Below are 72089 nucleotides of genomic sequence, written 5' to 3' on the forward strand. Positions count from 1 at the left end.
ACCTTAAAAATAACTGGCAGCATTTCCATGCATGGAGAAAAGAGTGATATAGCTTCATAAAAGATTTTCTAGGGCTTAGAGATTTTTAAAAAAGATGAAGCAAAGCAAATTACTTTCTTATTTACATTTATGCTGCCACCCTTACACCCAGCAGTATCTTAAATGTAAGAGGAACTCAGAACAATAGAGTAAAAATCTGATGCAGTCCCTAATTAAAAATGCAAATTCAAATTTGCCAACGATTGTCTAGCTAAGCAGAGTAATCACAGAAAAGGAAAAAAAGGCTGCTTGAGGTTGGTTAGATAAGTGAAATGATCCTGGGTGCTGAAGGAGGTAAGAAATGTGGAGTCTGACCTCTGAAGAATAAGGGGAAACCAGGTGAGCCCTGGTGAACCAGGGGAAAAAAATCAAGTCTTGCAGAAGGATGGTTAGCAGGGTTTAGGTTATGCTCCCACAGACTGAGTCAGTGATACTTGGAGGAAATGCAGTCAGAAAATTCTAACTCAACACTCACTATGTGCAAGGTAACATGCTATGTATTTCCAGGGTCAAAAAGAAGAATGCAGAAGACGAGACAACTTTGCAATGTAACAATCAAACATGCAAAAATGTAGAAAACTTAAACACTTCGAAGACAAGAAAATTAGAGCATGTTAAATGCAAAATAACGGTACACAAGATAAATGCTAGGAGATTTTGAATGAGATGTGAAGTGGTCAGAAAAGTCTTTTTCCCAAAGGGGGGGGGGGAGGGGTGTTTGTATTGAGTAGGGTAGAAATGAATGATGGGAACGATCATGGCTGAGGGGAAAATCGCTTTTTAGAGTCACAACATTATAGGGGCGGCATTTGAGGAGACAACAGTATCAGAAAGCTCTGTTGCGTCACTTGTTGGCTGAACTCCACTCTTCTGCCCTACCCCAAGCCTTCACCATCTGGGTGTGCCACGGAGTGCGAGGCACTGGCTGAGGATCGGAGGCATGGGTGCTGCTTGGAGCGCACGAAGCCGGAGGGCATTTCCCTGAGTTGGTCTGAGACCGCACACCTGGGGTAACCTAGTGGGGAGGGGCCATTTAACTGCTCGGCGGGTTACCACTGAAGAGAGAATGCAAAGTATCTCAGGAGGCGAAGGGCTGAGTGAATACAGAGATATGGGGTCAGGACTGAGGACGAAGTTCCGTCAGGGGCCTCAGGAACAACTCTGAACAGGGAAGGTGCATACTTCTATGTGGGGGCTGCTGGGGACAGCTCCTTAAAAGACATTCAAAATTATCTACAATTTGCGAATATGCCATTTAGCATTTTCCATAATGTGACCCAGGTTTTAGTTCCCAACACTTGCGCTTTACTGCCTAGTCAAGATTTTTAAATATTCATTGAAGTCACCATGGAAGCTTATTAAAAGTATAAATAATCAGGACTACCTTCAGATATCCTTTATTTACATACACTGGAATGGGACCCATGGAACAATATTTATTAATATTTTTCCAGCAAGGACTGGGAGTCACTGATTTAGCCAAACTGGGATTCTCTTTTCTTTAAATATGCTCCAAAATTTCCCTCCTCTATTCTTATGATTTTCGTTCTGTTAGCAATGAAATTCTGTTTCAGTGTTCTCCTTCAATATCTGTTGCAATCCTTATTTAAAAGAAACATAAATAAAGGCAGTAGTAGCCCAGTTCATCTTACTCATTTGATCTACTTCCTAGAGATCTTAAATCATTCAGGGTCTGCGATGATCTATCTAGAATTGGTTTTGCTGCTCCAAGGGTGATGTGAAAGCGATGCTAAACGATGCCAGGAGAGGGCAGCAGAGGGCTGGGAAGCCCTTTCATCCAGGCCAAAGGAAGCCAGCTGAGAGGGAGAACCTGGCGCCAGTGGAGAAGGAGGAAATATTGAGTCCTTTAGGGGGTGCAGGGTATGCCAGTCTGCGCTCCATAAATTGACCAAAGGCCGGATTCATTACTCAGGACAGAAACTGAAATCAATAGTGGATGCAATAGGAAGTGGCAGTTTTAAAACAGGAAAAGATGAAAACAAGCTCTGAGATATGGCTGGGAGCTGACAAAGGCAAGCCAGCTTGGAGAGCGATGGTGGACCTATGACTGCTTGTGAGATCCCAGGCCCTAGTGAGTCTAGGCACTTATAAACTCAAAGCAAGAGAAGAAGCCTTTAGAGGAGGGCTGAGCAAGTCTTAACCTAGGGTTGCATGTGAACAAAATAGAGAAGAAAATGTTAGGATAAGATTCCTAGGAACCGGAGAAGTTCTGACATTTAGGAAAGGCAAGCACAAGAGATCCCGGCAAGGTCAGTCCCTGTGCCATAAGGAAAGGATTTCTGGCAGCCAGGATAGCCCTAGGGGTGCTGTGTACAGAGAGGCATACTGGAAGTACTTAACACAGAGGCCAGGACTAGGGAGGGTGAGCTAGAGCACCATTTCTACCAAAGATAGTTCAAAGTATGTTCTGGAAGGGTTTCAACATTCCTCAAGATCTTGTTATTGGTATGCAATTAGAATCTACCTTAGGCCCAGATGTGCAGAAGGTTCTTTAGCACCTTGTTACTTAAAGTGTGGTCTGCAGACCAGAAGCATTGTTATCACCTGGGAGCTTATTAGAATGTAGAATTTCAGGCCCCACCTCAGACCTACAGAATCAGAATTTTTGTCTTAATAAGATCCCCAGGTGATTCCTATGCATATTAAACTTTGAGAAGTACCAGCCTAGCAGTAAGTCCAGACATGGCTGGGTGGCATTGTCGTCTACAGAAGATTAATAAGTGTAATCTGTAATAAAGAAGCCAGGGAGATTAGCTGCATTTGAATGAGAATAGGTGCACCTGGTACTTTTCATTGGCTTATTTTTGTTAAAACCTATTAATTACTTAAGCCCTACAAGTACACTTGTGACTACAGTTAGGTCCCACCTGAATACTGAAGAATAGTCTCCCCATCTCAATATCCTTAGCTTAGATACATCTACAAAATCCCTTTTATCAAATAAGGTAATTATCTGGGGATTGGGGCTGAGCATCTTTGGGGGCCATTTATTCAGCCTGCCACTTGTTAAATCAGTATGCCAAACAACTAAGAGAGTACATAAAATATGCTTTTCTATTGATTAGAGCAGCCTAATCATTTCTTGGTATTGGGAAGTGAAATTAGCATCGAAAATGACTTGGACAACAGAGAATGAGTGCACAAGGAAGTGGCTATTTTGTGTAACCAGAGTGAGCCTTGCAGAAGCTGCCCTGACCACAACACTCCTCTGTAACTGGACTGCTCCCATGACCCAGAGCCTGTCTCCTCTACTCTGTCCCATCTCACACCGTCATAGTTTGCTCTATGTTCAGCTCTATTCCCTTTCTTCAGTTGGCAAATTCTTCCTTTGGATGTATGGCGTTACAGATTGAGCCCCAGGTTTGGGGGTTCCTGGGTCATTTAAGAGTACCCTCTTCACTGCTTCAAGGAAGATAGCAGCTTGGGCAGAAAAACAAGTAGTATAAGTAAAAGGCAAATGTCATAAACTAAGAAGATTTTGGAGCTTGAAGATAACTTAGAATTGGTCTAGTCGAACCCTTTCTTATTGATGAGAAATAAGTCACTCAGACAGTGAGTGGTGTGTCCAGGGCCACATGTTACTACATAGTCAAAGAAAATTCATAAAGCAGCTGCCATGCTGAAAGGATTACAAAGAAGATTTGAATGTGAAAGAAGGAAATAAAGGAGGGTGACTATGGACCTAACTGGCAGGAGGCCCCAGGATGTCCTCTGGGAATCACACTTTGGGAATTTCCGAATCCAGACTCTAATGCTCTATAGGTTATGGACAAGTCTTGTGCTATTACTCTATGATTAATAAAGTAGGAATAATAGCATTTGTTTCCCAATACAAATGAGAAAAATAAAATCTGGGTCTCCCCTTTTCAAGCTGGAATAAGATTGCTCACCTCCCCAGAGGCAAGCTCTCTCACATTAGGTAGCAAACATTGCCAGCCCAGCCCTCTGGGAAGCAGCACAGTAGCAATAAACCAGTCCCCTCCACTCCCATGGGCGTCCTACAGGGGCTCATATTATGGGAGCTGACGGATGGATGTGATTGCTACAGCAGCATGGGTCAGGGTGGAGGAAGCCCCTTTTCCTTCACTCGGAAGCCCCGATGTGCCTGAGTGGGAAGGAGACCTGAACTGACTGTTCCTCAGGGGTTTGGGGCTGAACAAATAATGCCATTGATTCTCTCCCTATATACCCATACATACCTTTTCTCATAGGTCTGCCAGCCTGGCGTTTGTTACTTTATGTCAAACACATTCCAAATCATTTTGCAGCTTTCAGAATAATATGCTTGGGTACAGTATGATCATGGTGGCAAAAAGCTATGAACTTCTGAGTCATTTTTTCTCATGTTAATTAAAGTCATAATCCAGTGATCTTCAGTTTAAATGAGGAATATACATTTATTTCAAAATACGTCAGACATAAAGGGACTCCTTAGAATTTCTTTTTTCTTTTTCTGCTGAACTCAAAGGAGATTAAAGTCTTCTCAGAGAAAAAACAAGGACATTGAGGTAGACTAACCAAAACTTTATGCAAATATGAAAATGTAAGTTATTCATCCTTTTCTGGGAATTGAAAATGCAGGCTTCACAATGTTTCCTTTTGGGGACACTGTTGGCTAGCTTGGCTGCTTTCTGTTTCTACTGTGACTGGAAGGGCTTCTCTCAAGAGTTACAAGACTGGCTGACAGGTCTCCTTAGTGTAGATTACAACCAGATGACAGCTCAAGAGGCCTGCAGACTCGGCTTGGCTTTTGAGGGGTGCTGGGGAAGAATGGCTCTCAGTAGCCCCTCCACCCTTATGTGATTCTCCTGCACACGCTCCCTCCAGTCTAGTCATCTTCTCACTACCCCACTTCACCCACGACCTGTCCCATCTCATGCCAGCCCCATTCCCCAGTCATCCTCAGTCTCCCAGGTAGTGGACAACTCAGATCTCCTGTTCCCTCACCAATCTATTAGCATGTCACAAACTCAGAGCCTGTCTCCTCTCAGGGTCTTCTGCTTTCACCTTAACTGCCTGCGTTAGAGGTCAAGTAGACTAAAGCTTCTACTTAACCATATTTTTGCTTTCCAGCTATATTTCCAATTCTCCTAGGGCCACGTGGTTTTCTCTGACTATGAGAAATCTCAAAAGTAAAAAAAAAAAAAAAAGGAAAGTTCAAGATATTATCAATGTGCATTAAGGCAAGGAAAAAATAACTGAGGGACTATATATTAAAATATTAATGGTAGTTATTGCTGAGTGTTGATTTTTTTCAATGTGATTCTATATATTTTTCAAAATTGTTCTTATCACAATGAGTCAGAAAGAAAATATGTGTTGTGAGTGAGAAGAATTGTGCTTCCCTTTGTAACTAGAAGGTGGAATGTGAATAGACAAACCATGGGGACCTTCCGAATATTGCAATGGCCAAGATCAGAATTGGTAAGCAAAGGAAAGAAATTGCTCAGATGCCATTTCAAACAAAGCATAAAATCAAACTAAATTTGATGTGGTAAATAAGATGCCCTAAGGCCAACCCTACTTAGGTTTTTTTTATATTACTTCACATAGCCATGGCTAAATGGATCCTCCATCACCCTCCAGACTAATTCCATTTGATTAAGGGCTTCCTTAAAAGCTCTTCTTTTACAGTGAATTGAAAATGACCACTAACCTCCATTGACTGATGCTGTGGGGTCACCCCTGAATTGATTGGGTAGTGCTGCATTATGCTGGCTCTGTGGGGGCCCCTGGAGCCTTGGCTCCATAAATCAAAGAGCAGGGATGGTTTTTACAATATTCTGTAACTATTTCTGTGCTATAGCCCATTTGTGTGATGTAGTCACCATTTTATCTCATTCCAGATTGGCATATTCTCTGCTCATCTGTTTTTTCTTTGCACTTCTCAAAGGCATCCTGCTCATAGCTGTTTGTTCAACCCGAAGCTATTACCCCCACCCTCCACCCCCTGTGTTTTATGCCAGAGGATTTTATTATATAGTTTTATGCCTACAGAATGAGATGGTAGGGGCTGGTGTGCAATGGCTAAAAGGTAGATGGATTGAACTATTAGAAATGTCAATTAAAAAGAGAGAAATAAATGCCAAGTGAAGTCTGCAACTGACTACCCAGAATTTGTTTTTGAACAATATTGAAAATATAATATGTATTGTAAACATAATGGTGTAGATTTCAGAATAATCTTTTTTGACAATGAGTAGTCTGTACATATATATTGAATTATAATATGTATATTTTGTTGAATATATGTAATACTGAATATATACATATATATACCACCCTGGCTGGTTTGGCTCAGTGGATTGAGCGTCGGCCTGCGAGCTAAGTGTCGCTGGTTCGATTCCCAGTCAGGGCACATCAGAGAAGGAAAACTCTGATTCCAAAAAACCTCCGCTGCCTTGCGGCATACCTCTTCAGGGGAAAGGCTAAGGGAGTAAACCCCGACAGAAAATCCGGAGCCGGAGTCCCTAAGGCGGTTTGACATTGTAGTCAACACCGGCAACTCCTGCGGCGCACCTGAAGCCAAGCTGTATTGACTCCGTCTTTCCCTTGGACCCTTCAGCTGCGAAGAGAGGGGGGGTCTGCTGCATGGGCAACAGCAGACCCTCCATATCACCCTGCCCAGGCTCTGTAGCTTCAGCTTCACTGGAGAGAACACTCCAGCGTCATCGCAAGATGTCGATTCAACACGGGAGGAGACAGATACCATGTCACTCCTGAGTCGGACTGCACAACCATTCTCGGCGGTGCAGATAGACTCTTAAGAAGCTACACCATCGTCTCTCGAGGCTCTGTAGCTTCAGCTTCACTGGAGAGGACACTCCAGCATCATCGCAAGATGTCGATTCAACACGGGAGGAGACAGATACCATGTCACTCCTGAGTCGGACTGCACAACCATTCTCGGCGGTGCAGATAGACTCTTAAGAAGCTACACCATCGTCTCTCGAGACGGACGGCTGCCGAATCGAACATATATATACAACCTAACAGGCTCTGAAATAAAGATAGTAACTCTTTTACCATGTATAGTTTAATCCAGATTTAGCCTTCCCTCTTCCTTAGGTCCCTTACTCTAGCTATGAATCACACATGGCCCAGGAAGAGAGAATGGGAGACAAGGAAAGAAACAGAGTCATACCAGCAAAGCTCCTAGAAACAAAAGTTTCAACCAAAGAATCCCAAAGGAAAATAGTTATAGGAAAGACTGTCCACCCAATAAATGTGGTCTTCTGGGAAGAGAAGAAATTTTAATTTTACATCATTAGAAGAAGAGCATTCTCTTAGAGTGCGGCATAGCTGATGAATAAGGAGGCTCTCTGCAACCTCTTGCCTGTGTTTGGATTCTTGTTCCTCTACAAACTAGCTGTATGGCCTTGGACAAGTTACTTAATCACTCTACTTAGTATCAGTAAACTGGGTTGGTTAAACTAGTACTTGACTCATTACTAGGAATAGATAATATAATATATGCTAAATGCTTAGAACAGTGCCTGGTTTCTAGTAAGTACTGAATAAATGCCAGATTTTATTATTTCTGTGCCCTTTATCTTTGACTGACATTTTGTCAAAATTTTCTTAAGAAAGGTTAGGTATTAGAAATTTTGTCTGAAGATTGAGATTTTTTTCATTTGCCCTAGTTTTATAGCTGCTATCCAGATGTTGCATTGCATTTTGAGTTTTTTTTTTTTTTTTCAGAATTCAAGGTATTCTGGCTAGCATCTTTGCCAAACATCCAGTCCTTGCTCTTAGAATAATAACAATAACAGCAAATATTCACTGAGTGCATTTTATGTGCTAGAAAGAAGTTTTAAGTGCTTTACATAGATTAATGCACTTGCTCTTCATAACAACAATACAGCATTTCTCACATTTGACAGATAAAGGACTTGAAGTTCATGAAGGTTGAAATATTTTGCCAGAGATCATCAAGCTAATAAATGGCATATCAAGTGGCCAAGCCTAGGAGGCTGGTTCCAGAGACACACCTTCAACTCTCTGCTGTTATTGCAACTAATCAGCACCAAACTGACTGCCTTTGGTTTTCATTTGGCTAATATGAGAGCTCCAGCCTTATTGGGGGATTAATAATTAACCAAAAATTTTGAGTTATTGGCTCATCAATAACTTTAAGAGATCTATTATTAAAATTGATCAAAACTGATTCTAATAATTAAATTCAAGTAGATACAAAGGTTTCTGTAATACTGGTTCTTTATGACCCATCTCCATGTGGTTAATCTGTGAGTTGTTCTCTTTCACTGCTAAGTGCTTTGCACATAAGAAGGGAACATACACATCCTGCATTTCCTCCTACTAAAGTAATGGATGAAAACTTGTAACATTGGGACCTTCTTTGTTTCTTCCACTTCTTTGTTTCTCCACACTCAATTAGCTGCTGAATGTTCTCGATTTATTTCCTTATTTTGTGTAGGAGGGACTTTCCTAAATTGCAGGAACTAGGTAGAAATACTGGCTGGAGTTGTGCTGTTGGAACTATTTGTCAAATAGGTAAAGAAGCAGCCCAGGTGTTGGAAAAGAAAGCCTTCATCCTTAAAGACAAATCTCCCAGGGTTTTCTTATCTGAGAGTGCTTGCTGAGTGGTGGGGCCTCTGGAGTGAAGCCCAGTCTCAGAAGGAAGATGTGTGACTGGTGACTGCTGGAAATTCATAGCCTAATTTGCCCCAAAGGTTAATCTGAGCTCTGCAGGACTTCTTTATATTTCTATTCTTCTTGAAAAGATGTTCTTTTGGTGGATTTCTTCAAACTTAAGTAGTCAATATTTTAGGTGTACTCTTTTAGTCAATATTTTCATATTTAAACTTCTTTAATCTTTTTGTTCTATTATCTTTTTATTGCATCTTATGTAGTCTGAATTTTTAATTTGCTATTTCATCTTATTTATTTTATACTATGTTATCTCCTTTTATCTAAGTTGTATGTACAGTTTTCCATCACTTATCACAGGTATTATGTTCTAGACCTCCCCACAATAGGTGAAAATCCACAAAGTAGGAACCTTACATTTATTTTAATATTTATATATATTTTAAGACTTTATAAACCCTTCCCACACACCTATAAACCATTCCCAGTCCCTTATTAACCTTTTCCACACTTTTATAAACACTACTTATGTCCTTAAACATATTCTTACACTCTTAAACCTATGTAACTTTAACAACATATGTATACAGTACTGTAAAATTTTATATGGGTACTCACTCACCAGTGAAGTATAATACAACTTGAGTGATGAAGATGAAGAATTAGCTGTGCAGTAGAGATGATGATGAAGGTGATGAAGATGAGATGAATGTACTGCACAGCAAAGAAGAGCATTACAGCTCTTCTTAAGGCACCACTTCATCAGGCACTTCTTCAGGTGGTGCAGTAGTATCTTCAGCCTCGTCCATAACTTCTACTTCCGCTAAAGGCGTAGGTGTAACCGACCTCTTCAGTTAAGTGATGAACATAATTATGGGGAGTGGCTGGCACTGCTTCTTCTTCTGACTGAGAATGTTTTTGTAAACTGACATGGCAGTGTTGATTGAATTTGCAAACTGCAATGAATGAACCATATGGGGGTCTCATTCTTCAGCCACTCATTGAAGTTCTTTGGCCATTCTGACCAAGGTTGCAAGACGATCAAGTGTTAGGCCAACCTCCTCCTCTTCTTCAACCCATTGTTTGTCTTGTTCCTCATCCTCTTCTTCACTTGCTGACTTAGTCAGTTCCTCCAGGTCTTCGTCCGTCAACAGTTGAGAGTGCACATTGATCAGGGTATTTACATCTTCAGTAGTCATGTGACTGAAGTCCTCTCCTCCCAGTATTTTTGCCAGCTTCATGGCCTTATCCACTGCAGAGTGATGGATTTGATCAGGAGAGAATCCCTTGTAATCATGGACCACTTCCAGCCACAATTTTTTTCAGCTGGCATTCAGAGTCTCAATCTTCATCTCCTTTATGGCCTTTTGAATATTTTGGAGTCATGATGCAATTGTGTACTCACACCAGTATGCCTTTAGTGAGAAGTCTTCATCTGAGTCCATAGCTTCAATGAGGTTTTGCAGAGCATTTCAGGTATAGAGCACCTTAAAAGCATGAATAATGCCTTGATCCATTGGCTGAATGAGAGATGTGGTGTTCGGTGGCAAGAAGTTTATCTGGACGCCATCATACGTCAGGTCAACAGCATGGCCTCCAGCATTGCCCATTATCAGAAGCACTTTGAAATCAAGGCCTTTCTCTGCCAGATAAACCTTAACCTCCAGGATAAAACATTGATGAAATCAGTCAGTCGTGAGGAGTTTCGTGATCCAAGCCTTAAGGTTGTGCATCCAGTACACAGGCAACACATTCTTATTATTTATTTTTTTTTAGGGCCCTTGGGTTCTTGGACTTATAAATAAGCCCTGGATTTATCATAAAGCCTGCAGCATTCCCACACATGATTAAAGTTACCCTATCTTTTTGGGCCTCGAAACCAGGGGCTTTTGCTTCTTCCTTCACAATGAAAGGGTGAGATGTCATCCATTTCCAGAATTAGCCTGTTTCATCCTTGTTGAAAACTTGTTCAGGCTTATAGCCTCCTTCCTCAATGATGTTTTTGAACATGTTGTTCACATACTTCTCGGCTCTGGCTTTATCTGCAGAGGCAGCCTCTCCATGCAGAGAAACACTCTTGAGTCCAAAGTGTTTCTGAAATTTGTCAAACCAGCCGTTGCTGGCACTGAATGGGGTTGGTCTGTTTGGAAAAGCACTCGAAGGTCCTGCTTCAGCATCGTCGTCGTCATCCTCTTCTTCATCCTCATCACCATTGTGATCATCCATTTTTGCTGCTAAACAATCACAAAGTTGTTTGGTCTTTGTCTAGATGGTGTTTGTATCCAGTGAGATATTCTTTTTTCTGTGTATATCCACACAGCTAATGCAGACTCCATTTTCACAATGATCTTATTGCGGGAAGTAACCACCCTCTTTGCCATTTTGTTGAAAGTCACTGATGCCATAGACCTGATATTCTTCTTGTTCTTCTTTATATAGCAAACCATAGACTCATTGACCCTATAATGGAGGCCAACAGATGCATAGCTTCTCCCTTCCTTCAACATGTTGAGAAGTTCCACCTTCTCTTTTATGGTAAGCATCTTCCTCTGGAGCTTGGATTCACTGCCAGAATCCTCAGAAGATGCAGAACATTTGGGTGGCATCGTAGGGCTGGCAAAAAATTCAGCCTTTAAGGAAAATTTCACAAAACACAACACCGCAGAGCAAAACTACGCACAGCAATTGGAACTAGAAATGAAGTGGACAAGGCGAGATGCTGAACATATGCGCACAGTGCAGGCTAGCAGACAGACTGATGCTATGGTTACTGAGCCAATCAGCGCCCAGGATACACAAGGCAATGTTCTGGTCGGTCGCCTTCCATCAATCAGCCAATCGTGTGCTGTGTACAATCTCACATAGGCAAATGAGCTTGAGCGTACATCTCATTTTCAGTGTAATGTGTGTGTTCATTTGCAAAAGAAAATACATACTGTCAACAGTGTGCAGTATTTTATTTTGATTTAATATTCTTTTAGTGTTAGAATAATTTATTATATATTTTTCTATATTTTTTGAAAAAATTTAGGCAAAAATCATAAAAATCATAAATACTATGCATATATATACGTTTACAGTAGTGCAAAATTCTGCAATATAGTGAAAAATCTATGAGGCCGTGATAAATGAACAGCAATATAGAGAGGGACTACTGTATTGGCTTTGCACATGTGTTTATTTTATTTTATTTTTGATTTATTTTTTATTGTTGTTCTATTACAGTTGTCCCAATTCCCCCCCGCCCCCCCACTGCTTTCCACTGCCCTGCCCACCGCACATTCTCAGGGTCAATCCTAATCCTAACCCTATTGTCCTTGTCCTTGTCCATGGGTCATTTATACTAGTTCCTTGACTTTTCAACTTTATTTACATTTTGTTTTATCTTTAATGGCAAGAGAAAGGGTCTACCTTAGGTGACCAGCTGGAGTACAGTCCCCAACCTAATGTAATGAGACAGTGATTAGATTCCTTTTTCCTTCTTAATATCTCACTAAATAGCCCTTTAAGTTTTCTGCTGTGTGCTCTTCTTTCTTTCTAATAATTAAATTTTAACATAAAATGTCAGTCAGGCTAATTACACAAATTTATCTGTCAACTTCATTTTTTCTACATCCACCCCATCTTTCTGGGATAATAATATTTATCTTTAGTGCCAATGGCTTTGAGTTAGAATTATGCCGTCTCTTCATAGTATTGGCCCAAACTGTGTAATGCTTCCTGATCCAAATTTACAGTTTCTATTTTTAATAGCTGCTGGATATTGACGAGGTCTTGCACACATCATAAACTACTGAGAAAAACAGGTGGGAGAGATGGTCCTTTTGAATAACCTCGCCCACATTATGTTTAATCTTCTAACATTACAGCTGTTTCTTTAGTTCTTCCCTATGGTCTAAACCCCATTGTAAGCCTTTACTACCACTCCTGGACCACTCTGATTGCTGGATAACTGGTCTTCATAAGTTGAGTCTCCTTCCTTGTTTCTCTTCCTTGGGAATGGCTTTCATATTGCTTTTCTCAAAATACAGCCCTCTTTTCCAATGCCTCCACTAGTTTACCATGGCCTATGAATGAAACCAAAATGCCCAGTGTGCAAGGCCTTCAGGTTTCCCCAGCCTCTGTCATATTAGACAGAATAACAAAACTTAATGGTTTGCTAGTCTTCGCTTATGTCTGAAACATTTCCAGTGTCTGTGCTCTCATTCTTTGTTTTTTAATGTATTTGTTCTCCATTTGTGAATGTCAGTATTACAGGCTCTTTAAAGCCCCTTTCCCACTCTTGTCTTCTTTAGAAAAATAATCAAGCCTTCTATGATGTTTCTTGGAGAAATACTATTTTATGGACTTATTTTATGGTCTTAGATGGACCTCACTTGCAATCCCAGCTGTGCGATATAGTAATTATTTGACCTGAGGCAAGGTATTAAATTTTTTGAGGCTTTTTCCATGTCTCTCAGATGAGGCTAATACAACCCATCTCATTGGGTTGTTATAAAGAATAAACAAGGTATGAAGTTCTGAGGTTTTTTATATTAAAAATATTGAGGCTTTGGTTCAGTATTTGAGGAGTAGGAGAAGAAATAGAGGGGCTTCTGATATGTTGAGTTATAGTCATGGGTTATAGAATATGGGGGTATGAGAGCTACACACACACACACACACAGAGCTGCAACTCCTAAAGCTGAAATTCTCATTTGACATAGTTACCTTTTCTAGCTTTTTCAATTCTATGTAGATTTAAAAGTCTTTTTTATATATAGGCACACACCTCTCTTAGAGAAATGCCAAAGTGATCCTAGACAGATCATCTTGAAAGCAAGTCAATTTACCTAATAAACATCTTTTTATTATTGTGGTCTATTTGTATATGGAATAATTTCAAACTATGCAAATATACTGACACCTACTATATTAAGTATCTAAAGTAAGTTAAAAACATTAAAGTTTTCAGCTAAAAACAGCTTGGAAATGGTGTTAGTTGAGCAGGAAATTCCAGCGTGTATAGGGAAACTGAGGGGACAAGGGACTGCTTATAGAAGATATAGAGAGGGTAAGAGTTCACTACAGGCCTGTGCCATAAACACATCTGTCAGTTCAAGGGAAGCAGGATACCTTTTACCTGACTATTCCATTCTTATGATTGGGCTATGTCATCAAAGGAATTCAGCAATGGGGCACCAATTGCCTTGAGTACAACTGTCCCTGGGGCAGCACAATCTGCTTAAAGCTATAAAGGCAGACTGAAGTTCTAAACATAACTAGAAAGGGACAGTAGTATTTCAAGTAAGGATGTGGTGAAATATAGGGCTGAAAACTGGTTTTAAGTGAAAAGATACCTCTCTCTGATCTTTCTAAGCTTATACCACTTTATGTTGAATAAAAACAGACTGGAAGGGATAGTACATATTCTGAAACTATTTATTCTTCACAAGATTGATTAAAGAGTGTGGATATTTCCCTATTACCCTCTCTTTCTTCATAGAAATTGAGAGACCAGAGAGGCTTTCAGTTTTCTTAGCAAAGGGAATGTAGAGGAACTTATTATGAACTGAGAGGAGACAGAGGAAATAAGGTCAAGTGCCAGAGTGTCAGAGACTGTCTTAGTGGGGAAAAGTCCATTGTTACATTTGAAATATTTCTTTAATACTACATATTTTAGTATTTATACATATTGTGTATATATATATATACACACACATATATATAATCAGAGTGACAGTAAAAATGTTACTTATATGCATACTTACATACATGGCATGCTTTGGTAATTTTAGTTTTATAATAGTGAATATATTACTGAGTGCCTAGTATATGCCAGTTTATTGTTATCTCAAATACTTACAGCTACTCTTCAAGGTAGATATTATTTTAGTTTTAGATACAGAAACTGAACTGCAGCTGAGGTGTTTAAGTGCCTTAATCCAGGTTTTAGGGGCAGAGTCCTAAGGAAGAGTCACTATTCTGGGATCCTTACGATTAAAACAAACAAGCCAACAAAAAACCCAAAACCATGCACTTTGCACAATACTGAATCACCAAAAATTTTAAATGGTGTAAACTTTGTAAATGTCATATGTACCAGGCAATTTTGTGATTTTTATTACTCAATATTTTAGGTTAAATCATCTTCATGTGGATCAGAACATTATTGGTTTGTAAATTGTCTAACTTTTGTTTGTTGACCGAAACTATTTTCTTTAACTGATGTTTTCCTTGTGAATCTAGTTCATGCAAATGCTGAAGTCTCCAGGCTGCTCTTTTTCTGCTTCCAAAACACCGGGCTCCTACTAGTACCTAGTGATGGGAACCCCCAAGGGGGCAGGTGCTGTTTTCAGTTTGGCTTCTGAAACTTTAGAAAAGGGTAAGCACAAACATGGTCAAAACAATAAGAAACGATGCCCTAGTTGGCCCTTATGGTAAACAGTGCTGAATTTTAAGGACTGAGATTGAAGGCCAGGGAGTCTTGCTCTGGAGGAATTCATTGTGCTAGCTCAGTGGTCTCAGGTTGGCACTAGAAGTAAATGTCCATAACTCTGGAGCCAGACATGTAGTAAAAAGGGCCAAGAAGGGGAGGTTAGCATCAGGGAAAGAAAACTGAATGAAGTGAGGAAGCAAGAGGAATGCAATGTCTCCAGGGAGAATAACAAACTGGGTGGTGGGCCCAAGTGGATTACACCGCTATGTTTGTCATGGACATACCGCAGCTCCTTTGTGTCCTCAAATTGGCAGGACATTGAAATGCACCTCTGAATGGACAGTAGGTTTTTCTGGCTTGATTTTCCTCATTTTAGTCAAGTTATGTTGTGAGTAAGTACACCCTTTATATAACATACTTATGATATGAATATATGCTATATACTCTAAATTGAATAATTCATCCTTTTAAGAATTGGAATAATTAATTTTAATGTTTGTCTTTGATAAAACAAGCATCCTTCATTTTCATTATACTAATACGCAACCTATCTCAAAAACACATAACCATTTATGTTTTCAATTTACTTTGTGCTATTTTTCAAAAAGTCAGGTCAAGACCTAATTTCTAAAGCAATCTTCACAGTGCTTTATTGTTCACCAGTGACCCATATGATTAAGGAATGCATCAGGATTTTTGTTGTTGTTGTTCTTTCTATAGCATCTTCTTTGCCAATATCTCATTCTTTGTGGTTTTCAGTTCAGCATCTTGAATAAAAATTCATACAAGAAATGAATGTTATACTTTAGAAAATGGCAGCTCCATTTCAACAGCCACATAATTTTTTGAATTTGTGCTTTCTTATTGTGAACTTCAATCATCTAAATATAAAAGGCATTCAAATGCTTAAATACAACATCTACCTAAAATAAATAAGGTAACATGGCATCTTGTCAAAAATTTTCCAAAAAATAAATTCAAATAATTCATGACAAAATAAATTAGACTAAAATGTTGATACTCAAATTATTTGATTACTGAATAAACCACATTGGTGGGAACATTATGGAAGTTACAAAGATGTGAGGAAAGAAGACTGAGAGAGTGACGGAGCCATAGAGCTCATCTACCTTTAGATGCCAATAAAGAACAATCTAGTTCCAGGCGTGTGAAGTAAAAATCTTCTTAAATCGTCAATTTACTGGTTGCCCATATGCCTTGTAGCAAAGTTAGGAAGGCAAATAAGCACTTAGAGGGGCAGTAAATGCACAGAGAAAATGGACTTCTTACTAAGTTAAATGGCATTCATTTAGTATGAATGCTAATGGCTCTAGGGCATGTGGAATCAGGAATGACTGTGATATCTCTCATTTTAGATCTTTTGTGCTAAAGTAACACTTATGTGGAAAACATGAGAATATTCCCACAGTGGAACAGACAAGTACCATTAACTATAAGACCTACTACATGGCAATGTTTTCCTCAATTACAGACATTGCTTTAAACTGTGTTATGTAACAAGCAAAATTACTTCTAAAAATTGAAATATATTAAATTTGCTGCAAAATAGGTAAAAGTTACAGTGCCATAAATTATCAATGCCTATAATTGTCCTTGGGGAAGATAATTTATTAGTTGAAATAATTCTATTATATTCCTATGGGAAAGGAACACTGTTGACATAGAAAAGAAGGTTAAGTGTTAAATATATACATACCATCAAATCTAACTTTTATAATACCTTTAGAATGTATTTTTCTAAGTGAAATAGATTAGATAAAATGGTCCCAAATGACTGATACTTTACTAATATTATATGAAGTGAGCAGATATAATATTAGTATTAGTAACTATAAATTCAGACATTTATACTGGAATATTCAATTGGGAAAATGTCTGATAAGTTTGTTTGTTTTTCATTCATTTTTCATGTAGTAATTTCTTTCCTTTTCAATTTTTTAAAAATAAATATTTTTGATAGCTTATAAGACTATATGTTATAATATGGGAAAATCTAACTCATTGCCCATTAAAAGACTAAGAAAATATAGAACAGGGAGCAAAATGTTTCTAAAACTAATTTTTAAAAAGTGACTTAGAGCTTCCAAGTGGATAGAGCAAAATAAATGGAGATATGTTTGATTATATAATTTTTATTCTTAAGGAAATACATTAGATCAATTTCTGAGGAAAAATATTGTTCCTTTAATTTTGGTCTGAATTATATTTCTCGAGTGCATCTTCTCAAATGGTCATTGGGTCATGTACTGGTAGACACCATTAGCTATATAAACATGGAAAATTCAATACCATAAAGCATCTAGAGATTTGATTTGTATTTGTTTCACATATATCACTGTGGCCACTACTCTCTAGTGACACTTATCACTTGTCCTATGTCTCCCATCCTTAGAGCATGATATCAAGTACTTGCCCACATTCTCTCTATTCTTCTCTAACATTTCCCTAAAAATGTGTTCTTTATCCAAAGATTATATTGCAACACATAAAATGCATGCTAACTTTTCAAATGATATATGACATCAGAAGTTTGTGATACTCCCTCCTGGCTGTAAAAAGGTGAGTTTACTATATAATTAAATTAATCAAAATTTTACATCATTAATAGCAGGTTCCTAGAGAATAGAGCAGGTTTCCAGATGGTAGAGGGAAGCTTTAGGTCAGCTGGATTGACAGTTATAAAGGAAAGCTGGATGTGAAGTGGAGGAAACAAAGAGAAACAAGAACCCATGAGGAAAACTGGAACCCATATCTGTGTCACTTCATTTCCAGCCTCAGTAATGCTAGTGACTTACAGGAGAAGCTAGTATCTTATAACACATTGTTACACATGTCTGGATGAGGACTTGGAAAAGCTAAAGAAAATCTAGAGAAGATTAAGGTATTGTAGGTTTGGGTGCTGTCCACATCAACAAATGAGCCAGTAGATACATGAAAATGCACAGGAGTGGCCATATTGCCAAGAATTCTGCACTAGCCTTCAGAACATAAAAATTAGTTTCTTCATGTCTGCTTTCCAAATCCTATATAGATTAGATAAGGTATAAATTCATTCCTTGTGTAATTTGTTTATGCAAAGTAATTGGCCAATCTTAACCCAGGAATATACAAGGAAGAAAAGTCTGGGGCCTCCAGCTCAGTTACGTTGATATAGCAAAAAGCCACCACAGTCTCTTCCTTGTCAATATGGCATCCATATGCCATACTTAACTTCCTTACTGGTCTTCTTATACAATAAGCTATGTATGCTTGCATTTAATCACTGAGATACAAGGTTAACTATTTTTAACATATCTTAAGGGAAATGGGCAAAAAGGGAAGCTAATGAATATATATCCACATTTGTTCATATCAAAATAAGGAAGATGTCAATAATGATTATAGATCTTTTTTCTATCACTGGTCCCATGGTCATCGCTGGTATTTAAAACTATCTTCTACTATTCATTCTTGATTTCCCTTTGTTCTCGGCAAGCACCTCAGCTGATAGTGGTTCCTTGCCTGATGGAATGACCCAAGACTTAATTCCAGAATGGTGTGAGCCAGTAGTAGTTCAACTTTTATTAGTTTATAGTTTTACATTATCTTTAATCAGAGGACATGGAATTATTAAGATGTTCTTCAGGGTACTGCCTGTATTCCAAACACAGTATTCCCATTGTGGAACACCAACTCATTTTGCCTCTTGGAAGTTAAAATCAGTCATTCCAGTTGAAAGATAACTCCCTTTTTTGCCTATTGATTCCTTGTCGTAAGGAGTCCAAACTGGCCTGATGGTAGTATCAACTTCCAGTTCTAATAAAACCATGCTGCATCCTCTGGTAGAAGCATTCTTCCCTTAGGAAATGAGTCCTCTGGACTTGCAGACAGGAAGTCGTGAGTTTTGGGTGAAAATATTTTGCTAGCTTAATACCAGGAATAATGAGAGGAGCTACTTCATTTTTATCCTTAATTCTGAGAGATATATTAAGGCATATTTATATATATCGATCTGTAAGATGTATTTTTATTTACAGTAGTCCCTCTCTATATCACGATTCACTTATCATGGACTCACTGTATAGCGGGATTTATATTTAATTATTTATCGCAGATTTTTTGCTGTATCATCGGATTTTGCGGTACTGTATACGTATGTTAAAGTTACGTAGGTTTAAGAGTGTAGAATAAATGTAAGGTTCCTACTTCACAAGGGGGTCTAGAACGTAATACCTGCAATAAGTGAGGGAATACTGTATTTATATAATCTATAGAGGTACAATTTGTATGTAATAAAATGTATAGATATTACCTGAATATTTTGATGAGTTTTCACAAATTTATGTACTGTGTGTCAACCATTACAATAAAGATATTGAATGTTTTCCATCACTTTTTATTTCCTGGAAGTCCTTTTATGTCCTTTCTTGGCCAATTTCCCCAATCCCTGGACCCCAGCAACCACTGACTTATTTTATATGTGATAAGATTGTTTTTGTATTTTCTGTACTTTCATAAAAATGGATCATAGAGGATTTACTTATTGAAATGCAAACTTCTTCACACAGGACTTTTTTTCCTATTAAAGATTCCTCCATCTATCTTGGTTTATGTGTCAGGAGTTCATTTTCCTTGTGGTATTAGTCTGTTGTATAAATAGATCACAACTTGTTTACCCCTTAGTTTATTGATATTTATACAGTTTCCAGGTTTCGGCTATTATAAAAATGTTGGTAGGAATATTCATGTACTTGTTTTTGTGTATATATGTTTTCACTTTTCTTCAGTAAATACCTAGGAGTAGATTTTCTGGGTCATATAGTAAGTGGACATTTATCTTTATAAAAAATTGCCAAACTTAAAAAAAATGGTTTATTATTTTACATTCTTACCAAAATTATATGTATTCTAGTTGATCCTTATCTTTACCAACACTTTGTATTATTATTCTTTAGTTTTATCCATTTTAGTGAGTTGAAAGTGGTCTTTAATTGTGGTTTTGATTTCCATTTCACTTATCACTAATAAGGTTAAACATTTTTCTGTGATTATTGGTCATTTAAATATCTTGTGTAGTGTCTGTTCAAATATTTTTATCCATTTTCATTTTAAAAATTTTCTTATTAAATTGCAAAAACTCATATTTTTGATACCAGTCTACTGTTATATATTAATATTTATATCACTACATAAATGCTTACATAAATTTATAAATGTATATAAAATAAATGTATATATAAATGTTTTATATATCATTATCACACACACACACACACACACACACACATATATATATAAGTCAATATGTGTATTGATTTCTTTTTTCACCCTTTGGCTTGCTTTTCAATATCTAACTGTGATATTCAAAGAGAAAAAGGTTTTAATTTTTATAAAGTTACATTTATCAAGTTTATGGCTCATTATATTTTGGGTCTTATCTAAATAATCTGTTTATTATGAACCCACAGATTGTCTAGAAGAAATAATAATTTCTTCTAGAAATGTTAGTTTTAGTTTTATATTTAATTCTATTTTTTATATAATTTTTGCTTGTGGTATGAAGTAAAGATTGATGTTACTTTTCTTCCATAAAGATATCCAGTTGCTTCAACACTGTTTATTAAAAAGATTCTCCTATTTTTATTTTGTCTGATATTAATGTTGCCACCTCAGTATTCTTATCTCGACTCTGCACACTTTTATTCCTCCTTTTACTTTCAACTTGTGTTTTTGTATTTCCTATAAAGAGAATGTAGTTGCTCTTTCTTTTTGAGCTATTTTGACTATATCTGTCTTTTGATTGAAATATTTAGTCTACCAATAGAAAATTTAAAATAATATTTACAATAGCATCAAAAACATGAAATGCTAGGGAATAAATTTAATAAAATACATAAGAACTATAAAACTATGTTGATAAAAATGGGAATGCTGAAATAAATCAAAAGATATTCCATATATATGCATATATATGCATATATATATATATATATATACATATAGAACTGAAATTATGTGTGTGTGTGTGTAGAGCAAACAATTCCTCCCCCCAAAATATTCTTGACTATATAGGTCTTTTTTTACTGTCTCACACAGCAATAAAGTAGTAGATTTGAAATCTAAATCCAGGTGTGTCAGACTCTCAAGCCCATATTATTTCTAATACATGAAATTACCTTTTTTTGTCCACTTATAATGACTAAAATATTGCCTACTTTTCGAAGAACTTCTGTCTTGTTGAGATGAGAGAGAATTATTCATTGGTCATATATCTAGGATCAGTTATTACTGGCTCAATGCATTGACCTTGGCTTGGTTGCTTCCTAATACCATGTTCTCCTACCCAGGTAGGAGATGGATAAGGATCACCTCAAATCTCCCTTGGATTACACTTTAAATGGCTTATATGAGATTTCAGAAAAATTCTAGGAAGTATTCCTGAATCATTTACTAAGAAAATTAAGAAGTATAAACTAGCATACATGAGAGCTTTGGAAACTCCAGAGATATCTGTCAATTCACCACATTAGTTAAAGTAATCACTCCCAGCCCATTTCTATATAGAGTTAGTGTATAACATTTCCCATGAGATAGTCCAGCAGGTTTGTTTAGTGAATCAGGATGGCAGAATGAGCTGAGAACATGACCTTCTATTGTGAAGGTAATGTTGGAGTGAAGTATCCCAAACAATATTACAAACAACAGCATTAAAAAGCAGAAGAAAACTAACTTAAGAGGAAAAGAAGAAAGGAATACAAGGTGAGCAAAGATGGGACTGAGGAGGCGCTTCCTGTTTGGCAAGGCTCTTATCTAAAGACAATTTATGATTATTTGTCAGCTTTAAGAAACTTCAGGCTGACAAATATGGTAGTATTGCAATTTCCTCAGGCTAAACTTTAGCGTTAAAACATAGGAGTAAAAGGAATGGCCAAGTGAAGAGTCTTATTATATTTTTATGGAAATAAAGATTATTTACTTTTCATTTATTCATTCTACAAATACTATTTGACAGCCTACTAAACACTATCTTAGCAAAATGCTGAAGGTAAATAAATGATTTAGACATGGTCCCTGCCCTCAAGGAATGTACTGTTTATGGAAATATATACATAATAAGATATTTATAAAGTAAGGACTATATCAGGTTATGCTAAGTTATGCAGCAGTAAAACAACAATCCAGAAATCTATGTAGCTGTGTACAATACATTTTAATTTCTTTTATGCATTGCCCACTGTATGCCTGAGTGCCTCCAGAGGGCAAGTATCCTCCATACATTGACCCCACATCAACAGGTGATTTCAGGATCAAGAGGAAGAGAGATCTAGAGATTAGAGCATCAGAATGAAACACTGGGTATTAGTAAAAAGCACTGGCTCCTACACTGTGCTATATGATAGAGGTTTAGTCAGAGGACTCTGAGTCACAAGGTAGGAACAAAGAGTCAAGTGGCCACTGCTTGTATTTTCCTCCATTTGTGGAATGGAAAAATAAGATGGTATGTCCTGACACGTACAAGAAAACAATACAATAATTAATAAATAATAATATAAGAATAAACTGTGTTTGCAGTTTCACAAATGTAAACCTACTTTTGTCCCACCCTGCATAGTAGAGGGAAAATATAGGAATCATTAAAATTAGGGTCTCTCTGTGCACTCTACTCTCTAATCCAGATAATACAAATGTGTAACTCAACCCATTTATGTAAAGTCCTCTGTGAAATGAAAAATAAATAGAGGATATGATTCTGGCTCTTAATCTTACAAAATAATGAGGATGTGAGGCAAACCTAAAGAAATGCAATAAAAACTGATCAATCTGATAACCTATGAACTGGAAATTTTATTACTTCCCTACATATATAGGACAATGAAAATGATAACCTCGAGACTCTGAAAAACCCTAAAGTGCTTTAAGAATCATTAAAGAAAGATTAAAAGTATTTTCAATGTAGTTTAGGTTTGAGGCTGTTATTGAATTTTAATACTAGACAATTGGCTATTCATGCACAGTATATATTACACATCTCTAGTAACTTGAACCTGTGATGAATTAGAACCAGGAGTATCTCATTCTCTGGTCATTAATAAACAAAATTAAAGAAATGGATAAACATCTGCTTCTGGCAACATCTGTACAGAATTTCTTATGCATACTGAACAATCATAGTGATTTATAATAAGAGTGAGATGGAAGTGGGTTTAATAGGTATGTATATAAACAGGCTATCTGAAGATGAGTGTATTTTGTAGTAGAGGAAAAATGTATTTTGCTGTATAGGAACATAAATGTAGGGGAAAGCATCTCGGGAAAAGAAATGAGGTAGTTTCAAAACAGATGTGAAGCTTGGTTACATTAATTGTGTTTGTGTGGCTAGGGAGAAGTATATAGTAGAAAGTAGCAGGAGGGAAATTTTTGTAATAATTGGTAGAGTCTTAAAGCTTATAACCAGAACTGTTGCTTTGTTTTGTTTTGTTTTTTTGAGGGGGATTCAAAGTGAAAATTCAAATACGTTTATGTTCTTAGAAGGTAGGTTTGGAGATACAGTTTCTCGATTTGTTTGTAACGTAGTTCGGATAAGGAAAATCTGCCAAGATGGTTGGTGCTGGAGTACAGACATACATGTCAGGAACCGTTAGAATAGATGGTGAATCCCAAATATTACAGGGAAGAATTAGTGGGTTGGGTGGGTGTTCCCCAAATTTCTGTCTCAAATCTGTAATGAGCTAGAGTACCCCATTTGCTGATCATTAATTTAAAAAAATAGAGAAACAGATAAACATTTGCTTCTAGCAGCATCTCTTTTTTCACTATTTCAGTGATCATATGCAGTGTGATGATGTCAGTTACCATCTATATGCTTATAATTTTTATCTAGAAATAGAAAAGCATCATATAGTGGTAAAGTGTGTACTCAATAAATGTTAGTGATTATTGTATGTCTACTAAGATCTCTTTATTGTGAACCAAATTTTGTATATCCAGCTGCATTTGGGCTATTTTTATTTGAATATCCCCCCCAAAAAACTCAAACTCAATGTGTCTAGAAGTATCCTCTCTCTACCCTGACCCACTCTCATGCTGTGTTTCTTTTTTATTCAACCTACTGAATATTATCTCCAACATGTTCGTCATGTATCTCCACATTGTTTGCCACAGAGGACATGCCTAAGTATATCAGTATGTGGCTATTTCATATTAATAAAGACTATATAAGAGCAATGAAGAAGCTGAATTTGAGGTATGACTCCTAGGTTGTAAACTTAAGTAGAAATGTTATTGGGAATTGCAGGTAAAAGAATGTGGGTATGAGAATCAGGTGTGAATTGTTGAGATTACTTGAGAGCTGCTTTATCTATTAAATGATTTATATTAGCAAAGTACAAATCATCACGAAGGTCTTAGAAAAGGCAATTTTTCAACAATCAATTCTTCATTGCTTTTGCACATTTCCACACCTCACCAATTTTGTCCTTTTCTTCTTCTAAAAAACAACACAACACTGTGGCAAAGAAAGAACATAAAAATCCATGTCATAGAAACTCAGTGTCCTCTTGGCTTATATTACTCTTAAAAATAAGAGGTGACATCCTTTGGAAATATTTCTGAAGGACACGACTGGCGTCATTTTAAAGGAGGGGAAAAAAGGACATGCTTTGATAGATGGGTAATAAAAGCATGGGGAAAGAAGAAGATATTTCAGATGAAAAAAATGACAGATAAAGAGGCTTGCTGAAGGGTCAAAACAATATATGAAGACATCAACATTTCTTGCACAATCATTCAATAAAAATGCCAATAAACAAAAGGCTCCCTGGCAATAATACAACCAAAATGGGTAATTTCAGTGAAGAAAGTTGTCTAACTGAGCTCGACATGGCTGTTAACATTTATTTACTGATCTCAGTGGAATAAAATACTGCAAGACAAGAGCTTGAAGTGAATAAAATTCTACCAATTTACAATCAAATGAAAAGATAGTGGGCTCAGAGCCAAAAATATTCCTCAATTAAATTTCCCTTCAATGGCTTTAGTTTAACCATCTGAATTTTTATTTAAGGTTTAAGAAAAAAAAAACTTCTGTTATTCATCCTTTTGAAAGCAGGATGTCCTTTTTTAATGGGTCATCTATTTCTTTTTATTAAGTGGAACTCAGCAATAACTGGTATTCTGCAGATATGGAAGAATAATTTTGACACAGAGAAATGGAAGACACAGCTCCTATTCCCATGGACATGACTTTCTATGAAGAAGAATATATGGCAAATGGGATATAAGGACATATAGGTTATAAGCATGCTGCTGCCTGGAGTTGCCTCAGTTTTCAATTCAAAGGAACATAATTGTTTGTTGGTCAACTTAGGTGTTAAGTACTAATTGAGGTTCCACACTTATAATGTGACTTGAGGATGACTCTTCAAAAAAAGTGCATCTTAAGTTCAGAATATACCAATTAAGTAATGCTCTTGCCATATACTAATATATGCAGGTTAACTTAGTAAATTTCCATTCCTAGATATATAAAAATCATTTAAAATTATGGGACTTGAAGAGGTAATCTTTTATCACCTGGAAAATTCCTGCATTACAATGCTAAATTAACTGAATGTTAGTATACTTGGAAACATTTCATCTTTCATTTTGCTTTTAAGTTAAAATCACAATACAAATATAAATATATTATGATGTTATCATGTTAGAACATTCAATATGAAGGAATAGTTCAATAGATTAAACACCTTATTTTTTACAAGTAATCAGAGGTAATGTTTTATCTCTACACAGGCAAATGAAGTTGAAAAGCTGTGAAATCTGCATAGTTCAATCTAAAAAAAAAATATTTTGAATCCCAACCACTAGCAAGTTTAAATGTTTCAAGTGCCATAGGGTGGACTGATGTCTACTCTCACTGACTCAGTGCACTGAGAGAAAATAATATAATCTCATGGATAACTAACTCAAACCAGCATAAACTAGGAAGCAAAGCAGGGGAAGAGTTTCATTTAACTAGAGAAAATGAGCACTGGCTCTGTAGAGATGATGGTATTGAAGAAGGGCTTTGAAAAATAGGTTGAATCAACCTATGAAGAGATAAGGTCATGTGGCATTTCAGGCACTGTAAAAGTACAAGCATGTGGTAAAGAAAGAGCTGGATTTTGGGAAAATGCTGAGTAATACAGTTCTAAACAAAGGATACTGAATTGATTGACATAAGGCACTGAGTGCCATAATGCTTTTGTACACCTTTCAGGTAAAACATACTTGTTTTGCCCTGCAACCTGCCCTAAAGCAGAAGCTGTCTCCAATTCACTTTTGAGGACAAATGGCCTGGATCTCAGGGCCTTCAGCAAAATGCTTGGGGATCTGCCTGACCAGGTTCCTTAGTACTTAAGTTTTCTTAAATGCATGTGAGCAAATTATTTCTTCTCTTGACGATTTATATTGCTTTATAACTGCAAGAGTTTTTTTTTTTATAACAGACTTTTGAAATATACTTCACTTACCATAAATTTGACTGTTGTAAATTGTACAAGTTAGCAGTTCTAGTACATTTACAGAACTGAGCTACCATCACCACTAATTTTAAAACATTTTTTATCACCCCCCCCCAAATAAACCCATATCTATTTGCTATCATTTCCCCATTCTTCCTGTCCAAGCCCATGGAAGTCACTAATGTACATTCTGTCTCTTTGGCTTTGCCAATTCTGATATTTAATATAAATAGAATTATACAACATGTGGCTGTATTGGTCAGGGTTCTCTGGAGAAACAGAACCAATGGGATGTATATATAGTTACATGTAAGAGAAAATTTTTTATAAGAATTGACTCACACAGTTACAGAAGCTGAGAAGTCCCACAATCTGCCATCTGCAAGCTGGAGAACCAGAAAGGCCAGTGGTATAATTCAGTCCAAGTCTGAAAGACTGAGATCAAAGGGAGCCTATGGTGTTATTCCCAGAGTTTGAATGCCCAAGAACTAGAAATACCAAACTTCTAAGGGCAGGAAAATATGAATGTTACGGCTCAAAAAGAGAGAGAATTCACCCTCTGCTTTTTTGTTCTATTAGAGTCCCTAATGGACTAGGTGATACCCCTTCACATTGGTGAGGGCAGGTCTCTTCATTCAGTCTACTGAGTCAAAACTAATCCCTTCCATAAACACCCTCCCAGACACCCACAGAAATAAGGTTTTACCACCTATCTGGACATCCCTTAGGTCATTCAAGTTGACATATAAAATTAACCATCACAGTTAATTTTGTGTCTGCCTTCTTTACTTAACATAATGTTTTTAAGATTCACCCATGTTGTAGCACTTATCAGTACTTCATTCATTTTTATACTGAATACTATTTCATTGACTATCAGATATACCACATTTTGCTTATCCATTTATCAGTTGATGGGCATGTGGGTTGTTTTTATTTTTTGCTTGTTCATGAAAGATGCTGTTTGAGACTATTCATGCACACATTTGTGTTTGGATGTGTTTCATTTCCCTTGGGTATATATCTAGAAAATGCTGTGTCATGGTAACTCTATCTTTAACATATAGAGGAATTTTCCATTGTTTTCCAAAATGGAAATAACTGAGTGTTTTTCTTCATGTTTTTACCAACACTTGATATTATTGGTTGTTTTTATTTTAGCCATCATAGTGTGTGTAAATTGGTGCCTTGCTGTAGTTGGTTTGCATTTCTCCAATGACTAATGATACTGGGTACTGTTTCATGTGTTTGCTCTTGCCATTTGTATATTTTTTGGATAAATATCTTTTCAAATTACTTGCTCATTTAAAAAACTGGGTTATTTGACTTCCAGCCAAGATGGAGGTGTACATCCCCCTTCACAACTAAGAAGGAATAGAACTACCTCAAAACTAGAAACAACCAGAAGTTCCAGAAAATCAAACTGCATGGAAGTCCAGCAAACAAAGATATAGAGAAGAAATACTCATCCAGACAGGTGGGAGGGGAGGAACCAGGGTAGAGAGGATGCAGTGTGGTGGCAGCAGCAGTGGTGGCAGCAGTGGGTCGGCAGAAAGCCGTTGCACATTTTAAAGAGTCAGGAGGGACACCTGGGGAGCGTTCCAAGCTCCTCACTGGACCTCATAGCTCACGGTCCCAGCACCAGGGAAAATCAAGCTTCATTGTTTCTGACTGCACAGAACCCCAGTGGGGGTTAGGGTAGAGGCAGAAACTGCTGGTCTCAGCAGAGTCCGCTTCTTTGAAGGGCCCCCATGATACTAGAATGTCAGCAGACCCACCCATTCTAGGAACAACAGCTAGGGCAGCAGCTAGAGGGGTGCCAGTACAGTGCAGAAGTGAGAGAGGTGCCCGAATAAGGGGTGAGTGCTGGGCAGTTGGCATTGTTCCCTCTCGGACCCCTCCCCCACATACAGTGCCACAATGTGGTGAAACAGGTCACCCTGCACTGGCAAATCCCTAAGGCTCCACTCCTTACAATGGAACAGGCCTGACAGCTATACCTGGGATGCGGAGGCAAACAAACACAGTAGCCTGTCAGGATGAGGAGACAGAGAAGTATGGCCCCAAAGGGGGAATGGATCAAGGTTCCAGTAAGAGAACTAAGTGACAAGGAGATAGTCAACCTAACAGATGCAGAATTTAACAGACTGGTGATAAAAATGCTCACAGGCTTGACAGATATGCTTGAGTATGGCAAATACATAAGGAAAGAAGTGAAGGCTATGCTAAATTAAATGAAGGAAAACCCACACAAAACCAATGGTAAAGGGAAGGAAATGGGTTCAAATCAATGATTTGGGACATAAGGAAGAAAAAACAGTCAACCAGTGCAGAATGAGGAAGCAAGAACTGAAAAAAAATGAGGAAAATTCCCCAAAGTTTGGAAGGAGATGGACACAGAGGTCTGGAAAGCACGGAGGGTGCCGGGCGAGCTGGACCCAGAGGGGACCACACCAGGACCCATCATGACTGAGATGCCAAAGGTGAAAAATAAAGACAGAGTCCTGGGGGCAGCAGGAGAGAGGCAGAGAGTTGCCTACAGGGGGGTGCCTATAGGCCTATCAGCTGATTTCTTTTCTTTTTTAAATTTTTTGGTTTTTCAATTACAGTTGTCCCATTTTCCCCCCATTTCTCTCCCCCAACCAGTCCACCCCTTCTCCCACAATCCTATCCCTCCCCATTGTCCATGTTCATGAGTCATTTATACACGTTCTTTGACTAAACCATTCCCTTACTTATCCCCCTTCTTTCCCTCTCCCCTTCGCCCTATTGACTGCTATTCTGCTCTTTGTCCTGTTTAGTTCATTTGTTGGTGTTGTTCATTAGTCTCCTGTATTGGGTGATAGCATATGGTATTTTTCTTTCATTGCCTGGCTTATTTCGCTAAGCATAATTCTCTCTAGTTCCATTCATGTTGTTGCAAATGGCAGGAGTTCCTTCTTTCTTTCTGCTGCATAGTATTTCATTGTGTAAGTGTACCACAGTTTTTGGATCCACTCATCTACAGATGGGCATTTAGGCTGCTTCCAGCACTTGGCTATTATAAACAGTGCTGCTATGAACATAGGGGTGCATAAGTCCTTTTGAATTAGTGTTTTAGGATTTTTCAGGCATAGTCCTAGCAGTGGAATTGCTGGTTCAAAAGGCAGTTCCATTTTTAGTTTTTTGAGGTAACTCCATACTGTTTTCCATAGTGGCTGCACCAGTCTGCATTCCCACCAGCAGTGCAGTAGGGTTCCCGTTTCTCCACATCCTCGCCAGCACTTGTTGTTTGTTGATTTGTTGATGATGGCCATTCTGACTGCTGTAAAGTGGTATCTCATTGTGGTTTTTATTTGCCTCTCTCTGATGGCCAATGATGTTGAGCATTTTTTCATGTGTCTATGGACCTTCTGGATGTCCTCTTCAGAGAAGTGTTTGTTCAGGTCCTTTGCCCATTTTTTAATTGGGTTGTTTGTTTTCTTGATGTTGAGTCATATAAGCTCTTTAGATATTTTGGAGATCAGTCCCCTGTCTGTGATGTCATTGGCAAATATGTTTTCCCATATGGTTGGTTTCCTTTTCATCTTGCTGATGTTTTCTTTTGCTGAGAAGAAACTCTTTAGTTTGATGTAGTCCCATGTGTTTATTTTTTCCTTTATTTCTCTTGCCTTAGGAGATGTATTCGTGAAGATATTGTTATGTGTGATATCTGAAATTTTCCTGCCTATGTTTTCCTCTAGGACTTATATGGTGTCATGGCTTACATTTAAGTCTTTGATCCATCTTGAGTTTATTCTCGTGTGTGGTGTAAGTTGGTGGCCTAGTTTCATTTTTTTGCACGTCCCTGTCCAGTTCTCCCAGCACCATTTGTTAAAGAGGCTCTTCTTACTCCATTTTATGTTCCTTCCTCCTTTATCAAATATTAGTTGACCATAGAGGCCTGGGTTTATTTCTGGACTCTCTATCCTGTTCCACTGACCTATATATCTGTTCTTATGCCAGTACCAGACTGTTTTGATCACAGTGGCTTTGTAGTATTGTTTGGTATCTGGTGCTGTGATTCCTCCTGCTGTGTTCTTCTGTCTCAAGATTGCTTTTGCTATTCTGGGTCTTTCTTGGTTCCATATGAATTTTTGTAGTATTTGTTCTAGGTCTGTGAAATATGTCATTGGTATTTTAATATGGATTGCACTGAATCTGTAAATTGCTTTGGGTAGTATGACCATTTTGATGATGTTGATTCTTCCCATCCAAGAACATGGTATTTGCTTCCATTTATTTGTATCTTCCTTAATTTCTTTCTTCAATATTGTGTAATTTTCAGTGTACAGGTCTTTTATCTCTTTGGTTAAGTTTATTTCTAGGTACTTTATTTTTCTTGTTGCTATAGTAAATGGTATTTTTTTTTTTGTTTCTGTCTCTGATATTTTATTGTTGGTGTACAGAAATGCCTTAGATTTCTGTATATTTATTTTGTACCCTGCTATTTTGCCAAATTCACTTATTATATCAAGTAGTCTTTTAGTGGATTTTGTAGGGTTTTCTAGGTATACTATCACGTCGTCTGCAAATAGTGATAGTTTTACTTCTTCTTTCCCAATTTGGATGCCTTTTATTTCTTTGTCTTGTCTGATTGCTGTGGCTAGGACTTCCAACACTATGTTGAATAGAAGTGGGGAGAGTGGACAGCCTTGTCTAGTTCCTGATTTCAGGGGGAATGCTTTCAGTTTTTGTCCATTGAGTATGATGTTGGCTTCAGGCTTCTCATATATAGCCTTAATGATGTTAAGGTATGCTCCCTCTATTCCCATTTTGCTGAGTGTTTTCAACATAAATGGGTGTTGTACTTTATCAGATGCTTTTTCTGCATCTATAGATATGATCATGTGATTTTTGTCTTTCATTTTGTTTAGGTGATGTATTATATTTATTGATTTGCGAATATTAAACCATCCTTGCATCCCTGGGATGAATCCCACTTGATCGTGGTGTATGATCTTTTTGATGTATTGCTGGATCCTGTTTGCCAATATTTTATTGAGGATTTTAGCATCTATGTTCATCAGTGGTATTGGCCTGTAATTTTCTCTCTTTGTTGTGTCTTGACCTGGTTTGGGGATTAGGATAATACTGGCTTCACAGAAAGAGTTTGGGATTTTTCCCTCTTCTTGGATTTTTTGGAATAGTTTGAAGAGAGTAGGAGTTAGTTCTTCCCTAAATGTTTTGTAAAATTCGCCTGTGAAGCCATCCGGTCCAGGGCTTTTGTGTGCAGGGAGATTTTGGATTACTGTTTCAATTTCCTTCTTTGTTATTGGTCTGTTGAGACTTTTTACTGCTTCTTGATTCAGGTTTGGAAGGTTATATGTTTCTAGAAATTTGTCCATTTCTTCTAGGTTGTCAAATTTCTTCCCATACAGTTGTTTGTAGTAATTTCTTACTATTGTTTGTATTTCAGTCGTGATTTCTCCTCTTTCATTTCTGATTTTGTTTATTTGGGTCTTCTCTCTTTTTTTCTTGATGAGCCTGGCTAGAGGCTTGTCGATTTTGTTTATTTTTTCGAAGAACCAGCTCCTAGTTTTGTTGATCTTTTGGATTGTTTGTTTAGTCTCTATGTCATTAATTCTGCTCTGATCTTGATGATTTCCTTCCTTCTTCTTGCCCTAGGCTTTGTTTGTTGTTGTTGTTCTAGTTCTTGTAGCTTTAGGGTTAGATTTTTTACTTGAGATTCTTCTATCCTTTTCAGATATGCCTGTATTGCTATGAACTTCTCTCTTAGGACTGCTTTTGCTGTGTCCCATAGGTTTTGGGCTGTTGTGTGTTCATTATTAGTTTCTAGAAATTTCTTGATTTCTTCTTTGATGTCATTGTTAACCCATTCATTATTTAATAGCATGTTATTCATTCTCCATGAGTTTGGGTGTCTTTGATTTTTTTCTCTGAGGTTGATTTTTAGTTTCAAGGCATTGTGGTCTGAAAAGATGCTTGATATAATTTCAATTTTCTTGAATTTGTTGAGGCTTGTTTTGTGTTCTATAATGTGATCTATTTCTCCTAATTCTGTGGATTATATTTTCACTTTCTCTATGATGTCCTTAGAAACACAAAAGTTTTACATTTTGATGAAATTGAACTTACCTTTTTTTTTTTTTTTTTGGTCACTTTGGAAATTTGGTATATCTAAGAAATCATTGCCTAACCTAAAGTAACAAAGATTTACTCTTATATTTTCTTTAGAGAGTTTTACAGTTTTAAGTCTTCTACTTAATCGTTTTATAGATAGAAATGAGGTCTAACTTTATTCTTTTACATGTTGAACCACTTGTTGAATATTCTTTTTTCATTGAATTGTCTTGGCACCACAGATACAAATGTTACCTACTATATATGTTTGAGCATATACCTGGCCTTCCCTAAATTCTTTTATAAAGTTTTAAATATACTATTTTCCAAGTGGATGTTTATGGAAATATGGATGAATTAATTTCTTATATGCAAATCTGGTGGCCTCACAAGTTAACATGAAATATTGACATAAAAATTTGGCCTTGTTATCTAATGAGGAAAGAGGACCCTAATTCAAATTGTTCAGTCTTATTTCTGTTTCAGGGTCTGCTTCTCAGAGAATTTACCTGAAATATCTCCAATAAGGATACAGTGTCTTTCAGAAGTGAGGTTTCCCCAGGGCAGAGCACAGTTAGGAATTCATGCTCTTTGTGGACAGGCTGACTCAAGATGAAGAGAAGAGGAAGGCTCCAGTTTCTCCTGTCAAACTCACTAATGAGACAGGAGTGGATTTAGGGAGACCAGGACTGTAAAGCTAACACATAGTCATCTCTGTGCAAGACAAACAGTAAAGGAAAAGCAAATAAGTAGGAAATAAGCATTTCCCTAATACCATGTACCAAAAACATGTGGCAAGGGTCCAGGTGCTGATGCAGGTCTTAATCCTTTCCTGCCCACCTCCCCACCCCACCTTCCCAAATTCTTCAGTGAGGAGAATCTGATACTCATCTTGTTTAATTATAGCTTTAAGATGATGGTTTACCACATACTCATATAACTGCTTCTTTATGTGAGGCCCTGCATACAGTCAGTTATCACAGGTGATGAATTTTTCACTTTCACCCAAAGACCAATTGACTCATGAACTGACTCAAGCAAAGAATAGCTCTGTTGGGAATTGTGTATTTTTTTTTTTTTAACCACTGTAGACAAAAAGGCATTATTGATGTCTCTTTGGTCTAAATATAAATTTTGGATGGAAATTGATGGCAATTCTATATATTTTGGGACTAATAATACATTTCTATGCTCTACAAAATGACACTTTTTGCTGTACTTTAATATGAATCCAAAGGGAATTGGTAATTAAAATTTGTAAGCTGTTTCTTTACATTCATGGTCTGATGAAAATGACTGGGGAGCCAAAAAAAATAAAATAAAATAAATTGAATTTCCAATTCTATCATTGACTCCATCTGTGACCTTGGGCGGAACTTTTAATTTCCCTGAACCTATTTTTTTCCTCTGTAAAATGGGAATAACAATAAAAGTGGATATTTGCTTCATTGCTTAGTTTCCCTTACATAATTTTAAAAGTCTCTCTCACTAATGATAAGGATACAATTAAATGTCTCATATGAATAAAAGTTGGAAAACAGAAGTTTCATATACATGAAAGTTTTAATGGCATGGCCCACTTTAAGGAACATACACATTTCTGAAAATTTGGTGTAAAGTATAACACATCGTATTCTTCTTTATTTTCAAATGACAATATCCATATTAAAAACTTTAGACTTTAGCATATAATAGCAATTGTTAATTACATTTTTAGTAACAAGGCTTTCTCATAAAGTATGTGTGTTTTTCCCAAAATTTTAGTTTAACCAGTTTTCTAATAATTTCTAGATTACAGCAGACTCTTATATATGGTTTTGTGTTTCAGAGGACAGCATAATACCTAATAAGCTAGTTATCATACAGTTCTGCACTATAAATCATAGATGAAACAGACACATTCAGAGGTGGTTTTAGAAACTCTAAATACCTTTTAATGCAAAAGAATTTCACTTCATGTTTTCTTTAAGTAGTGAGCTCATCATTTTAACTCTTAAAAAATTCCAAGTTTGCACAAGTTTTAAGGAGCGCATCCGTTACAAGAACAAAATGCATTCTGCTCTCATGTCATGAAATGAAAACAGCATTTCAGATTTCTGCTGAGTCCTGGGAGTGGAGGGTCTCTTTAGATGCAATATGTGGCTTTACACCTCCCAAATTAACATTCATTATAAAGTTACCCAATATGTAAAGGAAAGGCTCTTGGTTATTCCCTAGATCATACTGTAGCATTTATCTACTGAATCCAAAGAGGTTTATTTCAGCTTCATTTTCATTTTGTGATATTCAGGGATTGAGCATATAATTGAGTTCTATCATTCTGCGTATTACTTCAGCTGCATTACTAGATAAATGTTTTAGCTTAACCTTGCTTTTGCTGAAAAAATGGCTACTTCAAGGGACTGCATCTTCTCACAAAGTGGTTCACACAGTAGGTGAAGGTCAAGTGGAGGCTAAATAGACTGTACAGTAGTGTTATCAAATATAAAGACACAGATTTATGTGTGCCCTTCTTGGATATTTTTATTTATCCACTTGGGGACATGACTTGGAAATTTCAATTGAAAAAGAAAAAAAATAACTTTCCACATCATTCTAACATCTAGCCATAGAGGAGAATTACTGCTTTACAATTTCCAGAAGGCCTCAGTGAATTCAGGGTAAATGTGACTTATATGATTGCCACCCTGTAGTTCCAGCACCAACTTTTGAATCCTTGGTCCAGACTCTGTGTGGGCTTATTTCTCATTCATGGTACTTGTATGCAGCTGAAGCTTGGCCTCTTGATTTCTACTTCATATGTGCTAAAAACACCATGTTTATTTATTTCCTTCATTTATGACATAACCTGAAATAATTTAAGAACTAGGCCTGTATCTAAGTGCTTGGGCCATTTATTAATTAGTCTTTCTAAATCTCTTGAGTATATAATATGTGCCCAGCAGGTACATTCATTACAGGCATGAGAACACAGAGGAGGGGACTCCAACCACAGCACATCTCTTCAGGGAAGGGACCATCAATGGCAATATTAAAGTGGGTGAGGTGGAAAGGGCAAAAGCAAAATAAATAAATAAATAAATAAATAAATAAATAAATTACAGGCTAAAAAAGGGAAGTTTCACTGACTCTTTATCCCCTTTAACCTGTCACATAGTTTTAAACCACTTCAGATTGTCCAAATTTAACAGTTAGTAATGTGTTTCTTATTAAAAAATATATGTATAGAATATTACTCTGATTATTGTGGATTACTACAAATTCCTAATTCAAAGGTCTTAGGTAATGTTAATATCAAGCAGGCAATTGAAAGGCAACCCTTGGAAACCCTCCCAGATTGAAAAACTCAGGCTCTACTGTTATGCTCTGCTGCGTCCTGTATATAATAATAACATAGGACATTAACTGAAGATTATTTTCAATCTGGGTCATTATTTAATGTCATCAAATGGCATGCTCACATAATAATTTTATTCTACAATGTTGTTTCTGTCATGGGAGGCCACTGTTGCTATGAACCATGTCACTGACTACAATGGCAATGGCAGTGATAGAGGTCCAAGTGAAAAGTGAATCAGCTGACCTCTGAATTGGAACTGGATGCTTGTTAGGTTAAATTAGCTAACACATCGGCCAAGCTACCCACAATATAGATTTCTTGGTAGCTTTTTCTACATCAGCCTCAGAGCTGAAGCAGCACTGGCCCCCCAGTGGCTGCCTCTGAGGAGGGTCTTCGATTCCTACCTTCCTAGGAGCCCTTGCTGAACTGAATGGCATTCAGATTATTCTATGGATAATGAGGTGAGATGTACTTATCACAGCCATTCTTGAAAACAAAAGAGCCACACATTAGCAAACTAAAATTATAATTAAAGGAAAAAGAGAAGGAAGCTTTTGCATAAATAGTGCCAAAGTCTCAAGGGACCAGTCCTTAGGAGACAGAAACACCAGGATTCAAACCTGATGAGTAAATTTCCTAGGCCACACGGCACCAAATATACCATCTGACACCACTCTTGCTTTGATTTCCACTTAAGTTTAATGGTTGAGTAATCATGGCTCATAAGTTTATCTTTAATAAGTCACAGCAGACAGTTTATTAGCAGATTCTTCAGGCTGCAGGGTTGTCATTTGTTGTTCTAGTGATTGTCTGTTTTAAATATCACAGCTGTTGGTATATTTATTTATTTATTCATGACTTGATTCCTGCCTCTCCCACATCCCTGACGCTCAAAGGCAGGCTATTTTCCTTTTCTCTTTGAATTGTGAAAGGCGGCTGTGACAGCCCCTAGCCCAGGCCGTGGAGTGTCACCCAGGGTCCTATGGTGCTGAACAAAAAGCCACGTCTTCCTGAATCTGGCAGAGCTCTTTATGAGAGCTGAGCCTGCTTGTGGGGGGCTTTCTCTGTCTGTGAGTGGCAGGCATGAATGGAATACTATGAGGAGCTCTGGGCCAGTGAAGACCCTTCTTCATGTGTTTCTTGGCCAGGAGAGTGGAACCACTAGGATAAATGCAAATGCCCAGGCCTCCACTGTCCTATGCAAAATTAGATAGCACTGTGAATAAACATAGGAAGCACTGTAAGTTTCAATTTCTAAATTCAGCTGAAGAGAAAGCTTGGTCACAATACATAGCATCTTTCATTGAGTTGTCGGGGGACAGACTTGGATCGAACAGATGGCATTATTTCATTTATCTTCAGAAAGGCCCTGTAAGGCAGAATGTATATAAAGTGATACAATTTTGGAAGGAGAAAAATTGGGGCCTCACATTCTCAGCATGACCTGAAAGTGGGCATGAAGTTTTAGAGAAGGCTGTGGCTGCCAGGAAGCTGATTTAGGGAGCCTCAACATGCTGCAAATACCAAAATCTTACCCTTCTCCCCGAGGAAATGTGCCACAGTCCCTATGTCTCCCCAGTAAATAAAACAATGTCTCTCCTGATGGATAAGAGGTGGAAAAATTCTGATATTCTACAATTTAAGCCTATAATGTGTATCCTCTGAACAGAGGGCGCATGAAATGTATACAAATAATCTCAGTTAACTTCCTACAAGTAGGCTTGGGTCCCTGGGAGGCCAGTGAAGGCAGAAAGGAGAAGGATGTAAGAATGAGGAGGGGACATAGAAGGTCCATATCACCCATTTCTTGATTGTTGGAAGGATATATATTGCCCGCTACCCCTCATGCTCTGGAAGGTATCTGCTGTTCCTTGCCAACTTTAGCCCAAAGGAGACTCAGAAGACCTCTGTGACCCCTGTTGCTTTGGGAAAGGGGATCCCATAATCTTCAAACAGGCAATCCTCCTCTTTACTACCAGCAGCAGATTATTTTTTGGCATCCTGCCTTTTAGTAAGTGCTTTTGTAAAGTAACAGTAAAAGCTAACGCGCAATAATATTTCAGAAGTTAATGGTGGGTACTGAGGATTATGGAGCACTTTAATTTTTACTGCTGCTTTGCTAATATCTTTATCAAAATAATGAGAACCAGAAAGTGATATCAACTGGAAAGCAGAGCCAGAGCCAGGACTGAGCACTGTGAGCCTTTACACCTGCCTGGATCCTAGTGCACTGCCCACTGCTAGGCTGATATCTGACAACAATGTTCCTTTTAACAGGTGAGATGCTCCTCATAGTACTGGGGAAAAAGCAATTTCAATATCATTGTTATCATTCCTCACGTCTGTGTGGCTTAGTAGTTCTCAAACTCTGTCCTTAAGAAACCCCTGGAGTCTGCATGCTGGGTGCCAATGTTCTAAGGTTGAAGCCCTACAATAATTAGTCATTACAAACATGATAGAAATGGAATGGACATAATGTTAATGTACTAGATATGTTTTCTGTTTTACTTTAAGCTTCTTTGCCCACAAATGTTTATCAAGTCTTTGGCACTTAATGTTATTTAGTTAATAATGAATGTTGGCCTATATTTATCCATTTTAAAGCATTTGTTGAATCCATCATAAAATCCTGTGACCTCTACTTTGATATATCCAGCACCAACTCATTTTTATCATGGACACACCTACTACTTTGATCTGAGCCACCTATGATTATGACAGTCACCTTCTAACAGGTCCTTTGCTTCTTTTGCCACTACATCCTCTATTCTCTACTTAGCAGCCAGAGTGAGCTTTTGATGATGTAGGTCATATGATGTGACTCCTGCTCAAAACTCAGCAGTGGCTCCCTTTTCACTACAGAGGAAAGCACAAGTCTTTACAATGCCCTGCAAGGCCCTCCATGGTAGGACCACCCCTGACTTTGCCCACACCCTCTTCTTTTCAGTCACACTGCTCCAGGCACATTGGCCCCCTGGTTGCTCTTTGAACAGGCCAAGCAAACTTGCATGTTAGGTCTATTTTTCTCCTTGGAATGCACCGTCCCTAAGGTATCTGCTTGCCTGAAGTCATTACATGGAACCTTAGTTCCACAAAACTGCTCAAGAAGCGATTAATTAAAAAACAGAATCCCCTTTGTTTGTCATTTGAGAGACATATAACTGATCATAGAGGTATCACCATGACATCATGAAAGGGTTGTTGGATCAAGGATTGAGACCCAAAATTTTGTTAGACAACCAAGATATTTTTTCCATGAACAACTTGGTTGAAGACCATATTGTTTGAGAAGCAAGACGTTCAAGAACCGAGGTTTGACTGTAAGTTTTTGTTTAAATTTCATCTTCTCAATGCAACTACCTACTTAATACTGCAGCCCGTTTCCCTCTCCAGCTCCCATTTCTTCTTACCCTGCTCTTTGTTTTTCCATGACAGCTATTACCTTCTAGCATTTTAACCCTTTAGAACTAGAATGTCATAGTAGGAGAATGGAAATCTTGGTATTTTACTGTATTTCATGACTTCTACTAAATGCTCCAGAAATATTTGTTAAATAAATAAATGTATATTATGTGCCATGTCCTGGCTGGTTTGGCTCAGTGGATTGAGCGTTGGCCTGCGAGCTAAGTGTCGCTGGTTCGATCTTCCAGTCAGGGCACATCAGAGAAGGAAAACTCTGACTCCAAAAAACCTCCGCTGCCTTGCGGCATACCTCTTCATGGGAAAGGCTAAGGGAGTAAACCCCGACAGAAAATCCGGAGCCGGAGTCCCTAAGGCGGTTTGACGTTGTAGTCAACACCGGCAACTCCTGCAGCGCACCTGAAACCAAGCTGTATTGACTCCGTCTTTCCCTTGGACCCTTCAGCTGCGAAGAGAGGGGGGGTCTGCTGCATGGGCAACAGCAGACCCTCCATATCACCCTGCCCAGGCTCTGTAGCTTCAGCTTCACTGGAGAGGACACTCCAGCGTCATCGCAAGATGTCGATTCAACACGGGAGGAGACAGATACCGTGTCACTCCCGAGTCGGACTGCACAACCATTCTCGGCGGTGCAGATAGACTCTTAAGAAGCTACACCATCGTCTCTCGAGACGGACGGCTGCCGCCGCCGACGATATTATGTGCCAAACTATTACATTATAAATATACAAAACTTAAGACCTACAAGCTTTCTCATGCTTCAGTGGGGAAGGCATATAATTAACAAGAAGATACAAGAAGTAGAAAAGAACAAAACATCAAGTGAGTAATAATGGCAAAAATCATCAAGGAAAAATAGGGCTGAGTTTAAAAGCTCTGTGTGTATGTTTGTGTGTGTTGCATGCACTCACAGTGTGATCTCATTTTCATGACACTGTTATATCTTCTGCCATCAGAATAGTTCCTCTAATGCAATTCAGTACATCAGTATTTATTATGATCTCCAAGGAGCACTATGACTTTCAGGTGCTTCACACCTGAGGACATTTAAAAGCTGCTATTTGACTATGTGGTGATTTTCAAAGGGTATTCACACACATTTTTTCTCATCTAATCCCCCAAACAGTCTTCAAAATGCAGGTCTGATGTGTTATTATCTTCAATATGTTCTCCCTGTTTTGCCTTTCAAGCTTTAAGCAATGGTCTTTAAGGTAATTTTGCAAATTAAGAAGCCTATAGATTCTATGAAATTCCTATACGTTATTGCTGCCCTGTGTTCATTTTAAAACTATTTAAAAAATTTTTCAGACCACTATTACAGATCTTTCTCTCAACGTAAGAGTAAATTATGCAATAATTGCTAGGAACGGAACAAAAAGCATCTTACCAGTAACTATTGTTTTCTTATTGTGCAGTCAAATGGACCACTGGATCATCTCTTGTTCAAGTCTATACACATTTATCCTGTAGTAATTATGTAAAAGGCATAGTCTAAGAAGTTATAGGAAAGACAAAGAAGGATAAAACTCTATCCTTGTTTTTAGAGTATATAGTTGAAGAGGGGTGTCAATAGTCTCAGTGGTGGTGAAATATACTCTGCACACAAGGTTCCTGTGTATGTGCATAATGTCTAAATCAACTTACAAATTTAGAATAGATATAGATGTACAGAAAAGTCATGAATATAGTAAAATATTTTTGATATGTCCTACACCCAACTTTCCCTATTATTAATATCTTCGATGACGCATTATATTTAGCCATCATGTTTCATTAGGTTCCTCTTGGCTGTGACAGTTTCTCAGATGTTCCCTCTATTTGAAAACTTTGACAGTTTTGAGGAGTGCTAATCAGGTATTTTAAAGAATGTTCTTCAATTGGGATTTGTATGATCTTTTCCTCATGATTAGACTAAGGTTATGGGTTTTGGGAAGGAAGAGCAAAGAGGTAATCATCACATTATATCAAGAGTACATTCTATCAACATGATATACCTCTGCTGATATTGATCTTGATCAACTGATTGAGGTTGTGTTTATCATATTTCTTCACTGTGATCCTTGTGATTTTCATTTACCCTTTACTTTGACCAAATCAGGATTGTGCAGAAACTTCTTTGGACTTTCTGTTTTAGGCCTAGCCTTTCAACCCCTGAACCAGCTCGCCTTTCTCACATTTCCAAGATTTTGTATACATCTTTGCACTTTTCTTTGAGGGATAGATATTTATTTGTTTGATATCATCAATTTTGGGTGTGAAGGGTGCTTTCATTTTGTTTATTGTTTTTAATTAGAGACTTAGGTTAGTTACAAATTAAGTAGTTTAAGGGAAATCAGGCTAAGGAGTATAAAAAAAAACCCCTAATGATTAATTCATGGATTTGCAAATTTAAAATGAAATAGCTTGATTTCAAGTTAGAGATACATTGTTTTAAAAATTGGAAAACAGAATTTTAGAAATCAAGAAACAAAGACCACCTGTAACTATCAAGAAACAATTACTGCTAATCAATTGTTTTTACCTTAGTCATTTTCTACATTTCTATAGGTTTATGTTTATTCACGTAGCCACATATTTTCACTATCATTTTATTTTTCGGAATGATCTTATAGGCATAGTTTTGTATTTTGTTTTTCACGTTTAAATTTTTCTCTCATTAAATTTTGTTTGAATGGGTCTCAAAATCTTGTGACAAATATTTGGTCAAATTGTTTTTATTAAAAGATACTGATTTTTAAAAACGAGTAACTCAAAACTGTCAAAGAAAAAATAAAAGATCCACAAAACATCCTCTGTTCCCTCCGAAGATTTTACATTGCATTGTTACAACTGACCAGGCATTTACAATTAAACAAAGACGGCCAACTGAGACAAGCAGTTCAGAGACCTTACACCATTGATTAAGACTGGGGAGGGGCACCAGCATTAAGGGTAATATTCATTTGGCCTGCTGAGTTTTATGGGAAGACTTGGTGACCTTACCAGCTCCTGCCCTCTTGTTCACCGGTTTGATGACACCACAGCTACAGTCTGTCTCTGTTACACATAGCCAGGTGACCCAGAGGAGGATAGGCAGGGAAGCTCTCAATGCACAGGCTTTCAAAGAACAATTTCAACCATGGAAGCATCACCAGATATCAAGAATTTGAGGCCATTTTCCAGCTTCTTACCAGAATGGTGACCAATCAACTTCCTTCAGCTTAGCAAACCTAGAAGCAATGTAGCATTTTAATCATCCAGCACAGGTTTATAGGCAGCACTAATTTGGCTTGAGTGGTTCAGAGTAATCACCTGAGCAGTGAAGCCAGCTGTTCCCATTGGTGGGTCATTCTTATGATGAATGTCTTTGACAAACACTTTCATGACACTGAAGCTCATGTTGTCCCAGGAAGAGTTTCCTTTAGAGCTTTATGGTGTATTTCAACAGACCATGCCATGCTTAAGAGTACCAGTCTCCACTAGACCCTCAGCGATAGACCCAATACCGCCAATTTTGTAGACATCCCAGAAGAACAAATCTAAGGGGTTGTCAGTTGCATAAACTGGTAACAGGATGAACTGTAGAGCATCAAGTACTATGGGTCCAATGGCATTGCCTTCTTTACAGGCGACTTTCCATGCATGGCCAAAGCATGTTTGTACTTGGCTTTAACATATTTTCACTGTTCCGTGCAGAAATTGGCACAAATGCTACTGTAGCCAGTTTTTTAAATGTAGGTGCTGACTTCCTTAATGATTTCCTCATTCTTCCTCTGGTAAAAAGGTTGCTCAGGGAAATCTGTTAACAGCAACAATGAGTTGTCTCATATGGCATTTGTCTTTCGTTGCCTGGCTTATTTCGCTAAGCATAATTCTCTCTAGTTCCATCCATGTTGTTGCAAATGGTAGGAGTTCCTTCTTTCTTTCTACTGTGTAGTACTCCATTGTGTAAATGTACCACAGTTTTCCGATCCACTCATCTACAGATGGGCACTTAGGTTGTTTCCAGCACTTGGCTATATCACCGAATACAGGAAACTAATGAATAATATGGACAAATGAGCAAAATTGAACCAGAGACATGTAAACAAGGAGCAGACTGGCAGTGACAAGAGGGGAGGGGAGAGGAAAAGAAGAGGGATAAAAAGGGGGAGGGTCTAGTCAAGGAACATGTATAAATGACCCACGGATATGGACAATGGGGTGGGGATTGACTGTGGGAGGAGGGGTTGGGCAGGACAGGAGGAAGCAATGGGGAAAAAAGTAGGACAAATGTAATAGAAAAATTATAAAATAAATAAATATTGCAAAAAGCAAGCAAACAAACAAACAAACCAATGAGTTGTTTCACAATCAGTGTGTAAGCCAGAAGAGCATGCATATAAGTCTGTGCATTTTTGGAGTTACCTGCTTCAAGTTCACTCACATCAGCAGCAATAATCAGGACATAAGAGTCAGCCTGGTATGTACCTATAATCATGTTTTTGATAAATTCTCTGTGGCCTGGGACATCAGTGATGGTCACATTATACTAACTGGTCTCAAATTTCCATATGGAGATAACAATAGTTATACCTTGCTCATGTTCAGCTTTTAGTTTTTGCATGACCCAGGCATACTTGAAGGAGCTTTCTCTCATCTCATCAGCCTCCCTAAATTTTTCAGTTGGTCCTTTTGTCAATTCCCACCACATCACCACGTTTGTAGATCAGATGGCCAGCAGTGGTGGACTTGCTTGAATCTACATGTCTGGTGATGTAGATGTTAATATGAATCTTTTCTTTCCCCATTTTGGCTTAAATTTAGCAGTGGTTTTCATTGACAACTAAGTTCTGGTGGCAAAACCACTGCAAAAAACCACACTAAAATTATTTATGGAGGATTTTCCCCTATTAATTAAGTTTAAAAAATATCTAACTCCAGTAGAAGCATTTAATCACACTCTCATTTCTGTTGTCATCAATTCCAAGATGATTATCTTTGATATGTCTTTGAATAATCTTCAACTGCTTTTTAAAATTATTTTTTAATATTGTATCTATGACAATCTTGATGGTGGGCTGGATCATACACGCAAAGATCACAAAATTTACCATCTCCCTTTTTCTTGAAAACAAAAGTAACTATGCTGGTGCCCCTGGAGGCGTAGAATCTTTCATAATCTTCCATCTCTAAGATTCCATCATTTGGTGATTATTGACTAGTCTTAGAAATATTTTTAAATAAGTTACATATTATATATAAATAAGAAATATATATTTATCTGTACTTTAATATAAATATTACAACTTAAGTTAGGATTCTACATAAATTAATTAAAATGTAAATGTCCTTATAAATTGGACAAATTATTAAGCTTTATATATTAATTGACTCACAGAAAGAGACCAGAAGGGAAAAGGTAAGGGGGTGAGTAAAAAGGGGAAGGGAAATATAGTCTATAATATTGTGATAAGTTTGCATGGTGACAGATGATTACTAGAATGAGTGGGGTGATCATATTGTAAGGTGTAAAAATGTTGAATGACTATATTGTATAACTGAAAGTAACAGAACCAATATTAGATTATATACCAACTATATTTAAATAACTAAAAAATACTAGCACAACATTTAAATATAATGTTTATCATAGATTAAATAAATTATACTTAAAAAAGAATATTGTAATAAATGAGGTAGTTTAGGGTCCAGATTCATATCTTTAGTGTTATTATTAAATTTTGTTTTCTATTTCTAGCCAAAGATTGTAGGAAGGTTTATTTCTTTCTCTTCTTTACAGTACATTTTTATCAAGAAATAAAATGTGTTTTCAAGTCATATTTCAGGGTCTGTTTCAAGTTCCACCCATTTCTTGAAGAGTTCCTTGATATCTCTAGCATGGTATACTCTCTTTTCTGAAATTTAATAATTTTTATTACTGTCATTATGCATTGGAGATACTGACTACTGGCAGTTCTCTACTTTCTTTTTGAATACTCAAATATGCATATAAAAGTTAAATATTGAAAGGTGACTTTTTAAAAAATAATTTATTTGTTTCTTGTTTGTTTATTTTATTTTTAGAGAGAGGGGAAAGGAGAAAGAGAGGGAGAGAAACATCACTGTGTGGTCGCCTATCACTCACGCCCCCAACTGGGGACCTGACGTGCAACCTAGTCATGTGCTCTGACTGGGAATCGAACCTGCGACACTTGGCTTGCAGGCCGACGCTCAATCCACTGAGCCACAGCAGCCACGGCTGAAAGGTGACTTTTATGTTGAAAGAATGAGAGTGGTTTTATTCCCAGAGTGTTAACTATATTATAAAATCTCATTACAACTTATATTTTAGCTATAATTTCCAATGATATTTTCTCACACTTCCTTGTCCTTTTAAATTATTTTCTTTTTAGGTGCAATTAAATATATAATTGATAAGCTGAAGTACAATAAGTATCTAATTGAGCCTTGGTATACCTATTGTCATTCGTATTCTCTCAATTTTATTAAAATTATAAAATGACTGGTAACAGTATTTTCACTTCTATTGAAAAATTAGTTTTATGCCATCTTACTAGATAACCAAAATGTAATGATTTATTCTTGACTTATTAAACTCTAATACAAATTATTGCTTTTATCCCAAACATAATATTACTTAAACTTTAGGACCTTTAAGCTCTAATTTTTGTTTAGTATTTTAGATTTACATGTGTTGTAACTAAAAAAACCAACACCTTAATTATAATTTTTATAGTCAATATTCCTAAAATGACCCAATAAGATTTTTATTCCTCTTCTGCCTTGTCAAGTTTTCAACTGGGATGAATTTCAATTTGCTTGGAGAATTCCCTTTAGATTTTCTTTTAATATAAATCTAGCAAAAAGTTTGCTCAAATTTTTACCTGAAAATGGCTTTATTTTACCTTTATTTTTGAAATAAATTTTTATTGCATATAAAATTTTAAGTCGGCAGTTAATATTTTTTAACAGCTAGAAATGTTTTTCTTTTGTTTCTGGTTTATGTCAGTTCTGTTGAGAATTCAGTTGCCAGTCTTACAGTTATTGTTTTAAAAGCAATATTATTTTTATCCCTGCCATTCTATAATGTGCCTACATGTGGTTTTCTTTATGTTTTTTTCCTTTGAATTGAGTTTTTCCTCATTGGAATTCTTTAGGTTGATAACTTTTATCAATTTTAGAAAATATTCAGACAATGTCTCTTCAAGTATTTTTTCTGCCTCATTCTCTTTCCTCTCTTCTTCTGGAACCCCAACTATATATGTGCTTTTAGGATGTTCCCCTGTACCTGTTCCACTTGTCCAATGTCTTTCATTTTTCTAATCACATGTTTGCAACCTATCTGCTTTAAACCCATCTAATATGATGATATATATGTAAAATATGATTATAAAATATGATATATGTTAAATATTATATATATAATTTTTAAGTTACAGAATATCCATTTGATTTTCAGAGGTGCCAAATTTATAACTGTTTCATTTATTTTGTGTAACTCATCCTCTTTTTCTTTTGTTTTCTCGTAGCAATATTTTATTTTATTTTATTCTTTGGTTTTTCAATTACAGTTGTCCCATTTTTTCCCCATTGCTCCCCCCCCAGCCCACCCCTTCTCCCACAATCATATCCCTCCTCGTTGTCCATGTCCATGAGTCATTTATACACGTTCCTTGACTAAACTTTCATCCTCTTTTTCTGAACATATGAATCACAGCTATTTCAAAGTTGTTGTGTGTTAACTTCAGTACATAGATCATATGTAGGTCTGTCTATATTTTTATTAATGTTGTTTCTATTTTTATATGATGTTTCTTTGTCTCTTCTCATTTCTAATTTTTAAAAATTGTACGTTGGGCATTGTATACTAAAAAGCCTTAGAGAGTACCAGTGATGGTATATTCCTCCAGTAAGTTTCCTGTTTCCTATGTTAAACAGATAGGATGAGGAGTGGGTCATCTCAATTCAACAAGAAATTGACCTGGGTCAAAGTGTGGATGCAGGTTTAGAAAGACTTGGTCTAACTCTCATTCATCCTCTTCTCTAGGTAAGTCCTTATGAAATATGTATTAATAGTCTTTCAAATATATGTGTCAAGAAGATCTTCAAAAATGCCGGTTACTCTTCAGACATTCTCAGCCAAGCCTTTTAGCTTCCTGCCCAATAAGCCTTCAAATACAGTAAATTTCTTTTCTTTCTGTGAGATTTTTCAGAAAAGCAAAGAACCAGGTAATTGCAGCAGATTTCACTCTCCTTTTTAGAAGATTTGGCCCAGCCAACCAGACTTCCACTCAGCACTGGGATTCAGTAAATATACTTGTGGTTAAACTGGATGGCTTCAAGGTTTTAGTTTGCTTTTCAATTCACAGAGACATTCTGAATGTGTGATCAAATACCTGGGTACCCTGTGGCCTCATTAATTTAACACATACAATTAACCATCATAGTATTATTAAATATATAACAATATATATTATTATTAATGATGTGTTATATATATACATATGGGATATAAATTATTAAACATTATGTATGTGAGTTACTTGGCATCCAAGACTACCTAATGTATGTGTTCAATTCATATTTGTTAATTATTAAAAAGCCCAATTCAAATGCCAGCTCTTTTATGTAGAAATATAGCTAAGAACCCACATTTTGGAATTATTGTACCAGTTAAAATCCTAACTCTATCACTACTAGCTGTGTACTCTTGGGTATCAATTGCCTTATAAAATGGTAAGTTTCTGTGAAGGTTAAATAACAACTAACTAGTGACTGGTACCTGATAGATACTCAACAGTATGCATAAGATATAACCATCATCATCATTATCATTGTAGTAGTAATAATTTTTAACTTTCAGCCTTATTTGCCATTTCAATGATATGTGTTCTGCTGCTTTAAAACTTTCTTAACCCTATCCATATACTTCTCTAATGGCTTTAACATAATCTAAAAATGTAGCTCTTTGGATTCATTGATGAACATTTAAATTTAGGTATTTTTAATTTTTTTGACCAGGGATTATACAGTACTCATCATCGCCATTATCATCATCATCATTTTATCATCATCATTTGCAGGAGCTAATAGAAAGCAAACACTAGTTCTTGAATGAATGCATGCATAAATGAATGAGAGGAGTGAAATAATATCTTTTATACCTGCTTAGAGAGCAAAATAACAAAACATACTACACAGTATATTCAACATCTGAGTATCTTTGTTTTAGTTTGATTCATCTTGGTATTAATACATTAATTATCCAGGATGAATAAGTGAGAAAAAATGTTGACTTAACAATTAAATGATGTATCAAAGCAAATGAAAGCTAAATGCCTTCATGGCTAATAGGAAGGTCATTTTTACATTAGTTCAAATAAAGAAGAGTGATGGAAAATTGAATCACCACAAGGTACACAAGAGTTTAGGCATGATAAACTCAACAGAATCTGTGTCATAGTAATAATATCGTGTCTGGGTTTTCAGTGGAGATTCACTTTCAGCAAAACAATATAATCTGTCACATTGAATTTTGATAATTTGAATTTCATTGGTTCATTGCATGTATTTTATAAACTTTTATTTTTAAAGTTATACAACAATTAATAAAATAAGAATATATAAGCTTATAGCATTCACATATATTAATCTTAAGTAACATAGTTAAATAATTTCAGATTTAGAGTTCATAAGACTTGTTTTCCTTTAATAGGAGACCATGCCTTACTCAAATTTGTGTAAGTGCCACATGATCTGAGTACTTATACAGCAGAACTCCATCAGAGCACAGCTTGTTAGCCTGTAGATTTGGATATATATGGCCTCCCAAACATCACAGCAACATTCCAAAGTCCAATATATCAGAGTAAGCCTGTGATGCAGGCATCCTTCCAGATGGTACATTATGTTGCTGTGAGTACTTCAGTCTATTTTTAGTAATAATTTATTTGGCATTCGGATTGAGATCTTGCATGAGAATAACGAAAGAGACCCAAGTCTTGAGTTGCCCAGTTCTCCTCCTAAGAGCCACAATGTGAAGATGCACACAGTCTTGGGCCTGAGATGGTTGGTAATAGCCTGTTCCTCTTCTCTCTTCTATATTTGTGTAAATTCTCTTGAATAAGTAATGAATAATTTCTTTTTTACTCCAACAACAAAGTCTCATCATTAGAACTTACTCCTTCTTTTAATACATTCAAATATATGCTGATTCAAGCATCTTCAGGTCAAATGCATTAGAAAACAGCTAATTATGCCCTATCCTGTGGGTCAAGAAAATCTTTAAATTTAATTAAAATACCTTAACTCGTCTCTTCACATTGGGTCTACTTCCCAATGGATTTTATATGGGGTGACTTAAAGAACCAAGCTCAATATTAAAATTAGCAGCAGCTATTAGTTGTTATTTCTTCTTCTTTAATACAAATTATTTTTACTTGAAGAATATTTTGATTATTAATTTCATTCTCTCAATTATGCCTCTACATTCACTTGTAAAAGTATAGGTTAATCGAGAAGGCTTGCTTGCCAGTTTTAAAATTGTTTACTTTCTATAGATTGCCAATAAAGCACCATAAATGCACACTATCATTTCTCAGTCTCAATATTCTTTCTGACATACTAATCAACACATAAGCAAAGGTGACATAAAAAAAATCTTAAGAGAACAGAGAAAAATGCTAAGCACTACATTTGAGCTATGTAGGGTTCAAATACATAGGATGCCCTGACTTTTATGTGAAAATGACACAAAAATATACTTTCTACTTCTCTTTTCTAAATTGGAGAATTGGAATAGAGAGAGCTATCTTGGTTTAATATTTTCCAGAGCATAAAAATCAGGGCAATTCATGTTTTTTCTTCTTTAGTTTTATGAATTTTACTTTTTTTCTTAGAACTCACTTGTTTTTTATTAAAATTGGTCTTACATGAAAAGGGGCATCCAGGTGTGAAACAGAGAAAGCAATTTGGAAAGAAGTAATTATGTGCTCTTCCTCTCATCCATTCTCTTTGTTCTCTTCTTCATCCCATCCACCTCCCTCCCTTTCTTATCTTCTCTTCCCTCCTTCTCTTTTTTCTGACTCCCATACTCTTTTATTCTCTTTTTGTTGGCCAAGTATTTCTTAAAGATGGTTAACTATGTGAGCAACATATTGACATCACAAGGTGCCTATGTGGGCCAAACACACTGCCACTCCCATTTCTTACTTGTTCGAATCAGAGTGGTGGGAGAGTAATTAATGATACTAATTGTTCTTATTCATTCAATAAGCAGGCATTGAGAAGCCAGCCACTGGAGATTTTTGAACAGAAAAATGGCACCAGGAAAGTAATCTTTCAGGAAGACTTACCTGTCAATGATGGGCAGGCAGTACAATTGAAGGGTGATAGACTGGGTAGAAGGGTTTATGATTCTCAGGCAGAAGGTGTCAAGGGTTTTGAATAGTCCTGAACAGTGAAAAATGAAAGAAAGGACTTCATATTGAGAGACATTTAGGGAGAAGAATTAACCAGTGATAGATGGATAAAGAAAATAATAGAGGAGAACCAAACATTGTTTTCAGAGGAGAACCAAACATTGTTTTCAGCTTTCGAGTCTCAATGACTAAGGAAAATGGAAATAATAATGGAGCTGATCAGGAGAGGAGATTTGGTGAAAAGGGTAAATTTAGTTCTAGGAATATAGCTACTCAATGTTATAAAGCTACTTCTACATGAAAATGGCCAAATCAGCTGGGGAAATTTGGAGAAAATTGGACAAACTGAGAAAAAAACAAGACAAAACACCTTACCGGCTCATTGACACATAATGAACTGCTTGATAGCTGTTCCACTAGTATATCTGCATGTGTACTGCAATCTTATCTATTTGTCTTTTTGTCCTTGGAAAACAATAATTCTAATGCAAAATGATGTGCTATTTATAATCCCTTATCTGTTTTGTAAGGCAGGTGGATGCTACTAAGTAGAGGATCTTTTACAAACTTAAAGACTTTATTAAAAGAGGGCTTGGGGATGCATGTTTAGAGAAGAATAACCAGTAAGAAATGGTAAAGTGCTTTGGAGAGGCCAGGAAGAAAAAATGGTGCATAGGACTTTAGTCAGGAAAGCTTTGGAAGCTACAAAAGCTATTTTCAAAAGACAGAGGAAGTTCTGGTAGTGAGTGGCAGGTGAGGGACCTTGGCAATAGACATAGACACATCTAGTGATTAATTCTGAGGTGAAATACATGTGTTATAACACAATTGTTCCACACAAAGGCTTATAACTCTGTGAATTTTGAATATGTGTTCCTTATTACTCCAAGTGGGATAGGTTTTTGGGTGTGAATAAAAAATATTGTGAATATTACTCTATGGTTATGATATAATGGGGAAAATATGCTATGGGGGGGGTTCAGTCAGATTTGCTGGTACAGGCCTCTGAGGCAATGATGAGTACAAGCCTTGCAGGGTAGATGGGCTTGCTGAAGACATGGACCTCCATGATCACATGTGAATTCTATGATCAGAAATAGGTAAAAGTGCTCTACCATGTCCCTGGGCCTTCAAGGAAAATAATTTTTACGTAAAGAAAAGCCGCAAAAACAAACAAAAAAAAAGAACACTTTTTTCCCTCTACAAGTAAGAGATTTGGCCTTAGATTAATAGAAAACATATGGAACAAAGGAAAAATGAACCTAAAAGTTTGTTAGATCTTCTTTTCTAATGTGAGAAACAAACCTCTAGAGCAAACCTGGTTCCTTGTTACTCACTTTATCAGAATGTTATTTAAATCAGAAAATTTCCTCACATTTAACATTCTGGCTATGCTTTGTAGTATTTGTCTCTGTAGATAATGACTCTGTGTTTTTGAAGTACAGCCTTTTGAAAAAAAATACATATGATCACAAAGCCTAGGTCACAAAGGGAACTGGCAGGGCAGTTGCTGCCATAGGGAACCAGGGGTCTATGTCCAGGTTCATGCAGCAGAACAGGAGAAATTAAAAGCCAGTCAGTGAGTTGAGTATATTCTTAGCTAAGCCAGGCCCAGAAAGCCCAACATACCTCAAGGGGACATTGAGGTTTGAGTTCAGACCTAGCTTAGCCGCTACTGCAACCTATGAGAGGAGGTGCAAGGGAACAGAAGACTGAGTCATGGTCTTCACTATCTGAACAACTCACAGGCTTTAATGCCTCCATGTAGCTGAGTCTGCAATCTGGAATTCCCATTCTCCATTTAATCAACCATGCAATAATTTAATTCTGGCATGTTTTGAATGGGATGTCTTGGGAAAATTCTCCCTTATAGAAGGAGAAAGAATCATCAGAGAAAGCCTCAATAATATGACTATTTATAATACCTAATATATAAGGCAGAGCACTATTCTTTACAACTGTATGAGGTCAGTGCCTTTATTTCACTAATGAAAAACCACTTGCCAGAAGTTATGCAATTATAATTGGCAACACCAGTATTTCAGTCTAAATCCCTCAGGTGTGAACTTCTTGTTTTTAACCATTATGCTTTTCGAAAATTACTTCTCAAATCTGTTGATGACTATATGAAATAAGAAATGCCCAGACTAATCACAGTTATATTGACTGTTTGGGCATATGCTCCCCCGGCTAACACTGCTGGGAACATACTACATGATCTGGTGAATGTTAGAAGAGGCTGGAGTAAGGGAGCAAAGAGGTTTTATTATCTCACCAGACATTTAATATATTTTGTATTCCCGTAAAGAGATACAAATGTTTCACCCTATATTCAGGCTTCACTTAAAGTTAGTTTATCATCCAAGGGCTTTTGCATTTTGGTTCCACCTTATGAAAAGATAGGATGTGAAATTTGAGCTGGGTATTGAAATATGAGAAGTTTATCAGTCACAGATGGGTAGATGAACATTTCAAGGATCAGCACAGCAAATATGAGAGTACTAAAGGGTGTAGTATGATCAAATAATGGCAAGGAGTTCAATGAAGGACCAACCAATTATGTTCACGGAGGAAAACAGCAGAAGAGAAGGCCTGAAATACAGTTCTGAGCCAAATTATGAAGGTTCTTGCAGGCCATGCTGAGAACTAGACAATAATTGAGGTTTTGATTTTTCTTTTAATTAAAATTTATTTTCTTTTTATCATTCACTCTTAGGTATGAGTATGACAAGAATCTAGAGTTTAAATTTTCCCATGTCCTTTGGCTTTAGGACAATCTCTTGTCCATACTGCAAGAAAGGCCAGAGAGAAATTCTCTCATCTTGGTCTCCTAATAGAATTAATTTGGTACATCTTTAAACCTATAATGAGTACTTATAATTTTATCTCCCAGGTTTTCTGGGATGAAACAAACATACTAAACCATGACTTTAAAGAAGAGGTTTTGTTTTTAAAAACCTCATTCTGGCAAGGAGTGTCAAGATGAACTAAAGAGAAGGGACCTTTTGCTTTCTTCCTTATATATTTTTTAATCCAGACATAGTTTTTTCTTAGTTATACTTCAGTATGTCATGCCAATTCATCCATCAATCAAGTGTAAAACAATAGAAATGGAGACTAATTTAGTCAGCTGAGAGCAAAGCATCAAGGGATCCTTGGTGACTCCAAAATGCAGTTTGTCAGCATGGAATCCGTTCAAATGTAATAGCTCTCCCAAGTTAATGCATTGGAAACTGGCTCAATAAGAATGTTTTAGAAATGAAAAGTATAGAAGAAAATTGACTGTCAATTATGTGGTGAGAGACAGTAGGCCTTTTCCCTCTTTCACGGCTCTATTTTTCATAGACAGCTATCTAAGACATTTACATCTAGAACAAGGCCAGGCAAATTGCTTAACTAAAGCACCTTTTAGCCTAAGCTGGTAAGAACAAAGCGATGCCTGCTGATTTTTTTTTTAATCCAAATACAAAATGAATACATTGTGTTTATACATGTATTTCCTTTGTTATATCACTTCACCTTTTATGGGGGAAAAGAAAAAAGCTTGGAGAAAAGTGTGTTGCATATCTGTGTGTGTGTGTGTATACATATATATATATATCTGCTGTCAAGATTAAAATAGTAACAACAACTTTCTTTGTGTGAAACAAAAAGCCAATCAAGGGGCATCTGGACACTTGTTATTGGCTACAATGCCAAATAGCAGGTCAGCACATATCCTGTAGTCCAACTCCATTGATACTTTTTTCTTACCTTGTCTTCTTATCTTGATCTTTTCAGATCTAGAGATCTGAGAGGTGAGCTTCTTAATGCTCATCCAAACTTTTCTGGTTGGATTATTGAGGGAAGGCTGCTGGAGAGCCATTAGATATCTTGGATTAAATCTGCTTAATTATCACTCATTAAACCTAAAAAAAAAATTAAAAAAACTCAAAACGAGGACATATTGCATGTAAATATCAGCTCTCGGTAACTATAATCTCTTTACTTCCTTTTCCTTATCTATACTACCATGAATTTCACCCTGGCTGGTTTGGCTCAGTGGATTGAGCGTCGGCCTGCGAGCTAAGTGTCGCTGGTTCGATTCCCAGTCAGGGCACATCAGAGAAGGAAAACTCTGATTCCAAAAAGCCTCCGCTGCCTTGCGGCATACCTCTTCAGGGGAAAGGCTAAGGGAGTAAACCCCGACAGAAAATCCGGAGCCGGAGTCCCTAAGGCGGTTTGACGTTGTAGTCAACACCGGCAACTCCTGCGGCGCACCTGAAGCCAAGCTGTATTGACTCCGTCTTTCCCTTGGACCCTTCAGCTGCGAAGAGAGGGGGGGTCTGCTGCATGGGCAACAGCAGACCCTCCATATCACCCTGCCCAGGCTCTGTAGCTTCAGCTTCACTGGAGAGGACACTCCAGCGTCATCGCAAGATGTCGATTCAACACGGGAGGAGACAGATACCGTGTCACTCCCGAGTCGGACTGCACAGCCATTCTCGGCGGTGCAGATAGACTCTTAAGAAGCTACACCATCGTCTCTCGAGACGGACGGCTGCCGACGACGACTACCATGAATTTCTGCCATCCCTTGACACCCCCACTTTTTTAGTTGTTTTACCTCTCTGAAAATATCAGAAGCAAGATTGAAGTTTTCAGGGTTTTAGATTACAGCCAAGTTTTGCACAGAATGCTATACAATCTGGAGTGAGTCACTGTTCTTTAAATGATGGGGGTTAGTCTGAATAATTAGTAAAAATTACCAATATCCGCAGCAAGAAATGTCAGCAGAGAACATAATGAAGGTATTTATGACAAACATCTTAGCACAAGGTGGAAAGAAAATAAAAACAAATAGAAACCAAGTTTTCTTTTCTTAATATAATGCAACCATGAAATGGTATTCTAAGATAAAATGGTAGCACCCCCTGTCATTTGTGCAAGGAATACTATTACATAGAAATATTAAGAAAAATCATTAATTTTTTATTACAATATTTACTATTAGGGTCATACTAATATCTTAATAATATTCTACTTTTAATGTATTATTGGAATTACTTCAACCTCATTGCTTTAAGCATGAATTAATTTCTCATAGTCACATCATTTCTTCATTTATTCATACAACATACATTTATTGAGCACTTCCTGCCTTCCAGGTGCAAGGTTATGTGCACTGGATTCAGTGGTAAGAGGTACAGTCCTTCCTCTCAAGTCATTTACAGACCAGTTGACTGTGACCGTCAGGGTTCTTAGTTGCAAGTACAGATACAGGAAAAGAATTTTATTAAAAGATATGAAGAAGCTGAAAGAATCACCCAGAAAGCAAGAGAATCAGATTGAAGACTATACAGCCAGAAACAATGTTCCAAATGACCCTAGAAGCAGCGAGGGCATCTATCTATCCTGCAGGTGCGAGCACTAGGCCCTGCAGCTTGGCCTGGAAGCACATCTGGTTTCAGATGCTGGAGGCTGCCGCTTTTCCTTTGCCCCTGCTGACTTCCCTGTGTGACCTGGTCTTGCTGCAATTGCCGCCTTTATCACCTCAAAGAGTTTCTCTCAGTCTCTGCTTCTTTGCATTATTAATCTTGGTTTAAAAGCTCCTGTAGGTCTGTCAACTGCAGAGCCTAGGTTATGTGCCTGCCTGAGAAGCCAGGAAACTGAATGTCTGACATTTTCAGTTGCTGTAGTGGAATTCTCCAAACTTAAGAATGTTATTGGCATACAGGACAACCACATAACAAATACCCTCTTTAGTCCCGGGTTAACTGTATACCCTTCTTTCCTTATTCACACAGCCCGCCCTGATAATGTGTATGTCTATAAAAAAAATGAGCTTACACAATTCAATGATTAGGGAATGATGTCAATATAACACAGAAGTTGCCTTGTTTCATTTATGACTTTTCTCCTCATACAAATGTTTTGTGTCATCAAGTACAACTAGTGAATGCTCACACAGCTGAACACAGCAAGCTGTGGAGGAGCGGAGCGCTGTACACGGTACCCATTCACGAGCTCCCTCCTGTTTTATTTTGGGCATGTACTCCGCTCAACAAGTGCTCACTGTGTGATTTTGCCCAGTCTTTGTGCATTTTGTCTTGTCTTCATAGATCAGCAGCCTCAATCTTTTTTTATATATGATCCACTTACAAAGAAGTGAATTTTAAGATATTCTATAGTACAATATTTATTAAGAATTATAATATCTTTTTATAAACGGGGCTATAATAGTTATTGTACTTGTTACTGGTCTGGTTACAAAATTGCATAGCTTTTGACTGTTAGTCCAATCTATTTTTTTTCTGGTAAGCCCTGTAATTATTTGTAAATGATTTTGCAGGGCATGTCATTTCCAGGAACATATAGATCTGTTATAGTAGAAACATTTGAACTTATATAAGTGCTTTCATTAACATGATACAAAACTTTTGCATACAAGCACAGACACTCATATCCCCTTCCTAAGAGGAATAAATTTCACAATTTTACTTGGCAAGCAACAAGCCAAGATCTCTGGGCGATATTCATTCTCCTTTAGTTCTGTCACAAGTCTAACTATAACGTATGGAGTAGGTTGAAAAGTTCACTACCACCAGAACATGTATACAAAGTTGTGGGGAAAGGCAGGGGAAATAAGAAAGTAAGTTAAATTTATAATTATTACAACACAGAGCAAAAAAAAAAAAATTTGGAAAAGAGGCACAGTTCTCATCTCTGGAAGCTGGTTTAGAGGCAATAATTGGTCTTTATTTTCCCTTTTGATTAACAATTCTTTATGCTTTTTGTTTTCAGCCACCATCTCTCTTGGTTCTGGTTCCCTGACCAAGCTATTGTCTTTGAAGGATCTGAGCGCTTTGTGGTACTTCTGTAAAGATTTGCTATTATATTCCATTAAATTTACCACTGGAGAGAGAATTCATCCATTTCTATCCATTCTTCCCTTTTTCCCATTTTGCAGCAGAAAATCTATAAATAGCTCAGATAAGAGCTCCATGGGATGATGGAAAAGTCTTCATCAGGGATTGAGAACTCTAATCCAAATTTACAGGGTAAAAGAAGCAAAAATTTTCAAGTAGATCATTAGTTCACTATGTCTAATACTAAAAGAAGACTCTCCCACTTTCAACTTCTGGGTCCAAGACCCATATATTCTGGTATGGGAAAAATAGCATTATATCTTGGGTAATAGGTCAGAAATTTCGCTACAGGTGCAGTGCCTTAGTCTTGAATAGGCCATTTCCTTGTTTTACATGTCCAACTGCTTTTAGAGAATGCAGTTCTAAGCCCATTATCTTTGCCTCTTTTTCTGTAATGTGAGTATTCATTTGAAGCATGTTTGTTGTGCACTGTGATGTTAAAAAAGGCATTATGTGATTCCTTGGGTGGTGATGCTTGATGAGCAAGGAAAGCCAAGTAATCATCAGATGAAAATATCAATTGTTGTTCCTTCCATGGTGATGAGAATTCAGCATAACTGATGGCTGCCTCCTCTGAGACAGAACCCCATACTGGGGAGAGGAGTCACTCAAAGTTGGTTCCTACTGCTAACTGACTGGTAAGTCATTAGTGGCAACAAATAGGTCAGCCTTGGGGAGGTGAGGTCCATAATGTTGAGCTTCTGCATAAGCTTTATCCTTGACACCAAGGCCACTTTGCTTTTGAGCCTATTTAGCAGAAGTTGGGGTGACTATGGAAAGAGGCTGATCAACAATCGTAATGAGAGGCCCTTGTCTACATGATAATTAAAAGACTTCTCCACAAAGGAGGACTTCTGATGAACATTTACATTGGAACCCAGGTTCTCCCATTTTGAGTCCATTACAGGAGGTTCAGCCATTCTTCATTAAAACTCTTTGATACCGACTTTTCAGTTTTGTTATCTTGGAATGAAGAGCTTTCACTCACTCAAATCATTTATTCTTCAAGGAAAAGTGAACAATCAGATGTACCACTTCCTGTTTCACCAGAATGATTTTTTGTAATCATTTAAGGAAGAACTAGTTACCTCATCTGTCATCAGACAAGTTCCAGCTATCAGCTCCTTCAAGATTTTCTTCAGTCATAAAGGCCACTTTGGCCAAGGGCATAACTTTCCAAGGCATCGCACACCCAGTGACTGATACTGGTGACAATAGAAAGGCATGGCCATTTTGGTTCAATGCGGCACATAGCAGATAAATGTGCTTAAGATCCCATGAGGTTGTCCAAGTTTTCTTGGTCCTCTATCACCACCTGTTTTTCTTCTCTGCTCAATCCTGCTTTTTCTCCCTTCATTTCTCAGGTGTTGATTCCTAATAAATGTTCTGCATTTCAAACTCCATCTCAGTCTCTATTTCTGGAAACCTAACATGTGACAGTATGTGTAAATCAGGCTAGAATGTTTTCCTTATCAGTCAACTAATCTAGGAATTGATTCATAGGCAATGGTTGAAGGAGGTTTGGCTATGTGGCAAGATTAGCTGCATTGGAGTGAAAGATATATGCGTGTGTAAAAGAATTGTACTTCTAGGACTTGCTTAAGCCGGAACTTCTATGTACTGCTTCCACCTAACAATGGGGTGGTTAAGGGCCTTCATGATTTTATGACAAGTGTATTAGATGAAACTGTCTACAGTGAATTGCTCAGATCATATGATCATCGATTCATTGGGCATTTAATTATAAGAATATAAGCTGACTCTAAAAATAGGGTCTAATTTTCCCAAATAGGTGTGACTTTATTTCCAAACCCTATAGACTTTCCCTAAATTTATTTATTTTTTTAGGGAGACTTGTTCCAGGGACATCCAAATATTTCAAAGATACTGTGAGCACAGCTGGTTTTCTGTATGGTAGAGAAATGAGCTCTAATTTCCACCAAGTCTTATAAAGTGAAAGATTTCCTAAACATTAAAGAGGGGCTTAGATGCAGGTAACAAATGACCACTACTATATCTTTTTTACTGTACTTCACAAAAGTATGATAGACTTTATAACAGAGCCCCTTTTTAGTCCTTGGGGATTTTCCCTGGAAGGTTTATGCATGCCTATAGAGCCTTACATTATGCCATAGTGGTTAATAAAGTAAGACCTGGGTTCAGAGCTTCTTAAGTTATTGGCTATGAAACCCTGAGCAAGTTACTTAACCTTTCTAAACTTCAGTTTTCTTGTATGTAAAATAAAGAGAATGTGTCTGTAATTAACAAAGTTATTGTGAGGATTAAGTGAGATGAGAACAATGAAGTGCTCAGCAGAGTCCTGGGGTATAAAAAATAAAATGGTCCAAAAATTAGCCATGATTTCATTATTATTACTTGAGATATTTGTATGATACCCTCCAAATATCAGAGTTTGGATAAGCATAATAAGATCATGGGCTTAATTTGGTTCTTCATTCAGTCCTCTTTATCATGATCTTGACTCTCCTACTTCTTTTCCATGACTCAGGATGGCTCAGACCAAGTTTTATGTTCATGTTTATGATTATGTAGATAATAGAAAATTCATTTTCTAATGCCATAAGACCATTACATTTCTTTATGTATTTAACACTGACAAATTCTGAATGAAGGTTAATGTCCATGGCAGAGAACAACCATTTGCAAATTTATGAATTTGAATTCTACTTAGCTTTATCGACAAAACTAATCACTGAAAATGCAAGTAAATCATTTATATTAATGTCAGAGATATCAGGTAAGTTTGTGAAATCTGTTCTAAACAGACATTTACTACATTTAATCCATACCTTCTGTGTCTTATTGAAAATCAGAATGAATGCTATGTAGAAAGAAGATCAGTTTTTCATATAGTGTACACTGCTCTTCAGAGACTATTTTCCAAACTGGGTTTTGAAAATTACTATTTGTTGGAGATTCTGAATAGTTCTTACGTGAAAATACATTTCTTAGTCAAAGAGGTTCAGTAAATATAGGGTTTTATTCCAGTTTTATTAAGATATAATTAACATATAGCATTGTATAAGTTTATGGTGTACAATGTGATGAGTTCATACAGGTATATATTGTGAAATGATTATTACCCCAATAAGATTAGCTAACATATCCAGCACCTCACATGACCTTTGTGTGTGTGTGTGTGTGTGTGTTTGTGTATTGACAACATGTAGGATCTTAATCTCTTAGCAGCTTTCAAGTATACAACATAGTATTATTAACTCTAGTTATCCTGCTGTACATTAGATCCCTAGAACTTACTCATCTTATAACTGAAATTTTGTACCCTTTTATCAACACCACCTCACTTCCCCCGCCACGACCCAGCCTCTGACAACCACCAATATACTCTCTGTTTCTACGTTTTGTCTTGTCTGCCTTGTTTCACTTTAGTACTCAAGTTCCTACCATGTTTCTGGAAATAGCAAAACTTATTTTTCTAGTGACTGAATAACATTCCATTGTATGTGTATATATATCACATTTTCTTTTCCCATTTATTTGTTAATGGACACTTAGGTTGTTTCCATGTTCTGGCTGTGGTGAGTAATGCTGCAGTGGGGGTGATGGAGCGGATATCTCTTTGATATAGTAATTTCATTTTCTTCAGATATGTACCATGATGTAGAATCGCTGAATCAAATGGTAGTTTTATTTTTGATTTTTTGAGGAGTCCCCATGCTGCTTTCCCTAATGGCTGTGCCAATTTACATTCCTGCCAACAATGTACAAGGGTTTCCTTTTCTCCACATCTTCCCAATACTTACCTATTGTCTTTTTGATCATAGTCATTTAACAGGTTTGAGCGAATATCTCCTTGTAGTTTTAATTTGAACTTCCCTTATGATTAGTGATGTTGAGCATCTTTTCATGTGCCTGTTGATTAGTTTTAACAATGGTAAGTAGTATTCCTTATTGCAAGACTTCTTAGGAATATTACTGTGTACTTAAAAATGGTAGATTTCTAAGAGGGGTTAGAGCAGTATGCTCTGCTAAAAATAAAACATGAGCCACATATGTTTGTTTAAATCCTCCAGAGGGCACATTATAAATTAAAATGCTCATATTAATTTTAATCCTATATTTTCTTAATCCAGTATAATCATTCCAATTTTAGTATATGTGCTGCCAAAGCGAGCACTTAATCCAGTATAATCAAAATGGTATTATTTTAACTTGTGACCAATATAAAACTATTAACAAGATATTTTACATTTTCCCCCATGATACATGTTTGAAATCCATTGTGTATTTCCAACCTGCAGCACATCTCAGTTTGGATCACCCACCTCTCAAGAGCTCCAGCCATGGATAAGGAGCGGACATGAAATCTGACAGTGCAGGGCTAACCTAGACAGTGTTTGGAAAACCTAGACAGTGTTTTCCAAACTTGCTTTTCCATGGCTTACTTTTCATGGGACATGTTGAGGGATTACAGTACATGAAATGCATTTTGAGAAATGCTCATTTATGGACGAGGCTAATGGGGTTATCACCAGGTGAAAGAGACGTGTGAGGAGAAAATGCCGTCATGATGTGAGATTTGAACAAACGCGAAACCTGTGTGGCTGTTGTGAATATTAGCATTACACAGGAATCGCACCTTAGTGTATTGACCTATTTACACAGAAGCAGACTAATATTCCTTGGATTACCATGAGGCGCAGGCAGAAGAAAATGAAACTGCAGCACATCAGCAAATATAAGGGCATGAGTAGTGTACAGAGGAAGAGCCTGAGGAGAAAACCAAATAGACTCTTACAAGGGGGATGCCGATGTTCAAAGAAGGACTCTTATTCTCTAGGAAGCAATGCTTCCCTCCAAATTTAGACATTTTTCTAATTAAAAGGAATTTTAGGAAACGAAGTATTTAGCTCAGAACTCCTTATGCATTCTAAGTTACTCCTAGACAATTTAGATAAAATCCAACAGATGAGGGTTGCTGAGGTTTTCATCTCAAACAAGGCTTGCTGTGAACCCATAAGGGCTTCTTTTTTCATCTCAAAGTGTCAGCACCTGCTATTTTGCCCCACCTTACAGGGATTGCAAGATAGCCTTATTCTGGGGCCAGTCCTGAGCTTTTTTCTCTATTGAAATCAGGCTGATTTGGCAAGGAAAAGGGAAACAAAAGCCTTTTTACAACATTGGACCAGGAAGGCTTGAATTTAAACCTGAAGAGGAGAAGGAGGGGCAAGGTGAGGAAACATGTAATTTGTATAATTGTGGTTCTATGGATGAAAACACCGACACCGCCAGATTTAATTATTTCTTTCATTTTGCCTTACTTCACTCTTGAAGATCAATAAGCTTGTTCTCTTCTTAAGTAGGAACGATTTCCACAATCTAAACATAAATTTAATCAGGTACTGCCATTCCCAGTGTTTATAGACTCTGTCAAAGACATAGCCCGCTGTAATTATTTTTTCAATCATTTGCCAGAAGAGAAACACTTCAGGCAACACTAAAACTTAACTTAATCACTAGAAACAATATCAGTACAACAAATGGATCTTATTAGATGGCCACTTAAAAAAAGAGAATAAAGCTCATTTCCCAAAACTTTAATTTTCTGCTGAATTTCAAATTGTGTTTACATACAGAAATTGAACTGTTGCCATATTTTATAGGAAACATAAATGGAATAGTGTCACGAAGATTGCCATTAAAACTGATTCTAATGCAGTATAGGCAAATTTCTAAGTCATAAATCATTGGGGTAGTTTATTTACTTCCACTCTAAGAAGAAACTGGATGTTAATGCTAAAATGAGTAGTCAGTGTAGATTATACAAGTGGCTAAAAAGGAATAAATTAAACTATTAAAGAACAAAATACATCAGAACAGTGACAGCTTAAATGACCTCTATAACTCAGATCCAAGAGATTTCAGATTCAATATAAATGACACAAGCAAATATAGAATTGTAAAATAAGTCAGTGGTGTTTAACTGTGAGCACATGATCCAGCAATGCCAGAGACATATCTCGTGGCATCTCTGTCTTACACCATGATTCCATAGCATAAATACAAGGAAACTCAGATATATGATCAATTAAAAAAAGCATTGTAGTTTTCAATCTTATTAAAATCTTGTGTAGTAATACATATTGCCATGGGAAATTAGAAATATGTATGTGCATGTGAATAAATATGTATATGAGCATTTGTATGTATATGTATGTATGTACATATACATACATACATATGTATAAACCGGCCCTGGCTGGTTTAGCTCAGTGGATTGAGCGTCGGCCTGCGAGCTAAGTGTCGCTGGTTCGATCTTCCAGTCAGGGTACATCAGAGAAGGAAAACTCTGATTCCAAAAAACCTCCGCTGCCTTGCGGCATACCTCTTCAGGGGAAAGGCTAAGGGAGTAAACCCCGACAGAAAATCCGGAGCCGGAGTCCCTAAGGCGGTTTGACGTTGTAGTCAACACCGGCAACTCCTGCGGCGCACCTGAAGCCAAGCTGTATCGACTCCGTCTTTCCCTTGGACCCTTCAGCTGCGAAGAGAGGGGGGGTCTGCTGCATGGGCAACAGCAGACCCTCCATATCACCCTGCCCAGGCTCTGTAGCTTCAGCGTCATCACAAGATGTCGATTCAACACGGGAGGAGACAGATACCATGTCACTCCCGAGTCGGACTGCACAGCCATTCTCGGCGGTGCAGATAGACTCTTGAGAAGCTACACCATCGTCTCTCGAGACGGACGGCTGCCGACGACGACATATGTATTTTATGTGTGTTTGTATATGTTTTGTTTATGTAGATGTGAGACTACATATGGATGTGCTTTCAAATGTGTTTGTATTTATAAATAAAATAAATATATTTTTCTGGGAAAAAAGACAAATTGCTTTAAGTTGTTTTAAAAACAAAAACAGGATTGGTTATAACATCACTTTGTTTTAAAAATGGGAATTTAACACAATACATCAAAATTTATGACAGAATTGGAAAAAATTCTCTCAATTTTTTAAAAAGTAGTAAGGTAAGATTTCCAATGAAAATGTCTTTAGAAAAGGCTGTAAAGAGTGCCTTTTGGGTGGTTAATTTTTATTATGACCTATTTAAAACTCACAAAATATCTAATGAAAAATAAAACCAATGCCCTATAAGTTACCACCAGATTTAGTTTAATCTGCCATTTGGCCATATTAACTTTAAAAGGAAATAAGGCTACATTTTCAGTTGAAGTTTCCACATACTCTTCAACAAACTCATTTCCTTCCTCACCTCCCCACAAGTAAGCACTGTCGTAAGTCTTGTATTCTTTCCATTTATGATTTTGTACTTTTAGTATTTAATTGTGTTTAATATGTAACACATTATATGCATGTTTTATACATTACAGAAATAAGACCCTACTGTAAATGTCACTCCATATTTATCTTTCTTTGCTTAAAATTATGTTTTTGAAATTTACTTATATTAATACATATTTATATTGAGAACGCTAATGCATTCATTAACTGCTACATAGGCATCACTGTAAAAGTATAACATATTATTTTTGTCCATTCTCAATTATTTGAGAATTAATTGTCCAACTATTTGGAAATAATTTTATTTCCAAATCTGTTGTTCTTTTAATCAATTAAGTATATATCCCCTTGGGCACATATGCAAGAGGTATGCTATGCAACCTAACTAGAGATGGAATTGTTGAATTGCTAGGAAGGGCATCTTTGACTTTATTAGAGCACCAAATTGCTTTCTACTTTGTTTCTACAATTTAACTTGTGGTACATGAAATTTCATATCATCCCACATCCTCACCAAAACTTGTTATTACCAAGGTTTTTAATTCTGTCAGTATGAAAGATATAAAGTGGTAACTCATTTTTTTAAATTTGCACTTTGCTGATTGCCAGTACGCTCATTGTGACATGAGTTTCAAATATATTTCCAGTTCATCATTTTCCTTTACATTTTGGTGATGATGTCTTGCCAACCTTTATTTCCCATTAATTTTCGCTTTTGTATTTTATTTATTTACTTTTAGAGAGAGGGAGTAAGAGAAGGAGAGAAACATCAGTGTGTGGTTGCCTCATGCGCACCCCCAACTGGGAGCCTGACCCACAACCCAGGCATGTGTCCTGACTGGGAATTGAACCTGCAACCCTTTGGTTCACAGGCTAGCACTCAATCCACCGAGCCACACCAGCCAGGGCTATTTGTAATTTTTTGTTTTCTGTTTTCTTTATGTTTATGCTTTTGTTCTTTTTTCTCCAGATTCAAAACATGAATTTTTAAGACGTGTTTTTCCCGTCTTCCTTTATTTATTTTCTTTCTTTAAATAGGCATTTAAAGCTTTGCTTTCATTCTCAAGACTTTCCTTGGGGGACAATAATTCATCCAATGTAGTAATTTAAACAGTAGAAATTTTAAGAATAACAGGCTGAAGTATGTAACAATTTATTAAAGCCAGGGGATTCTTGTTGGTTCTTTGCCATCACAGGACATGGATGGCTACTTAGGCTGCCTAGATTGTTGGGGTAGATTTTGCAAACATAGTGCAGATTTAATTGTATTTAAATTGGCATGCCCAGTAATCATGAACAAGTGCTTTTTCCAATTAAGAATCTTTAATTCTGCTCCCTTCAGGTATTTTATAAATAAAGAAGTTAGAATTCCATTAATAAGGAAATCAGTGAGCTCTAGTTAGCGAAACGACTTCTAGAAACATGACTGTGTGACTAGGGTGTTATCCTTTGGTACTATCAGCTTAGTTCAGTGTCCTCTAATTATACCTCTCAGTACATATTATTGTCCTTAGAGAGCAATCAAATACTTTAACTGAAACCTCCTGTTCATGTGTGTAAAAGGCCACAGTGGTTTAAAATATATAGAAGTATATGTAACGTTTGCCTCTAAAACAAATGATTTATTGGCAGGGAATTGCGAACTGATTCTATGGGGGAGAAATTATTGACCAAACTTAGTTTTTCTCTAACTAAAAATACATAATGCTGAAACCTGGGACATTTTTTCGTTGTTTTTAGAGAGAAAGTAAGCAGGGGAAAGAGAGGGAGGAAGAGAGTGAGAAACATCGATTGGTTGCCTCCTGTATTGCCCTGACTGGAGGTCAAACCTGCAACCTTTTGGTGTCCACAACCACGCTCCAACAAACTGAGCCACCTGGCCTGGGTAGCACCTAGTATTTTTAATGTAACGATATATCTTAGCAACTGTCGTATTAAGAGGCATGTAGAGCTGCCTCATTCTTCTACCTGGCTGCAAAGGACTCTACTCTAGGGGTGTGCCAACATTTATTTGACCACTCTTATTGATACAAATTAGGTTTTCAGTGGTCTTTTAAAAAACACATTTACAGAAATACCTTTGCACATACATCACAGCATCATAGCATATATTTATATTAATACTAGTATGACAACTTTATAGAACTGAAATGATCTTCAATAATTTCATTTACACCATGCAGAGTTGCTGTGAGAATTTAATGGGATGATTAAGATAAAGTGTTTAGTACAGGGCCCAATATATAGTAAGCACTCAGTAAACATTGTGTATTATTAGTAGGGCATCTATGGCTCTCAATGCCTACAGGCAAAGCTAGATCCAGCAGCCTAAGGCAACTCTTGCAAAAAGAAAGGCAGATGCTGGCTGTTGGGAACATGAGCACTCTGGGGGCAGACTTATGTGTAAATAGCAAAGGTTGCAGAGGACATGTGGGCAGAGCAGTGATGGCGCCTGCTCTAAAAGCATTCATTACATTATTTCATTTTCCCTAACAAGTGACATGAATGTCACTGGAAATGGTCTTACTGGACTTAGTAATTACGTTTCAGACTTGGGTAGATCATTTAGTCAAATGAACTTTTTTTTTTTTCTTTCCGGCATGATATGAAACAACCAGTATGATTTAATGTTTTATTTTTTAGTTAAACACATTGGCAACTTTTAGATATTTTTGCATAAGCATTTAAGGCAAAAATAGTTTGGGCCTTACTACTGAAGGTGATTTAGTAATGTGTATTACTGAAATCAGAACATTAAACTGTCTTCTATGATGAGAAAGCCAACAGACTAGAAACTGGTTTATCATCTCCAATATTAGGCATCCACACCTTTGGCATTAGAGCTGCTGTATCGCCTGCTAAGTGGTTCATGCCAAAGCTGAGGCCTCGCAAATTGCACTTTCTAATTGGATTTTTTCCCCCCTTTTGTAACAAACAACTATCTCTATACTAGGAAAAACACTTCTTCCCTGTTGAGTGCTTAAAGGTTCAGCTTTCAGGAAAGGAGGCAGATTTATTCTGGCTTTTTGTTTTCACATGTTGGCTTGCTTTCTTAGTATTTACTGAGCATTCAAAATGTGAAAGGTTCTAAAAACTAAGATATCTTGCTTCTTTTCTCTGGAGCTAATCATGAGGGGAAAAGAAATCATTAGAACTATTTAGATATTTATTTATATTTAAAGGAAGAAAAACTGTGTGCCCTTTTTCCAGAAAAAATAAATCAAAATATTTCATACTGAAGTTCCCCAGTTACTCCTGTGAGCCTAGCTTGGGGCTGTGTGTCTTTCTGGTTGTCTGCCCTGATGTGCATTAAGTATGTCTGTTGTTCTATCTATTTTGGGGAGATTATCTAAATCTCAGAACACAGATCCTATTTATGGTCCTGGCTGCTGAGTCGCTTCTGCTACTAGGCTGTTTAAAACCTTTTGCGAACAGTTATTGTTCCTATTGACTTGGTGCTTGTCAGTAAACAACAATGGAAATCAATACCAGATAGCAGGGGGATCTTGAGGAGGAGAAGGAGAGGGGTGTTTACCTGGGTGAGAGGCTGATGTGAACTGCACTGATCTTATTCCTTCCTTTCTTACTCTTCCCCAACTTCTCTTACATTCTGCTTCCCTCTCTAATGGCTCCCATTCTCACAACCATGACCAAGAATTATGCACTGCTTGTTTATATCCTCCTCAAATTTTTAATTTGAAACCCTCTGGCCCATGGTGATGGTATTTGGAGGTGGGGCCTTTGGAAAAGGATTAAGATTAGATGAGGGCCTGAGAATGGGAAGCCTTCATGAGTGGGATTAATACGTTTACAAGGAATAACTCATGAGCTTTTGTTCCCCGCTCTGCTCTCCAACACAGGAGGATACGAAGAGAAAATGGCCTCAGCAAACTGGAAGAGGGCCCTCACCAGAACTTGACCTTGCTGGCATCCTGATTGCACACATTTCCAGCTTTCTGGACTGTGAGAAATAAATTTCTGTTGTTTATAAATCATCTGGGCTATGGTATTCTGTTATAGCAGCCCAAACAGACTAAGATATCAAGAGAATTTCTTTCATCAAGGCCGTTGTTATTTACCTGAAAAGTAAATGTTCTTTCAGTTATACCACCTCTACTGACCCCTTCTTTGCCTGCAAACATGTCCAGTTGACCTTTTAGCTACAGTGTTTGTCCTTGTTATCCTTAACAAGTTTCTAGAACCAGTGTTCTCCACCCCCTTTGTCCATGTCTTCCTCACCCCACCCACTTGCTCCTTCCACAGCCTTTGATGTCTGACTTCTGTTCCCACCACACAACTCTCCAGCACAGCCGACAGACTAAGCACACTGCCTTGTTTAGTCTGCTGTCTGACCTTTTACAGTTTGTGACTCAACTACCCATTGCATATTAATCTCTGCCCCTCCCTTCCAGTGGAACTGCTCTTTCACGAGACACCAATGATCCCCTTCCATGATATCCATCCGTGATCCTGACTTCTCAGTTGACATTTTAGCAGTGTTTGGTTTAGTCTTTAATATAGTCACCCCCCTCCTCTCTTGTATTCCAAAACACAAACTACTCTTGGTTTCCCTCCCATTTCTCTGGCAACAGTTTCCTAACCTTCATTGTTGTCTTGCCTTCCTCCATTTGCCCCTTAAATATTGATATTATTCATGGATCTGTTTTAGATTTTTTCCTGTCCTTTTCTTTCCTGGGAGTGTGTGTAGTAAGCTTGTGCTCTTCTGAGCTTCTAGTTTTCATTTATATGGTAATGGCTTCCATATAGACTGATCCTCACTCATACACATTAAATATATTTCACTGCCTACTAGATATTACCCTTTAGATATAATATCAAATTTAATATCACAAGACTGGATCTCTTTCTACTCATCAAATAAAATTATACCATGTATGTGTGCACACATATGTACACACACACTATTCCTAGCTACTTTTATGGGGTTTTTTTTTTCCTTAGTGAATAGTAATACCAACCACCTGGTGGCCAAGACAAAACTAGATATTTCCCTGGCTTCTGCTCTCCCACTCTTCCACCCCATCAAAGCAATCACTGAGTCTTCCACCTCTACCTTCTGAGTGCATTTACATTTCTTAATCTACATGGATATTATTGAGAAACAGTTCCTCTGAATCTCACCGCCCTGGTTTTCCCTCTCTTCTCTATTTCCACATTGCTGCCCTTTAGAGCGATTTCTATAAAATTAATGTCTGATAGTTCCTCAATTTAAAAACCATCAGCTGCTTCCTATGACTCTTGAATAGAGTACAAACTCTTTAATGTGACCATCAAGGCTCAGAATAATTAATCTTATTTTTCCAATCTCCTTTTTTATTATTCTCCTTTGTGTGTTTTCTGCTCCATTGTACCTTGCTCTGACTCAAAGCTGGACTTCACACTGCCTGGAAACACTGGTTGTGATTCCCTGCCCCCATGATATCCAGTCAGTTGGAAGTCACTTTCTGTTAGGATCCTTCCCTAACCCCCAATGTCTAGATAAGGTGTTTTGGAAATTTTCCAGATGTCATAACACCCTGTGCCTCCCTCCTTTTTTTTTTTTTTTTTTCCATAGCAGTTATCACCTTGCAGAGGACTGGTGGGTTTACCTGTCGTATTCCTCACTGGATTGGAAATGCTCTGTGATATCAGAAGCATTGGCCTTGTTTATCTCTGTAACCCCAGTACCTCACACAGTACCTGGACTATAGTAGATTTTCAATAACAATTTGCTAAGTCAATGATTCCTAATTCTATGTGTTAGCCCTGACCTATTTCCTATAATTTTGCTGCCTACTGAGCATTTTTAACTCATTTTTAGCTACTTCCTTCACTTCAATACACCCCAAACTGAACTCCTCTTCTTCCAAAACTCCAGACTTCCTTTCCTCTCCATGGCAACACTACTATTGTGATCGCTAGGGCTCTAAACCCTAGCATCGTCCCTGACTCCTCTCTCCCTTGCCAGCCACATCAGTGATTTGTCAAGCCTGGAGATTCTACTTTTTCAAAGTCTCTCCAATCTCTCTCTTCTGCTATTCTACTTCCACCATTCTAATATAAAGGATTTGCTACATTTTGACTAGATGAGTAAAATAGACGGTCTCATGGATTGGTGTCTCCAATCTCCTTTCCAATATATCCCATTATTAGGTTCATTTCTGTATATATCTAATTACATCACCACTTTGTTCTAAATCTTCATATTCTTTATTTTTTTATTTAATTAAGACCCAGATATTCAGCCTAACATTTAAGGTCGTTAGTACCATGACTCTGATTTGGCTAGTTATCCTCATTTTTTAGTATTTTCTTGTAAAAAAGTGATGCTTCAGTTGAATCACACTATTCTACCAGCAAGCCCTGTACTTTCTACCTGGGCACTTTTGTTCCCCACCGCCCTCATTAGTGGAGTGCCCTTCTTTCCATCTTTTTTTTTTTTTTTTTTTATGTTGGAGGCCTCCCCACCATCAAATTTGATCATAGAGGTTGCCTCCACTATAAAGCTTTCCCTGATTTCACCTGACGAAATGTGATCTCTCCCTCTTTTAAATGCCCAGAGTTCTTTGTTTCTCTTATAAGTTATGCATCAGCACCCTATCATTACTTGTCCTTTAATTATAATCATATGACTCTAATACTCTTTTTTTCTCTTCCTGTAAAATGATTGTAGATAGGGTTGATGGCCTACTTATTTTTGTTAAATACTCACTTCAGCACCAACTATACCATTGTACATAGCTATACACAAGGGATCCATCACTCTGATTTCTTCTTTGCATATATTAATCAGGGAACATATAATAACAAACTAATCATGGATATACTTTTATACTCCCATAGCATGTAAGACATGTCTCACTCCTCAGCTCATAGCCATTGTGTAAACTAATTAAAACTAGAGACACTGCTGGGTCAGCTCCGTGCTCTCCTGCATGTCAGATTCCCTTTATCGATCTGTACACACACTAATAGGGGCCATTTCTGTGAATCACCTGCATCTCTATGTCTCCTGGGGCTTCAAACAGGTTCCGACTTCTGGTGATTT

This window comes from Furipterus horrens, unplaced genomic scaffold (genome assembly GCF_987537825.1).
Source record: "Furipterus horrens unplaced genomic scaffold, mFurHor1.1.pri manual_scaffold_3, whole genome shotgun sequence".
In the NCBI taxonomy this organism is placed as follows: Eukaryota; Metazoa; Chordata; class Mammalia; order Chiroptera; family Furipteridae; genus Furipterus; species Furipterus horrens.